The following is a 72,089-nucleotide window of genomic DNA, read 5'->3' on the forward strand; positions in this document are numbered from 1 at the left end:
TTGGCTGCCATGGCCAAAGCTCTGCTCCATTCCCTCTTGCTGTCTGAGCTATATCCTGACATCTCCTTGTATGTAATTAACTGCCTCAGCTACAGTGCTATCCAGCTGCAGGATTTTTACTCTATGAGTCATTTATCCCCCTGCCAAAAAAGTTTTGTTTTTTCCTTCTTTGTTTGTTTTGCTTTCCTTTGTTTCTGTGTAACAGACAGCCAAAGACCTTAGCCTTTCTTTAGGGATTCCCATATTCTGGGCAGCTGTACCATATGCAAATCTTTCTTACAAGGAATTCTCAGGACAAAGCAACCTCAATTACACACCTTTGTGATTACTGGCTATGAAAGACCAACTTCCCAGCTTCTGGTAGTCCTAATAAAGCTGTTGATCATACAGCTCATTTAAAGAGTCTTGCACTCCTCTGCCACAGGCAATTTCTGTACCATTGTTTAAAAATCTCCCTAGCATAGACATTGAGAATGCAAAGAGCAGGAAATCAAACACATATCATTCAGACAGATGATTCTATTGGCAAAGGTGTGTTAGCAATCTTGTTTTATTTGGATTTCAGGCTTTGGTTGCCTGGGATGAACTAATTGTTTCTAAATCCCTGAAAGTGATGGGTATGCATGAACAAAGCAGCCTAAGGTATTTCATTTTATTCTAGTTCTTTAAGTGTTGGTAAACACAGGTGAGCAGGCAGACAGGCAGTGACTTGAAGCTTGTGGTGAAAGCAGATCTGAACGATGAGGGATCCATGCCCCTTGTCTCATCCATGGCATCTTTCACACAGTACAAAACCCACAGATAAAATTTGTCTAAAATTTGTCTAAAATTTGTCTAAAATTTGTTATCTGACTCCAAACTTGTGAAATTCACAGTTACCTGAAGTAGAATATATTTCAGGGCAATATATGTGTAGGTATTACATTTTCTATACAAAAATTTTGTATAAACCTACGCAATACAAGTAACATTTAAAATCACTGGTGGCTTCAGCCATTGTCAAGGATATGGACACATATTGCAATCCAAGACAAATAGGGAGCTCAGAAAAAAAATTTACAATGGATATGACCAAATTTTTGCAGCACTGAGAGGACAGAACTTCTATTACAAATAGTTTTTTTTTTAACCTGCAAACCCAAACATTTTAAAAAACCACATTGTGTGTCCTTGACTGCCACTTGCATAGGAATTGGAAACAGCAAAAGGAACTACACAGCAAAATGTGGTGCAAGTCTGAATGTGGAAAATGCTTTTGTGAATCAGCAGCAGGGTGGGTTCAGACATGGACTTCCTTAGTTCTTTCACATCGCTGGAAGTCATGAAACTGTTTTCATGGCCAGTCATTAAGCCTTTCTCTATGGCTGAAATAATTAAAAGTTTTTAACTCTGAGCACTTCATATACATAAGGAAAGAAGATTTTTCAGAGTTGGGATTGGAGTCTTTTAACTGTTTTTAGGGGCTGATGCAGAGATTCTGAAACAATAGATATATTCACATTTTAAATTATTAAACACAATCTATTCCTCAGAATAGATTGTGTTTAATAATTTTTTTAGATTGTTTCCCCTACCATACAAAAGATGACATTCAGGGAACACATAGGCTCAATTATGCCTGGATGATTTAACACAGCACATAAATGAGTGTATACGGGGGCACTGTAGCATATTTTCTGTTTAAGCAGACTTGACTAGGAAAATATTTTAAATTTTTCTCTGAATTAATCTTTTGCTCTGAAGTACAGCTATGCAAAATGACACTGTTCTGCTCAAGGTAATTGCTCTTTCTCTGTATCAACATCTGGTCTTCTAAATTCAGTGCTTAAAAAAATCATTTATCTTCTCTATTGCAGGCCACAGTATACAATCTTTTCAGTAGGATTTTAGATGAATTGTGATTCCAGAAACTTTATTGCTAACCCTGGAGCCAGAAGGAGCTCAGACAGACTTTTAGATTTTGCGATTAATTTTTCAGGATTTTTAGTCAATTAAGAGACAGCCTTCAAACTGTAATTTGAGCAGATTTTTCATGGAACTTCTTAAAGACAATATATGCATTCACAAATTGAAGACACTCTTAGGCAGAATATTCAAACTATTCTAATTTCCTGCTTAATAATAAAATTATTAAGCTTTCTGAAAGGACTCTTCTGGTCTTTCACCTTTAATATCCATGCAGAAATTTTGTAAAAACTTAAATCACAGTATTTTTTGTCATATTAATATGAAATGGACTGAAACCTTCAATGCACTTATCCTTTTCTTAATGACACTTGCTATGCTAGGAAGCTACAGAGCAGATTGTAATATTCATAGAATTATCTCACTAATGTTAGCAGCAGTCCAGAGAGACGGAATATGGCAAAATGCTCCTTTTTGGAATATTTTTAGTGTCTGTACAAACCTGGTCATCCAGATTATAGTTTATTAGAGCTCAAGTAGTATATGTAAATATTTCCAAAATGGCTAGTAATTCTCTATTAAGACTTCCCCAGGCTTGTCTTTCAACCAGTTCTAATATTCATGTCCAAAATATTTTTAAAATATTCAAATGCTCTCAGTGAAATCTGATTTTTTTTTCATTCCTTACAAGACCTCATTTACATGGCTTCCTGCCACAATTGATAATTCTCCATCTTAATGAAGTGCAGAAGTACTTCTTACTGAGAAAATATTGTGGTGATAGATTTCTTCCTGATTCTTAATCCTTTCTTCAGAACAACAATAAAGAAAAGCCAGGTCATGATTTTTTTAACTTGAGCAGGTCAATTCTTAATATTCCTAAGGTGAAATTGGTCCTGGTAGAAAGGGATATACATCAGGTCTCCACACTTCTTAGTCATGTTTGAGTACTACTTGTGTTTAGGAACATAAGTGATTCTCAGTTTTTGCATATGCCTTATGCAGCCCACCAGAAGTAAGCAATAGTTAGAGATTACAGATAATGATCCAGGTCTTAATGAGGCAAAAATTCCCAAAGTACATACCCAGGGTTTTTTCCATCTCCTGAAATTCGTGGTTCCTCCTTATGTCTGACCCAAGTACAACACAGTATTCCACACTTCAGACAAGCCCTTTCTCCTTCCTCTCCCTTGCTTCCACCTGGCTTACAGATTGGTCTGACTCCATATAAATGTAGTAGGGCATTCACTGCTAGTAAAATTCATTTGGCTAATATCAACCTTGAAAGCTGAAAGCCTACATTAACACAAATAGAATTGAAATTTTCTCACAGCTGATCTGATCACAGAGCTTAGCACCATAGACTCTATAAACAAGGTAGAATATATCACTAGAGAATTTCTACTGGGTTGCCCACTTTGTAAATTACCTTTACTTTTGCAAATACTTTACTTTTACCTTACCTTTGCAAATTACCTCCAGTAGAGGTGTCAATTCTGACCAGGTTTTAAAACATGAAAATGACCTCATGTTTTCATGGGCTTAACCTAAGCATAAACAGAAATATTTCTGACAAACAAAAATTAAGAGTGTACCAAAATATATAATGGGAATAAGGTTCAGTGGAAAACCAGAGCATAAACATACACAGTAGAGAAAGAAAAGAGTTCAAACAAACTGAATATGTTGAATACTTATCAGCTGAGCCCTGCTACAGGAGTCAAGGCCAAATGCTTTTGAAGCAACAAGCTAAGGCTAAAATCCATTTTGTTGTTGCTACTGTTCTAGTCATGATTGTTTGCATTTTGTTTTTTACCAAATCTCCTTATGTGCATGAAAGAAATCGTTCGACTGCTTTATTAAATTGCATATTTATAGTGAAATAGGTTGATCTACAGACTCATAGAGACGAGGAGATGATAAATGAAACATTTTTGTTTGCCTGTTTTTCACGTTTTTCAAAACTTGCCTGGATTGTTTTGGTGTTGCCTTGTATGACTGAGTGAGCTTGTATTTTCCCAAGTAGTTCAGAAGTTTTACTGCAAAAGAGAAAGACAATGTCATTGTAGTAACCAAGACAGGAGGAGAAAAAAATGTAAAATCTTGCCTCCATACAACTCAAACTCTAGAGGAACTTTTTTTTAGTCATGTCAGCTTGAATTTTTAACTCTATTCCAGTGATAACTTACTCGCTATTTGAAGTTTTTTTAAGCTGTTGTTTTGTTTTGTTTTTCAGCTTCACCATGCAGCTAAAGCAGAAGGATGTTGAGGGCATTATTTTATTGCCTCTGCACTCTTCCAGATTTTTACTTCCACTACTGTTACATATCAAACATTCATACTGTCTTAGTGTGAAGCATGCAAACGTTTTAGCTAGTAGTAATTGTGAGTAGCAATGGACTCATCTGGTCATTTCTTACCACCTGACTCAAAGCCTGAGGTGCCCAGGAGTTGAAGCCAAAGCAAGATTTGAGTTCAACCCCAGTGGGGCTTCACAGAAATAACACCTATGTTAGGAAGGCAAAGGCAAAGGCAAACAAAAAAATGGAAGGACCAACGGGCAGGACACATTGCTGCATTTGTTCCAAGGATGGGAGACAGGATGCTCTGGTTTTTGGCTGTCCTGTAGTCTGAAATCTCATTGGCAGCAGCAGGTCATGGGGAGGACCAGTTCATTGCTCCTGGAGCATGTCTGCTGGTTTCAGTTTATTCATAGGCACCAGGTTCACACACTCCAGGATGACTCTGCAGGAAGAACCACTACATAGATAGTGAGAGATAGCAGGTGATTCCCATGAAAAGCACACACAGCTGAGGTCACCTAAGACACTAAAGTCAAGTCTGAGTTCATTTGCTAGGATTTTCACATACACCTTGGAAACTTCTGCAGATACAGTCAGGAGGGAATAAAGTGATTTTATAAAGCAATAGTCCCTCTTTTCTTCACTCACTGAAGGTCTGCAGACAAGGGTGACAGTAGAACTAGGCATTCTTCTACTCTTGCCCTGTAGGGACTTAGACGGTAGAGAGAAAAACTGGACTGAAGTTTGGTTCCAGCACTAAACATTTTCTGAGGCATCTTCAGGAACTGATATGGTTCTAAAAAGATACTCTCTACCTAGTTAAATTTTTGCTTCTCTTCCTTAACAAGCTTACCTATCTGGCCAGAGAATATATGTTCACTATGGTCACCCACCCTACTTTTACCTGATACTGCCTTTGCTTTATCTAATTTTTTCCTTTTATGCCCACTTTTGCTCTAGATCACATTTGACATACTAAGATACAGTAAATAAACTCTAGTCCAATCCACCAGACTGGAATGACTAAATAAAAAATAATTTTGAAACAACAGATTTGTAAATCATGTGGGTTATGCATTTCTACTCTTTCCTGATCCTGCTGTTATTACAGGACCATTCCAAAGACTCTCTCTTACCTTCTACTGACAGAATGGGACTTAATGACCACTGGAACCTCCAAAGATCATTGCATAGCAAAAAAAAAAAATAAGCAAAACAATAAGAGAGATTTAGTTATTCTACCACTATTACATAAATTTTATCAGATTTGACCAAAATTTTTCATTTGAGTTTTCATTGCCAAGGAAGCTTTTGTAGATCATATTGACCCAGACAAAACAATTACAGAATTGTCTGAACTATAAATATTCCTATTTCTTTCTTTAACCTTGGCTTGCATTTCTTTTTCTTGATTTAAGCAATACTGTTTCATTCTGAAAGGTTCAAGGGAAATGAATAAAAAAATTAGTAAATAAAACAAATATAGGATAGATAAATAACAGAACCCCACTATGGTTTCTCTAACCCTCATTAGCCATGAGAAAAGAGTTCTGGGATCTCACAAAGGTTACAGCCCTCATACAGATTTCCAAAGATTATGACATCTGAGACTATAGACTTAAGATGAATTAATAAATAGCATTATACAATTCCCTCACAGTATGATGTTTTTGTGTGTTTATGAAGCAACTTGGGAGGTTAATGAATAGAAGTGCATACTACAGATTCTCCACATATTTTACTCTGCTTAAGACATAAAGATAATGAAAAAAAGCTCTTATAATGTCCTGATAAATAGCAGCAGAGAGTTTTAAAGAAAGAGACTCTATTTCTACAACACCCTTCAGAAATCCAGACATGCCACTCTTTTTTCCCCGTGCTGAAGACTGGTTAAGTTATAAGACATACCTTCAGATAGTAGCTATTCCTCCCCTTTCCACAAAGTTTGTTGAAACACTTATGCAGTTCTTGCTCCAGCTGTCAGTTGTCAGGATGTCTCTTAGCCAAAAACTCTCAATCTATCTAGCTATACAAATCTCACTGTTCTTGGAAGCAGGTCTGATTTCATGACCAAGCTCTCCAAGAGCTGACTTCTGCACTAGAGCACAAGAGGATAGCTCAGGTCAAACAATGGAGTCAGCAAGGTAATTTTTCATAAACAAAGGAGACCTAGACTAAAGAGTGTGGTAAAACAGACTAAGGGACTCTGGCAAAGAGAAACATTTTCCTGTCTGCATAGTAGAGAATGCAGCTGAAACTGGGTTTGTGAACTCAAAGTCACAAAAGCAAAATCTTTTTTTCCTACCACATATATTGCTGATGTGTCACTACATGCCTTTTTAGAAACCAAATTAACCAATGCAGAATGTAGAACTATACTAATTTCAATAGTTACATATCACAGTATAGACTACTTCAAAAAAAAATCTGGATGAAATTTATCAGAACAAGCAATAGGTAGTGTCTGAAAGAAATAATCAAGCTGACATATATGAGATGGAGAGCAACTACTAAGGAATGTGATTTGGGACTAACAGTAACCAGTTGAATCCATCAGCATTGTTATACAGATGCAAAAAACCACCAGTCAAACAAACCCAAACAAAGCATGTCTGCATATTCAAATAAGAATCCAGCCTGCAAAATAAATGAAGTTGTTCTTCTTTCTGCTGCACTGTCCAGACACTTCTTAATGGAGGGCTATGTAAGGGGTAGGGCTCTGTATTTCAAGAAAGATGTGTACTAATGGGAGACAGTTGAAAAACTGACCAACTGTCTGGAAAATCTGAGTTAAAAGGAAAGATTAAAAAACTTGAGATTGGCAGAAAACGGAAAGACAGAAAAGTCCTAAATTTCAGTTAGGAGTTTAATAAACTCCTCAGAGTTTATTTAAAAAAAAAAGTCTTTTACCTAATGGTAAATATCTATGAGACGATCAGAGTTAGTTTTGTCTTTGTATGACAACACCTATTTTCCTACTCAAACATGTATTAGAAATAACCACTTAATTCTTGTCCATTACTCAAGTATGATTTATGTGCCTATACAACATCAAGAAAATCTGTTTAATGTTTCATCCTAATTGTAATTTCTTCTGTCCCTTTGTTTCTTTTCCAATGTCTGAACTTCAATCCCTATTATATTCATTTCAATAATATAAAATTGCACTAATTGTGTGTGACATTTTCTATGATAATATGGGCATATCCTGTCATGTCAAGTTCACAAATGTGCGAAACATCTGCAAAGTCATCCATTGACCTGAAAAACAAAATCATGTGTGGTCATGCACCTGTGTCTTTTGCAAACATGTATAGTTAATTCTGCTTTCCATTCAAACTAGTTCCATTTAAAAAAAATAAAAATCAATGTCCTTTGTCTGCACTTTTGGTTTTGGGTATCTAATAAAATATGTAAAATGTTTCCTGGTTACTATTATCCACTTATATCTAAATATCAAACAGCAGGTATTCAATGATACTGTTCACCCAGGTTTCCCTGTTACCTGATTCTTCAGTCCCTGCAACCCCAATCCCACTCCTGCCTCCAGATTATGAGCCTTTTTTGGTTACAGGCTCATATTCTGATGCCAGGCTATTTGTCAGCTGCTGCTCCTATTAAGCACTTTTCTTGCCACATAAAAACTATAAATGATGCTGAAACACCATGTTAAAACATAAGTATTATTGATAGGCAGTAACCATCTCACTGAAATAGGCATGGCAGAACTTTCCCAAGCAAACTGTCCCAATCATATACTTAATATGTATTGATTTAATTGTATAAATACATGTCTACACAGTTAACTTTTTTGCACTCCTCAGAACACAGTGAAACCACTGATCAACACCTGCACCTGATTGCTATGGAATCCTTGATTCATAAACAACCTTTTCGCAAACCTTTCAACAGGTGTGATGAAATACAGAATGGTTACTGCATCCATCCAAACAGAACAGCAGGGCTGAGGTTTCATTTCTGAGAGTATACCAGTACGAGTAGAGGTGATTATCATGAAAATGGGGAAACAATTTTTATGACATTTTAAAAAATCCCAACAACTTATGTTTCTCCATTACAGAATTTCTTGAAATAAAAGATGAAGCCTCCACCAGCACAGCCTGTGTCAATATCATAACTTGTCTGAGAAAGCCAAAGGTCATTTCCAGTGGGAAGCCAGCAAAGCTGATGATACATTGCAGCACAGCATGTCCTATTTAATTCCCTAGTGAAGAAGCATCAGAAATTCATGCAGTGGGATGGCTGCTGTCCTGTTTGAAGGCAAAGCTTTGTATTGAAGGAGCACAGCAGGGAAAATTGCTCTAAGGAACAGATACAATGTCTGGCTCCAGTTCCTATGTGAGATTACACATTTGATTTTCTGGTTTCTGAAAAAGTGAGCATGAATGCAACTGTAACTTGTCTGTGTGCTTGTCAGAAACCTTTAACACATTCCTTGCATCTCTGAACCATCTGGTATGGCAAGCCTGCTCCTGTGCTTCACTAAAAGACCACCAAACCCGGTATGAACCACAAATAACCTCAAGTTTTACAAAAGAGTCAGCCCTGCCAAGTCTTTCAGATCAGAGAAATTCACAATAGCATTTGAGTGCATCTGAATAACAATTTTTCAGGGCCCTGTGTGGCCTGCCTCCTTCCTTCCCTCCCTCATTTCTTCCTAGAAAGAAGTCTGGGCTGTTGTGCCTCTTAAAATCACCACATTGTCAGAAAGACAGTAGTCAAAGATTTGGACCACAAGCATTAGGACTACAAGATGATAATAAATTCAGTAATATGGGACTTAGCTTTTAAAGAGTCTCACTTTTCTGAATAAATCTAGCCTAAAAGATTTTGAGAGTAGCGTCAAAAAACCATATCCTTTCTATCTACCAGTAAAAATGAAAATAATATACTGTACACACAGTCATTTGTTATGGGATTGAAAACACTGATAGTAGTCCTATTATCATAGTCCTGGCATCAGTAAATATTTGTTGTGTATTAGAAAGAATCCAAAACAGCTAATAAATTCAGAAAGAAAGAAAGAAAGAAAGAAAGAAAGAAAGAAACAATCACCTCAAAGAATTCTTGTAGGCAAAATTGCTTCTTTTTTTTTTTTTTTTTAAGCTTCAGGACTAGAATATCTGTAGCTGTTTTTTAGTCTGCTTTGTGAGTGAGAACACATCCCATCCTTCCTGCAGAGTTTCTCTGTTTTTCAAGACCTCATGATTCAAGACCTACAAGCATAATCTTGCACAGAATGGAGCAGTTTAATTGCGGCAATAGGTGGCCCAATGAAATATTATCATACTGTTTCTTCAAGGGCTTCTTCGGCTTCTTGTGCCATTTATTGTTCTCAGGATCACAATGTTTACTTTGGACCTTTTTTCTGAAATTGCTTCTTGGTGTCTGATTGATTTGATGAATCACTGGCCACCACTGCCCCTTGACCATGTTCAAGAACAGGAATGTTTCTCCAAGGCTGGCAGCCCGTGCTCACTCCAGGCGTTGCTCCATGTCTCCAAGGAGGAGCACTCTTTCATGACACACAGTCTGCTTGGAGGACTCCTGTTCACATCATTAGAATTGGCTTCCCTTGCACTCAGATGGTAGGAGATGCAATTCAAGGAGGCATGAATGACACAGGAGGATGGGGGAAAGAATGGTCTTCTTCCAGTCACAGATCAAATGTATTTTTTCTTCACCAGACCAGAAACATCCCTTCAAAGTGCCACTAGGGATTTGAGGCTGTTGGCCTGAGTACAGCTGGGACTCCAGCTGAGCTGCTGTTGTTTGTTTAGGAATAACAATTGTTCTCAGTCAGAAAACAGCATGTGTTTGGAGAGGCAGGATGATGCTGTCATTGCTGTGAAGTACTGAGTGTCCTCATGTCCCTACTCTGACTGCAGTGAGAGCTGAGAGCTCTCAGCACTTTGTTGGCAGTGATCATCACCTCATGATTAGGTCCATGGACAATTAAGGCTTTCAGATATTCCCACATAGAAGTGATGAAGAGTTGCAAACATGAGGTTCTGATTCTCACTACTGTTATGAAGTGTGACTGCTGAAACATTAATTTCCACTTTGAGTATTTATCCGTATGTGTACTGCTTTCCTAGTATGCACACACAATATGGGGTTGCAGTTTGAAATCTTTGGCCAGCAGGATCTTCTGGGGACATTCCTACTACTTCTATGTCCACCTGCTGTGATGCCAAACTGTAAGGTGCAGTTCATGTATAATAGCACAGGTTCTTCTCAGCATTCCTCTTCTCCCAGGATAATCATTGGTACTATAGTCAATAGATGCAGTAGTGTAGTTTAACAGTGCTAATTAGATAGCTGTTCCCTGAAAGATCTTTAATGAGATTTAGTTTGTAGACAGAAATCAAATGGGATTCCTCCTTTGGGATAAGTTTCTCCACACTGGGATTGCTGGATTGAAACAATGCCCATCTTTTAACACAAAAGTATTTCTTACTTAAAGAAAGCACCTTTTTACAAAGAAGGACCTCAGAAACTGCAAGAAGTATTTAAGGAGACCTAGTCAGCATCTGTAGCCATGTCCTTACTTAATTATCCATGTGGAGACTGGAATAACTGCTAAGCTTTTTTTTGCAGAGACCAGAGGCTTTGTTAAGTTCAATAATAGAAAGGAAATCAACATTATTTACTTTTGCTTCTTTACCTTATGTCCATGCTGGTTCAGAAAGGAACTCAGGAACAGTAGAATCACAGCAGCATTGGACATCCAGATCTTGAAAGAAAAAATCAGACCTGCTCTCAAAGGGGGCAACCATTCCTCCAGTTCACCCATAGCAGGGGACAACTGCTACAGACCAGTGGAAAAGCAACGAACTGTCCAAACAGAAAGTAGGTTGCACAGAATTTGGGCAGTACTGTACATGAGAGGTGACCACAAAATAAACTTCTGAAAAAATTAAACTTCGTACTGGATATTTATAAACTGGAGAGTGGTTCTGCATGACACATGATACAATCCTTCTGCTTCTAATCAGATTTGGAGCATTTGTTAACAAGCATGTTAAAAAACAGGACACCTGAAAATACTACAGTGGAAAACAAGAAAGGTGTTTCGGGCCTATAATATGCTACTTATAAGAATAAATTGATGCTGGATTGCATGGGAGGAAGTGATATAGAAAAAAATAAGTCTTCAAATAGTTTGGCAGTGAAGTATTGCCTGTGTTCACTGTGGATAGGACAAGAAGTAATTGATTCAAAGAGCAGCTTTAAATTAGGGAAATTCTTCTGTCTGCAGCTGTGGTTAAGCATATATCTAGAGCAGTTGTGAAATTCCTTCTCTGAAGAACAGACCAAGAAAATCATCTGTCAGGAATAGGTTAGATAGAGGCTGCCCTGTCTTGAGGAGGAAGCATGAATCTGGACCATGGATCTTTACTATTATACAGCAATGATTTGATAGAGTATAAAACTATTTTTCATTGAAATAGAAGCAGCAGACCCTTGAATTACATGATTTTCCCCCCTAAATATTTTCCTACCTTTCTCCCTGAATGCATACCTTTTACTTTTATCCATGTTACCATAGACTATGTCAGTGTCCAATACCAGGATGGAAGATAATTAGACTAAAACATCTTACCTGCTAGAGGACAAACTAAACTCATTCCTCTCGGCTTTTCAAATCCTGCCTAAGACTTCCCATATAGATACTAATGAGAAAGAAAAAACCTGGCATTTGGGGAAATTGTGTTCTGTTCCTCCATGACCTTCTGTGGAAATCTGGGGAAACTCCCTTGACCTGTCTATTACACAGTTCTCCATCTGCCCTTCTCTCCTCCATTGACTTCCACACAGGTTTAAACATGTGTACCTTTAGTTTATCTTGGGCACTTAACAGATTTTCCAGGACAGCAAAATGCACCTCAAACTGTGCTTGTGCAGTACCTAGCAAGTTACCCATGAGTCTTGACTAGTTCTAATACAGATCAAAGAAATTGGTTTTGTTTGTTTGCTTTAGTTCCACAGGAATGGACCACCTATGAGGGTTCTGAGGTATTTCCAGGGAGACATGCAACTCCATGGGCACTGGAATAATGACTGGCTTCCAATCACTCTTTTAGCTGAATTTTCATGCCTCAGGAGCTTTATAAGACATCAAAGAGAAAGAGATTAGAGATCTGCTAATTATGAGGAAAGATTTCAGCCTTTTTGTAACTTACTAGTAAAAAAGAGAGAATCCACATGGAAGAGAAAACTTAATCAATTCTATCGGCACAAAAATCATATGTACTTTATAATCTTCAAAATGTCTGTCAAATTCAGCTCTGTCAAGTCAATTAAAAAACTTTCCAATGAGCTTAAAACTTCTGCTAGTAAGTAATTTACTAGCAGGTGATAGACAGATGGAGAGCGTGGTTGTGCCAGCTTAATTTCTTTGAGAAACTAGGATTTGTAAGAACCTTACTCCAATTGCTAGTTAATTTTTCACAGTAAGATGGATACAAACCATGTTCTGTATCTTTAATAGTTTACTGCTATTGACTGTGTTTATTTTTTTCTGTTTTAAACTTTTCTTATTTTGACTGCTCTCAAATCAAAACCTTTTCAGTCAGAGAAATAAAGAGATAGAAGTCTTTGTGAAGATGCATTATCACAATTCTATCAAAGTGTCTATTTTTCTGATGGAAAACAGGTATCTTGGGACCACTCAGGTAGTTCTGTTAGTTGTTAAACCTAGTTCCAGCTCTAGACATCTACTGGGGTAAGTACTCACTTCCTGCATCTCTCTGATAGGGTAGTCAGGACCCTGTCTTCCTTCAAGATCTGTGTAATTTGATAGTCTGCATGTTAAATAGAAGATAACTGTACAGCCTTGCACATATCACTGTCTTAAACTCAGATTTAAGTTCACCACTGATTACAGATTTTCCTGCTCAGTCTAATTTGCTGTTGAAACTTTGCCATTAACAATGAAGCACCTGAATACAGCACTTCTAGCAGTCTGTGTAAGAGCTCTATTTTTCCATCATTTTCTATAGGGTCACAGAGTGGGAAATGGGAATGGACTGCTAGAAAATGTTTAGCCAAACTCCCTGCTCCAAGCAGAGCCAGTTGGAACAGTTACTCAAAACTGATTTTTGGTTTAGTGATGGGGTTTCTTATATCCAAGCAATGGCCTATATCTCACTGCAGCATTGCTAAATTTTTAGGAGATGACTTGTATCTATTCCAATATTGTTAATAACTCTAAAATTAGCAATGTCAGGTGAATGCAGCTGTTAGGATTCAGAATCATAAACATTTGGGTCCTTCTGTCTGATCAGAGATCTTTGCTTAAGCTCAGAAATAAGTCATTATTAAGTCATTCTATTCAAATGCCTTAGTGTAGGGATGTGAGTCAAAGACAAGGTCATCTTGGATGAAGTCACTCCAGTGAACACAGGCAGTGAATTCTCCTAAATCTGCATTGTCAAACAAACACTTGCTCTTGTCTGCCTGGATAAAATTAAGTGCATCTTGAAAATAATGATTTTATTTATATCCTGTTAAAGTTCAGGCACACAGTCACGGAATGATTATATGCAGGTGCTTTTATTGAAGACCTCTGGGTGTCAGGAGTACAGACCCAAATCTGACTCCGCCATGGGTTTGGGACCAACATGTTCTTCTATTCTATTGTTATATAACTTACATATTAATTATTAAAATTACATTGATCTATTGTATACATTGATTTCATCCAAGCATAGGTTTCTTGTGATCCCACCTCAAACTCTTGAACATAGTTTCTCATGATTCTTCTTATGATTAAACAATAATCATATCTAAACAATCAACACATCTAACAATTATATAATTTATCATATACTGGTTACGCAGGTGCAATTTCAGATGACCTGGCACACCCAAGGCCTAATGTTTCCCAAGCCCTATTTTAACATATTCCCAGGGCCTACTAAGCCTAGCTTTCTTTCTAACTCCCCAAATTTTCTATGAATTTAAAATCTTTTACCATCAATCCCACTATGAGTTTGTAAGATAAATTTTCTCACTTAAAGGCTGTAACAGAAAGATATGGAATAATTATTATTTTATATTCACTTTTCAGTAGATCGCAACAGGAATGGTGTTTTCCCTCTGCATACAAAAGAACAATTTTTAAAGTCTTCTTTTAAGTCTTCTTTTGGCTTGGACTTGAGCTTTTCAGCTTTACTTGTCCTCTCTTATATATCTAAATTAAAAAACAAAACAATGTTCCAAGAAAAGACTGTTTTCCTATGCTAACTGAAAAGAATGTATAAAAAGTTAAGCCAGGTGTAGATATCTACTCAGATGGCTAAATGCCATTTCTGGTTGGGTTTGGTAGTTGGTTTTCTCTCCTTCTCCCCTTTCCCCCACTATCCTCCTCCCCCCCCCCATTTATTTACCATAACATCTTCTGTCTCACACAATAAATAAATCTTTACTTACAGCTATATTTGAAAATGGGGCATTGTGGTACACAGACCAAATGGAATGGCCAATCCTTTATGATCAGCATTCCTTTGGGAAACTTGATTTAACAGTTGCCCTCAGCTCAACATTAACAAACTCAAATAATTTCTGTTTTCATCTCCAAGAACCCTCAGTATTTTCTTGCTATGAACATGGATGAGTGGTCTTCATACTGTTCTGAAAGCATTAAGAAAATAGAAAAAGAGAAAAATCTCCCAAACAAAAGGAATATAAGTGAAGATTGCCATCTCTGTAAACTCACTCTGAAGAGGATAATGTCTGTATTTTATGCATACATCAAATTCTTCATCCTGCTTTTGCACAAGCAAAGTAAGAATTTGGCCTTCTGGTTTTATAGTTATTTAATAAAAAATGTACAGCACTAAAGAAAGCCTAGCAGCTGGCTGCTGGTGCACACAGCACAGCAGCTCCCAAGGGTTTCCTGCCAGGCATCCTAGGTGGTTCAGATACTGGCTGATGGTCTCTGCAGAGTAGACCATACATTTCTTCAAGTACTGCGTATGACCTGGGCAGAGTATTTTTCTCTCTCTCCTCACTTCTTTTGTGTGGCTTGTCAGTTGCTATAAAATTTCATGTGATTTTATTGCTGCTGCTTTTCCTGTATTCATTCCTCTAAGCCACATCTAGAATGTTACATGTCTGCATATGACAGATTTCTGCTGGCCTTTCAATAGCTTCAGCAAAGTGATATCGACATAAATACTGTAAAAACGGGGAGGCCCTTTGCAGCACAAATCATCACAATATGTCTCCATCTGCCACTGCAAGTTTAGTACTGGTATTTTTTGTCTATGACTGTTTTGAGTCAGCAGCTATGCTGTTGTTAACAGGAGTTGTGCAATAAATACATTTCTCATTGTGAATTGCATGCTCAACTCTGTGCACATGAGCATTTACTTTGAATATGTCTAAATACAGTTTTGTCTATTTGTACAGACATAGTCACAAGTTCTTTTTGCTTTTTGACTGACTCACAGGGTGAGTAAAGTGAGTAAAGTTAGTATCCTTGACTCAGAAATCAACAGAAGACCTATATTAATAGACTTTATTAATCGAGTTTCCCAAGGATTTGTGCCTCAGAGTTAAACCACACAAATTCAGATGCAGTCCCCCTGCTTCTCACCATGCATTATCTTAGTCTCACCACAAAGGTTAGACTTCTCCCTTCCTCCATGGCAGCATCTCTGGCACTCATGAAGCTCTGTAACACTTTCTAAACAAGCAAAAAAGCTCTCTCTGACAGTTAAACAATTTTCTTTATAGTACACAAAATGTGTTTCATTCAGTAGGAATATAAAGAGGATTATTTTTTTGCAATTTACTCTCTGGAGTGAAATACCATCAATAGAAAAGGAATGAAAAAGAACTTTCAATAGATAAGGTAACAGATATATTGAGATTCACAGTTCTGTATTAGACAAGTTTTACAAAAAGTCCTCTTGGCTTAATATACTTCAGGAAATAAAACTTAAAAAATTTAGAAATCCCTGAAAGCCCCCATCAGGAACTGCTATTAGATGCTGTTGGACCTGGCAAGTAGCAGTAGCAATTCCTACCATAGGCCTTTTTATCTTAATTTTTCTTCTTTTACCTTCTCAAAACCTGATGATCTGTAATGCTAAGTGACTCCCACCATCTTGGCATTGCTATGCACTTCCAAGATTTGTGGCAGGTAAAAAGGGGAGGATTTTCTATCTTTCCTATAGGTTGCCCTTGGAGAAATGGAACAACTTTTCATGCAATAGGGACATTACAGACATAAATCTGTGTCACGGCCCCAGATGATGAGATAGAAAATTATGGTTATGGCAGGAAATTAAAATTCTTTGAGATTGTTTCCTTTTGATTTAATAACTTTTTCACAGTTTAAGTTTTGTTTTACATTTCAAATACGAAACATTTGCAACATAAGTGTCAAGCTTTTTGCTAAAAAATTATGTATGTATCTCAAAATTTTGAACGTGTCAATGGAAAACTAGCAGTCATGATAAAGCAGATTGCCAACATTGTCTTATCCTACAAGGACACATCTATGCAGACTATTGAATGAACAGTAGAAGAGGTAAAGGTACTTCCATTTATTACATTATTAATCACAGTAAAATGTTTACAGTTTCTTGCAAAAATTAATCTTTCTTCTTGAGAAATACCAGTTCTGTGTCTTGAATCATTTAGATGTCACAGCCCAAAGGTCTTCCAAGCCATTCCCCAGTGTTAAACTTTACTAGAATATTGCAGGAAGGGGCATAAAAATGTGCACTGATAATGTTTTTTCCATATCCATATGGAAATGCAGCATCAAAATTGGACAGAAAAGTTAAGTTTCTCTTTATAAGAAGGCCATATGTGCCAACACACACATTAATTTCTTTTGAAACTACAGAAATTAATGAAACAATTTTACAAATAATCTTTTATTTCTGAAAGTACTACAAAAACTACAGTGGCTCCACTCTGTAGTTTTGGCAATGTGCATGACCTAAGAAGTTGATATGAAGTAATAGTTGATATGGAATAAGTTGTGATTTACCAACAAATCACAATATTTAATACTTTGTCAGCAGAAACAACAGAGGGAAGAAAGTATGTAGATAATTAGGGAGCTAAACAATGCACACTTTTTGAGCAATAAGACCCACCACATTATGAACTTGTCCTGGACAGGAAAGAAAATGCACAAGCAATGATCCTTCCATTATTATAACACTACAGTGGTTTGCACTAGAGTTTCTCTAAGAACTCTTTCAAATCATTCCATGCTCTGGGACATACAGGAGCACTGTGAAACCCCAGTTCATAGAAGGAAAAAAAAAAGCAACACTGGCACAAATGTTCCAGAAATAAGCAAGTAAGACTGTTTAATTTTAGTCTGTATGCGTCATTAAGAAAAGAAATAAATCTTAAGTGCAGTATTCAGGTGCTAAATCTGGAACTAGACTGTACACAGATGCATTGGCGTAAGGCTAGGGGAACGTAATTTTAGTACAGGCAACACAGAAGCCATGGAGCTGACCTGCAAATTTCAGTGGGTGAAGTAACTGTCTGTGGTTTTGGTACATATTCCCCCCTTCTCTGTAGGACAGCTGTAAACAGAACTTCTTACCTTGGCTATTTCTTTGGCTATCATGACAGGTCAAGTGGATTCGTGCCACAGATGCCAGGTTCTGATTTCAGTAACTCAGTTGTACTGTATCTCTTATCAGAAGGCTGTTAATGCCTTCTGGAAGAGAACTGGAAGAGAACAGTTCTTCCCCTCCACAGAAGAGTCAAATGGTTCTGGATAGAACATTCCTGCCCAGGACATGTGATTTCAGCAAAAACCAGACTTCATATCTTCCATGCAGTTAAGAATGGTTGCTAATAACAAAAATAATCTTCTCATTTTTATGTTACTGTAGATGGAAATAGAAAAAAACCACAACTCTAAGAACTGAAAAGATTACATGGAAGATCCTTCAATCACTGCAAAAAAGTGGGTATTATCCATACATCTTCAAATATTTCAAATACTAAATATTTCACCCCCACTTTGAAAATATTCCATAGACATTATTTGTCTTAATAATAAACTCAGATAATATATTGGATACCAGGGTCATTTTTTTAATTAGGCATTAGCTCCAAAGCATTTTTCTCTACTCAAAACTGCAGATATGTTTGAAAATCTGGACCTTACAGTGTATTGGTCTTAAGCTGCCAAATATAACAAGTTAGCAGGAACGAGCTCTTTTCATATATGCCTCCAGCATAGTGCCCCATGGTTGAATGAATAACTAGAAGGTAAACAAGGAAATATGGAAGCATTCAGTTAAGATTGCCTATCTTAATTTCTCTTAAAGGGTGGTAAATTCATTTTTAGAGAAAATTCTGAAACGGAAATAGCAGATTATTTTTTTTCATATTGTTGTCACAATGACTTGTGCCTTCATGTTTTAAAATAGATGGTCTTGTGATAAAGTCATTGTCTTAGAGTTCAGAATCTCACTGTTTCATTTCTGTTCAGCTACAGCTTCCCTTTTCCTTTTGTTTAGGGACCAGAGGATATTATCTTCTCACACCACAACAATGGCTGATACTAGGCACAAAGAACAACAGGTTTCTTGATTGTCCAGTGATGGACAATACAGTTTCTATGCAGAGTTGAGAAATCTTCCTATCTATAACCATGAATGGCCTAATTTAATTCCATTTAATGAGTAATACTGATTTAAGGTGAATTTCAAGTTCAGACACCAGTCTTTGGTGGAGATATCAAATAAGCTGACCCAAAAAGATAATTTATCATGGCTGACCCTTTTAATATTGTTAAATAAAAAAAGAAAACTATAAAGTCTTCTACAAAAAGCAATGAATTAAATCCTATGGAAGGATTTGGAACTACAGAAAAAATAATTGTCTGAGTGTCCTCTGTGTAAAATTGAGTTTGCTTCCTCCTTTACATTGGTATGTAACAAATCTGAAAGCAAAGTGACTCTTTAGTTCTGCCTTCACATTAAAAAAAACACTTAAAAGAATTTCCAAGAAGAAAAAAACCAAAAAAAATGTGGTCTATTGCCATTTTACTGCCTGTGCATGCTCCATTTCTCCGAAAATTGTGTAGATTTTATCTGAGAATTTAACTGTGTTCTGGTTTCCTTCCCTCTCCTTTATAGCATTGGAACTTTTTAAATGGAGAACTGTCATTTTCTAGAACAGTGATTGACAATGTCTTTGGAACGTAATCTCACTTGAGAAGGCAATTGATCTTCCAGTTGTCACTAGTTTCAGTTCAAAACACTGTCCCTATTTCTTCAGAATCCAGGGTGAGCTACTGCATATAGTTAAACTCACTGGATTACATCCACATCCAGATGGGTGGTCCTTTGCTTCTGGCTGCAAAAACCTAGACATTGAGCTGAATCTTTAAAAATCAGGACAGATTAATTGCTTGGGCTCCAGCTTTAAAATTCTGTAAACTCAAAAGTACTCCAGTCTCACCAGCAAGGAGTGCCTTAACAATGTCTTTCTAGTAGGTTATTGCTATTTGCAAGAAGGCAGAAGCAGCAGCTCCAGGAAGGACACTGGATTGAATGATCAGTCCATCTTGCATGAAATTGAAACCATTAGGTTCACATATGAAAAAAAAAATTGATCAAAAATTATCCTTTGCAGCTGCTAACAGTGCCTGCAGCTTGCTATCCTTTCCTGTTTTCTTTTCCATCAACATTATTTAAAAAGAAAAAATCAGTTCATAAAGGGGGTGTCAAGACTATCTTCCAGAAGTTACTGAATGACTATGTAATCTCAATGACTAAAATAATTTTCTAAATTAAAAGTTACCTTAATTACAGCTGTTACTAAGATGCAAAGTGTGATTTGTAATGCAACCCTCCAGCTTCCAGAGGCTGGTGCATTTAGCAGTGCTGAAAAGAATTCAGAAATGACAGCAGTGTCTAAAAAGAAATTCACTTGCTTCTAAAAGAGAAACACCAAACACTTCTAGCTCTAAATATATGAAGAACAGGTGATATCAGTGATAATTGATAAGAGGAAAGGTTGCAAGAGATCTGTCCAACTCATTTACCTGATTCCAAGTGTGGCCAGTAGCAGCTGGCTCGGGAAAGCATTAAGAACAAGCCAAGTGCAGGATGATACTTAATCTTTGCAAAATATGTAGATATTTCTCTCTGTGTGTGCATGTGCATATATATATATATATATATATATATATATATGTATCATATCTTCACAAGAGCTAAAATGATAGATTTGGAGAAGGCCATAAACATGGGGAGCATCCTGTACCTACAACAAAATACCAACAACACAACAGCTGATCTTTTCAGCAAGCAGAGGAAATTCTTCTACCTTTGATGTACCACATGAACCCATTACAGACACTTGCACAAAGCAGTAAAAGCAAAGTAGGATATTGCTTTTCTAACACACACTTTATGATGAAATACATACTATTAATTCCTTTCCAAAGTCTGGGAGAAATCAAGCTTGTCAATGAAATTAAACTGCAACAGACGTGAAATTGGTAAAAAGGAAATTTATATTGCACAGAGTGCATAATCACTCTTGAGAGCTCTCAATAGGAGGAGAATTGGAATTAAAAATCTGGGATATTTTTATGAATAACAATAATATTTGCAGTTATGTTAGTGCAAAATAAACCACGCAGGCACAAAGGCAGGGGCTAAGAATGATGTTTTCCTTCTAGGAGTGCTAATGTATGGTTTTTAACGATAAATACTTGACATCTTCCTCTAGTGAATTTGATACAGGCAGCTTTCAAGAAGTAGGATAATAGATTAGAAGAACCTTTGGTTTAATCAGCACCAGCTTTCTTTTCCTTAAAAGTCTGCCTTCCTCGTCTACAAGGGTGGTCTTCTCCACAACGGAAACAATGCTGTGCCAAGTTATTACATCATTACATATTTTTTTCAAATGGCTTTAGAGATCAGATGTTCCCATGCAAGCATTAGAGCTCTTGCTCAGTGGATGTCTGCAGCACAAACCGAACCCTGAATCTCATCCAGCTACCACTGAAGAAAAACTCCCACTGAGCTGACCAAGATGAGGGTTTGGCCCACTGGCCATGATAGTCTGTTCATCTCCTGTCCTGTCATGTAGCTAGCAGGGAGTACATACGTGTGTTAGTACTCATGATATATTATTTGGGCTGCCTGATGTGCAAAATCACTGGTATAATCCTTGGGTGGAATTATTTCCTTTCTTTCTGGAAGAAACCATGGCAAATCTGCTTCTCTTATAATGGAGAAATCCTTAAAAACTGTGAGCTCATCTTAACTTTTCAGAATTCAGTGGCTTATCCAAAGTTTACCGAAAACCCCCACATTTTAGAAGTGGTCAAGAAGTCTCATCAGAACTTAATTTTAGGAGGGTTTCAAGATTTTACGATTTCCTGGTTTTCTGGCTGGCTCAAAACCAGTTAAATACACACAAGATATAATAAGCATTTTAAAGGTGAGGAAATGTATCACTAAATTTTAGTAGGTGGGAACATGATGCACAGGGAAGTGAAAAAAATTCTGCCTAGTATTATTCATATATTAGTGGCAGAATCCTTACCTGCTCTACTCAGTTTCCCCTTGTGAGAAAAAACAGCCTCTCCACAGGAATTTCACACCTTCTTCCATGCCCATCTGTTCTTGGGAACCAGATGTGCAGACATCGTAAAATTTTTTAATGTTTTTACCAAATTATGCAAATGCTTCTGAGTATATTCAGAAGCCTTAAAAAAGGTAGTTAGAGCAATGGACACAGGTCAGAGGATGCCACTGCTTTAGGTGAACCTGCTCATTCCCAGCAATTTTGCTTTTTTTGATCCTTCCCTTCTGTTTTTCTGAGAGACTCTGTACTAGTGCTAAAGTGCGGCTGTGTAGCACTCACATTCTCTGGAAAAATCCCTTTGCCTAGGATTTTTGATCTGGGAAGCTGAGAAGCCTCAGAGAAAAGGAAAACAATAATTATCTCATTTGCTTCTCCTGTGTTTTGCTCCTTTGGAATGTGTTCAGAGATATATTACCCACAGGTGGTTGCTTCATTGGTTTCTGGTGTGAGTTGTTTTCACTCATTGGCCAATCAGGGCCCAGCTGTGTCGGGACTCTGGAGAGAGTCAGAAGTTTTCATTATTATCTTTTGAGCATTAAGTAAGTGTATTTTCTGTATTCTTTAGTATAGTATAGTATTATTTAATATAATATAGTATTATAAAGTGATAAATTAGCCTTCTGAGAACATGGAGTCAGATGCATCATTCCTCCCTGCCACAGGGATCCCTGCAAATACAATACTGCTGTTATCTTTCATACCAAAAAGTTTACAAAACTCTTGAGAAAGTGGAGAATAAGGTCTTGATCACACTCTATTAGCTGAATAATGTCAATCATTGACATCCAAGCAGCTGTCTACAGGACTGAAAATTTGTATTTTTTTAAAGGACCCACCAAGAAATGTGCTGAAGGCTACATGTCTTTCTTGTGTAATGTTTCAAGTATTCTCATTGGAATCAAAAGCCAAGAAAACCAAATAGCTGGGATATTTGTAAGGTCAAGAAAAGTTAGAACTTGTGTTCACAGCTCAATAGTGGCATTGACATGCTTGGCATTCTTATTTTTCCTAGTGCAATTCAAATTCCCCTCCCTGTGAGTTGTTTATATTCATACGAAAGATGTCTCCTGCTAAGAATTATTTTCTTGTATTTTCTTCTCTTTGGTTTGTGATGACTCACTGGTTCCCAAAATTCTCCAGCAGGAAGGCAATCCCCACTCGCACCAACGAATCCCAATGACTCAGATGGGACTCAGAGAAGCAGCAGTTGCAAAATAATATATATTTGTTCAAACACATAGCCAAGACATGATACAGAGAAGCAGGACCAAAATTTCTCATTCACAACACTATAAATAAAATTTGTGATTGTTTGCCGGATAAAAACTTAATGAGGAATGATGTCTTGTCAGAGATATTAGGAAACCTGCTGTTTACAAACTTAGAAGACAGTCAGTGATTTTTTAGCAAAGCAACAGATTTCTTGGTTTGCTTGAAATGAACTGGTTTCCAGCAAGGCAAGAGGCTTAGCTAAGGGCTTAGCAGAATGGAATATTTTCTTTAAAGAAAAACTGTAACTATAAAAAAGGTAAAGAGATTCTGGATTATAAAACCTTTTTACAGTTTATTTTCTATTGTTAATTTCTTAAAATATGTATATATAAAAATTAGGATCTGGCTAAATTAATCAGGACTCCAATTGATAAATGTCTGTCCTTATAAACAAATAAATAATTATTTACAGTCTTTGGCAAAACAAAATGAAATTTCATCAGTCTCACTCTCTCACACATACTTGCAAGGAAAAAAAAAGAAAAAGAAATTAAAAAACCCATCATAAATAATTTACATAGAATAGGAAAATTATGATACAGTCCAAATATTAACATCTTCATCCCTAAACCCTTTTGTCTCTGTCTGACAAACCAAGAAACCCTACACAGCCATTACTCATTATATTTAATGAGGTCATCCTCCCTTCCACTTGGAAATTAGGGATACCATTTGAAACAGAAAAAGAAACTGAAATATTAAAAAAAAATCATGAAGAGGATTTGTGAAAACAACCAAAAAAACCCAAAACAAAAGAAATACCAGCAACAAAACAAAGTGAAATAAAGTAAAAAAATATTTGGTAATATGAATACTATAAAATGTGCAATAAAGCCAGCAACTGTTATTCCTTTCTAATGAATATAGCCACGAAATCTATTTCAAAGGAGATAAAGTTGATTCAACATTTAGCTCACTATGCCCTAGAAGAAGGCAGAGGTACTGTATTCTTCCATCAGGATCCCATCTATGAATAAAATTACATCAGCTTGTGTTCTTTTTGTGAACAAAGCTCATACATCTTAAACAAAACAAAAATGTTAAACATGTCTATATTATTGTTTAACTGAATAACTGTTGTATCTGTTTAGAATAAACACTGGTACCCCTTCAGCATTATTTAAGAAGTTCTATATACAGCAGACATACGTAACAATACAAAAATACTAAAATTAGGGTAACTGGATATATATTAAGGTTCCATTTGTAAATTCCTTATTATTACTCATTTAACTTTAAAGTATACATAACTATAACCCATGGAACTATACTTAAGTGTAGGACATGCTTTGACAATATCTACATATTGTGATATGCTTTCAAAAATAGCTTTAAAATACCATTATTTGTGAATGTATTACTGATGGATTATATGCTTTAAAACCAATTATCAGAGAAGGTAGCTTGGTGTGATAATCACAATAAATACTAACAAAATATTTATAAATGGAACCTTAAATTCATATGTTACCAAATTATGTAATGGCAGCATTGCCACATTTTCAAAAACCCACATCAGGATTCAGGATGTCAAAGTGCTTTTTGCAGCAGAGGTGGAAAAGTGGTTCAGGTTCATTTTGCTCCACACAGTCACGGTATATTCTTTATTACAAGGCAATGCAGAATATGATGAAAACAGGGCAACTGGAAATAACTTTTTGAAAGTCAGACAATAGTGATAGCTTCAGATGATTAAATGAATCACTCTTCCCCCTCACAAAAGAGTTGCTAGTTCAATTCTGTTTGGCCTAAAGGCCCCTACTAAAGAATGCTTTAGGTTGCAAATTTGACAGTTCTACCAAGAATATAATATTAAAGAGTGTTAATAAGAGTATCCTTATCAACTAAGCACCTTTTCAAATAAAGAAATGTTTATAATTGATCTTTAATATCCAAAGTAATATTCACTGTTGGTGTGGCCCTCCATTGCTTTGCTAAAATTAGACTGAGAAGCTCTGTTTTACTGAAGTCCAGTCTTGATCAGAGCCAGGGAGTGTCAACCATACACCCAAAAAATTAAGACACATTTGTCCTCACTTAAACATAACAACTGATAATCATCATCCTCCCTCTTTCTTCATATATATAAATACATTAAGTAATTACATTTTTATATGTAAACGTCATTTTTTTAAAAAAGATAAGTAAACCAACAAATACATTTTGCTAAGTTTTCACTCTACAAAAGTGTTCTAATGTATCAATCTGCTTTTGCTTCAGTGGTGGGTCTGACGTTCACATTTCATTAGTCCTGGCTGTGAGAAGGCACTTGGATAGAAGGGTGGCTGAAGCACTCCTGGTAGCTGGGAGGATCCTGAAGAGTGGAGCATGAGGGGAGAGGACAGGAGGTACACAAAAATAGAAACTGGGAGTACCAGGGTGTACTGAGGTGTCTGGGTTGCATAGCATCTACAGTACTTTGCTGGTAATGCAGCAACCATTGCTCAAGCATCTGAAAGAAATGGGAAAAACATATTAATTGTGATTGGGGTTTTTTTGGTTAGGAAGTCAATCAAACAAGAACTCCACCATGATACACTTAAGAGGTGCAGTAGAACACCTTCTGTTCTTCATTTTCCTACAAACAGGAAAACATTTATACAAAAACATGTGCCTACATATAGAAAGAGACAAGCATGTGTATGTGCAGCTATGTATCTAGCTGCACAAAATCATACACAAGAAAACCTAGAAAAGCATTATCTGCATTTCAAAACATTTCAGACAGGCATTACAGACAGACATGCTTATTAAAGATATCTGCTCTATTTCCCATGCCTCTTGAAAGCGAGGGGTGATCCAGAAGTATCTCTCTGCCTGCAGGACATACTGAAATAGCCTACACAGGACAGTGGATATACAGAGAGAATTCTAAGCAAGTCTCTCTCAGAAATTTCTACCTCATTTTTTTCAGGATAATATTAAACATCTGGGGTTTATTATTCAAATTGAGGATTACTCCAGGGGGCAAGAGGCATTCATGACATTTCACCAAAGGTTTATGCAATGCTATGATGATACGGATTGCTTTTCATTTACAGGATACTTTTCATTTAGACACTTTGTGCTCGTTCCACAAGTTATGAAAGGCTTAAGCATCTTCCATACATTTTTTGTAACTAACCTCTGCATTCATATTTGAGGTCAGAGAAATAGACCATCTCTTGAGAGAAGACAAAAAGACCTAATCGTCCACCAGCAAAAGTTGTATCATAGATTGGTCCAGAATCCACCATTACTTGTTTCCCTTCATAAACCAGAACTCTGTAAAGAAGAACATAAATTAAACAAGGAGGATAATATAGTATTCAGTGTAAGAGCTGGTAAGAGTCTGTATACAAACTGGAACAGAATTAATTTTAACAAGGCACCAAAAAACCCAACCTCATTGTAAGGATCACTTCTCATCTCTATCTCACACCCACATGGCTGGCAGCCATAACACATTAATCAGAAGCAGTGGGGCTGCTCCTTTAGTGTTTTCATGCACACCATCTGCAAAAGATTTCCCAGATATTTATTTAGAACAGTCATGTCTCCTGGAATGAACTGTCATGTACTAGCATTCACTGATAAGGCCTTGTCCCAGTGAACTCAGGGGTTAGCACATGACCTTGTCACATCACTGAACAAAGATGTCTTTGCAGCTGTGTGAACAGCTGATTTATTTATCTTTAGGAGCAAGGGCCAACATCAGAAATTGGAAGAACCATCCCTTTAGAGTCAGACAAAGCGTTAATTTGGGACATGCTGAATCTCAATTTCAGACATTTTAAGAGCTTAATGAAAGCTGGAAGGATTTGGACACAAAGAGCTAGACTAATAATAAATTGGAAGAGGAGAACTTGGTTTTTTTGGTTCTTGGAGGTCTTTTGTAGTATTTCAGACATCGACCCTGGAGACAAAAGACCTTGAAAGTCAGCAGTTTGTTTTCTTTCTTTATCAGAGAGACTGCATTTCCACAGACTTGGATCCTCTGCTTCTCCTGGGAGACCTTGAGATAGTCTAGATTTCTAGGCTCTCAGTCTCCTTGGCCAAATGAGAAATTGCTCTATAGTTTGTTAATTAGACTAGTCTTTGGAGTCAGGGATTATTGTCCTGCTTCAATTGACAATACATTAGTTATACACAGCAAGATGGTTTCACATGAGGATGAAAACACTTGAGCAGCTTCCTAGAATTCAGTGGTTAAGTAGGGACAGATTTCTGTTTAAACAGAAATGCATGTCCAGCACTTGTAAAAAAAAAAGTGTTCTGTTTCCTGAAAAGTGCACAAAGACAAGTATGAAACTGCTCCCTGAGATCAGTATTTATTGGATGGTGAAAAGAACAGTAAAAAAAAAATTATAGATTTTCATGTTCATGTAATCCTATTTAATATAATTCTCAAAATATCAAGAACCCAAAACATATGGAAAGAATTTAATAGTTCGTTGAACCCATCAAAAAATTACATAGCTCTTATCATGTTCATATGGAATTGATATTTCTGGGCAAATAAATTGTTTCATGACTTCATTAGTGAAAAAAAATTAATTCATTTTCTCTCAGAACACCCTAAAGTATGAAGGAATTTAATGCCCCAAACCACAGAATTTGCTGTGCTAGATTAATCCCATGTGAAACAAGTGGTAACATTTTTGTCTGACACTATATAGATTCTGTAAAGTTGCAGGTAACAGCAACATGAATTAAAACAAATAGTTTATTTTTGACCTTTATCAGTCAATGCTTTGCACTGCAATACACTGAAGCATAAAGAAACTTCTCTCTTTACAAAAAACAGGTAATTTAATCTATCCGAATTTGTCTACCCTTTGTCTTTCACAGACAAATGAAAGCTCCTGCACATAAGCACAAGCAAGACCTTTGGAGGTAAGGTCTGACTCTACTCCATGAAAAATATCCGTTACAGTAGTTAAGAAGATAAAACTTAACATGGGCAGTTAATGCTCAGTCTTTGGAACATCAGCTAAACAGCTGGGCTCTACAGAAAGTCATTTGTCACAGCTCCTTGTGTGCATTACAGATGTGCTCATGGTCACTTCTGCACTGTCTTGTGTAAACCACTACGGGAGACAGGATGCTGAAATAGACAGGCCCTTGGCCTATTTCCCTGAGGGAATGCTCATATTTGTAATTATTTTCATTCACTGAAATTCCACAGGCTGGAAAACAATCTCATGTTCTAATCTTGTTTTGAGTTTTACTCAGGAATTTTTGGTCTCCTTACAGAAAAGCTATTGAAAAAGAGGCCTATGTTTTTTTCTTTAATTTAAGGGTATTTCGCTGATGTAAATACTGAACCATCCAGACTAAATTAAATACATCTGAAAAGGAAAATAAATTATTCTCTAGATAATAAAATGTTCCCGAAATGCTGGACAAACCATCACACAAGTAACATAATTATCAGAAACAACAATGAAACCAACAACATAGCTTTTAAATCAACAGAAACTAAAGCATTGCTACTAGAAAATGTAGAGGTACAGAAATATGTCTTACTTTATTAATCCTGTTTTAGGCCTATGAATCAAGTGCCACCTGTAAGCAGTATAATCTTTCCAGCCAATGTTCTTGGGATCATGCCACAAAGTACGCACCTACAGTAGGAATACAAATGCCTTATTAAAAACACTGTGCCTCAGTAACTCCACATCCACCACAGTAACTGCCAAAGCTTATTTTCTGCAGAACTGAAAATAGTTTAACATTTGGCTGTATTATCAAAAGACTTTTATGGGGTGAAAGTAGTGGAAATTTCTGTCTTAAACTGTTGATCAGTTATTCACCTGCAGTTTCATAGCTAGAGTCACTGAAAACCGTTCTGGCATTGAACCTCAACTTCCCTTTATGACGTCACAGAATCAGTCGAATTGGAACAGACCCACAAGGATCATCAAATCCAGCTTCTGCCCATGCAAAGGATCATCCCTACGAGTCACATCACGTGTCCAAATGCTTCTGGGAACTCTTAGGGTTTGCACATACACACAACCAGGCTGACAGAGTTGATGCTGAATGAGTGCCTCTAGTGAGGGTGAGAAACTGCAGATGCACAGATGTTAGTGCCTGTGGCTGCTCCTTGAAAATTTCCACTCAGTAACAGTCCTGTCAATTCCTATGTACATGTAAAGCCCTACTAACCTAATTTCCAAAATGCACAAGTTTCTTTCATGGTTGGACCCTATTTGGAACAGCAGCAGTTTTTTTTCTCTTTTTCCAATGTATTTTCTCTTTTTCTGCCACTGTGCTCTAAACCACGTAGAATTCAAACATGTTGGAACACAAAAGAAGCACGTGCCAATACAGAAGTAACAAAGGATTTGTACATAATGGAGATATCTTTCTCATTTTCCTTTTGATCACACTTCATCTTCCCTTTTGTGTGACTGTCTTTGAAATACAATGCATGTGTTACTATTGACACTACTAATAAGGGAATTGAAGAAAAACTGATAACATCCACAAAAATTGAGGTGTGAAAGGAAATTCTTTTTGAAACATGTCCCTTATTTTAAAAATATTGGTCATTCACTGTTGGCCTTAAGTTTTAAATCTCTCACCTGTCCAGGGGTGTTTCCTGTGTGCCAGAGAGCATTTCGTAAGTGCTCACCAGTACCAGTTGTTGAATTCACTACTTTGAGTGACACACCAGAATAGCCATAAGCCCTGGTGGGTTTGTCCTCCCAGTAGGTCTGAGTGACCTGCTTCCACATCAGAACGTAAAACCGACTGCTGGACTGGTAGCCAAACACAAAGCCAGCATAGTCATCGTCACGGTCTGTGTTAACATAGAATGTCCCGCTGAAGTCAACAGAGCTGAACTCATCATAGCCTGGAAGAGGACAAGAGAGAGAAAACATTGAGTTATAATGCTGGGTCCAGTTACACATACCCAAGAGTCCCTGCTACATCCTGAATTTTGGCAGGAGAAATAAGTGGTATTTCTCAGTTTCCTCACTTGTAGAAGAGGAGGTAATTACACTTGCCTACATGGAAATTTCTAGAGAGAAATAAGTTGCTTACAAGGGCCATTGAAGACAGTAGGCACTATACTTACATAAATTTTTTCAATTGGGTATTTTATGTATGTTACAGTCAGTGATGAGATGTATGGACAAAAAATGCAGACAGCATTGAGCTGTTTGTACTTTGGGCATATACACTGCCTCCATCATTAGTCCAACGTTTGCAGCACCAAAAAGGTACATTTATGTACCTTTTTCCCTACCTTTTCTATCATTTTATCTATTTTTTTCCCCTTTCTCTATCACAAAACAACATGCTACTTTTTAAAAGATGATTACATCTGATACTCACCTACAGCTATTCCAGGATCAGAGTTAGCAGTCTGCACCAGTTCCTTGCCTTGGTGGCGAATAACCCAGTTGGGATCAATCTGAGCTGTTCCCTTGGGGTCCAGAGGGACCATCTGAAACTTTCTGAAATCAGTTTCACTGATGGCATTGTTTTCAGGGCACACATCATAGATATCTGGAACATTGTCGTTGTCAAAGTCATCTTTGCAAATATCACCTCTGCCATCACCTGTAAGCAATGTGAATAAGCAGCAATAATTGTTAGCAATTTATCCAGCCCCAGTTTATGCACCACTTTGGGATCAGGGTGGGAAAAGTTGGCAGTTTGCTGTGTCAATGTAATTCACTAATGCTTGCATTACATTTTAAGTTTGATTTGTTACAGATGTGGATACAACACCACATTTTAATATGTGCTGCACAAATCAATTCAAAGAATAGCATTAAAATCATAATCTTCCACACATTACTAAATCTTGATATATTGTTGATCATATTAAACTACTTTTCAGACTCTTATCACTGTCTTAAGATTCCTTCTGCAACAATCCATCTAAGATGCCACAGATTGCAGATGTGTCACCTCTATGTCAAAAGAAAGGGAGGAGAGTGTTGCAGCAAAAAACGCATACATTCTTAGCCACTCTTTCACTTGTAGGTAGAACAATTTGACTTATAAATAACATAGTGCTTCAGAAAAATGCATGAGAAAAGGCAGCACTGCATTCAACAGGTCTAGCCTCAGAAGAATGAAAAAAAACTTTTGTTACATGGATTGCAGGAAGATTTTTAGAGAACAAAAAAGCTCATCTATAGTTGTGCTTCTGCTCACAACTTTTACTACACTAAATATTTTAGAAAAACTAAAAATTATTTCCTTTTTTAGTTTAGCTCTAATATTAATGGACACCAGGAGACTTGACTTGCCTCAAGTAGCAAGTGAAAGGTGGCATCTACAAAAAAAGCTCTTTGTCAATGACTCTATTATTCCATAGCATACAATAGCACAAAGACGTGAAAATAATGTAGAAAAGCTTGGCTAGACAAGTATAGAATCAAATTCCCAAATGGCTCCAACTTTTACAACAGAAACCACTGGATATTACATTGAGTACTAATGCAAAACCAGTGCTGCCAACTAATTTGTTTCTATCCTCACATAGCAGAGTGTTTGTTTTTTGGGTTTTTTCCCCCCAGTGTTTATGACTGCCCTAAGAACATGGGAATTAACACAGTGAGAAATAGCAATGACCCAACTCATACCATACTGACCTACTACTAGATGTTTCCCAGAAAAATGGAAAGCTACATTACCATGACTAACCAACACAGCATTACCCAAGTATGGAGCTATCAGACAGAAAGCAGAATGAGTTTTAGGCAACAGCCAAAAAGAAAAGAGCAATTAGAGAAAATTGAAACATTTAATATCTCAGGGCTCTCTGCAGCTCAGATATGTGGTAAAATGGTCCCATTTTCCACCCTGGATATCCGCCATAGACAGCTCCAATCCTGACCAGCTGTGTGTTCCTCCACCTGTTTGTCTTAGAACTCACTGGAGAAAAGGGAATTAATTTTCTATTTTGTTTCCTTTGCCAAATCAAAGAGATAATTCACAGAAGAATCTAATTATTCACTAAAAGTCCAGCTGATGTTCATTTGTTAGTGAGTTGCTGCTGACAACATTCATTCCCTGTCAAGGAAAGTTAGAAAGTGTATGTTTACCCAGTCACATCCAACTGCTCTCTCCAGGGCCTCATCTTTATGTGTTAAAACTCACAATTTCAAGAGCATGAGAGCAATTTTTGGCTTTATTTACCCCTTTTCCAAGATTTCTGTTGGACCTGCTGCTAATGACAGTGATGAGCTGGCTAAACTGATTAAATACATGCTTTTTCTGAATTGTTAATCCATACATCAAAGTAGTTTCATTTACAAGAACCAGGTAATGGATGATGTAAACTATCTCAGCTTGGGGTCACCCTTATTCTGGATTTATGAAATTAAGGGGCTATTCCAGGGACTGACAAATACAAAGATATTCTGGACATATATTATAGGACTGAAAGGTTATATAAATTAAGAGCTACTACTGACTACCAACCAGAAACTTCCTTCTGACTGCAGTTGTCTTACTGGGAAATCAGACAAGGGTCAGCATATTCTCTTTCTTAATGTACATAAAAACATATTGTGTAGGTAATAAATTCTGCTTTCAATTTCTACAGCACAGCCATGGAACGGATCCGGCAAGTTGTATAACTTGGAACAGAAATCGCTTACCTGCATTTATTACAAGGGTCATTAGGGTCATTATTGTAAATATATTTGGTGGTTTTTAAACTATCATAAATATTTTCAAAATTAAAATTGTAATTGTGAAACTATCCCGATTTCATTATTTAAATAATGCCAAGCACAGAGAAGTACTGTCTGAGTTGACCAACAACATTTTACCAAAAAAAGGAAAAAAGGGCAATTAAATATCCATTTTTTAAACTGTGACATGTATATCATGAAGATATATTTAAAGCAGTCTGTAAAGAAAATTTGAGAAAACCTGCTCAGGAGTCAATTTAAAAAAAGTAATTGACTTAAAAAATCCTGAAGAAATAGTCTGTTTTTCAAAATAAAACAGAGTAGTAAACAATTTTTATTTCCATTTTAATTTTCAGATGAAAAGTGAAACAGCTCACTTTTCATTTATTAAGACATTTGTAATTCAACCTATTTGAAGTATTTTCTGACACTTTCAGTATTTCAATTAAATGTGAAAATAAGGATATTAACAAAAACATGGACTTATCTGTTTTTTAAAAAAAATTTGTTAAAGGTTTTCTCCTATATTTATGTGCATGTTTGAGCTCCTGTCAAAGATGTTTCCTAATGCTCTAACCCTTGACTGAGCAGTTCAGTTCCATCTAATTCCTGGTGTCTCAAATGTCAAAAGCAGCTTGGTTTGATGTGAAATCTCTCTTCACCAGATGTTATGACTCCAAGATCAAAATCAAATACTAAGAACTAAATGAAATTCATATGACCTTGCTCTTACCATCTGAGTCCTCCTGCTCTGGGTTGTATCTGAGGCGGCAGTTGTCCCTGTCATCTGGGACACCATCATTGTCATCATCAGGATCACAGGCATCTCCTTTACCATCCTTATCGTGGTCAGCTTGGTTAGCGTTGGGGATGTAAGGGCAGTTGTCCTGGTTGTTCTGGTGGCCATCTTCATCTATGTCCTCATTATTATCACACTGGTCACCAACGAGGTCATTATCTGCGTCAGTCTACCCCAAAAAAGAATTGTACAGAATAATTTTATTTTTACTCAATACAAAAGTACAGAATGGTACTTAACTGTTCAACACTTCTCTTCAACGGCTTCTGTAGTGACAAATATCACAATGACAACTGTGCTGAAAGCACAAGCATAACTTCAAGCTAGTATGGCAACTTATTCTTCTATCAGTGTGTAAGATCAGGTCCCCAGGATACTCACAGGGCAGGGCTTTACCTCCAGATGGATTAGAGCAATCATCACTGTACTTCCCTTTCATCTCATACAAAGGGATCTCACAATATGAGATGTGAAAATGAGCAATATAAATCCATCTTTTCAGCTGTTCAGTACAGGAACTGATAACTCCTGTGGTCTTTTCTCTGCCCTTGTTTTACCATTAAGGAAATGGTAAAACAATGGAAATTTTATCTTGATGTTACCATTAAGGAAACTGTATTCATTTACCTGGTCTGGATTATGCATCAATGGACAATTATCACACTGATCACCAACTCCATCACCATCTGTATCACTCTGGTCTGTGTTGTAGACGTAAGGGCAATTATCTCGTTCATTAAAAATGTCTAGGGGAAAAAAAAAAACCAACAAAACATTGAAAAAATCAAAATGATACAACATACAATGCAGACAACCATAGACTCAGTGAAGAAGCAAAACTCTTAAGGGGCTCATAAGCTTTATGATTGCTACAACATCATTGCTACAAATAGTTAAAACTAATATTAGAAAAAATATTATGGTGTCAGTTCCATTTTTCTTATTATGACAAAGTTTCCTGTATGTATTTTCCTATAGAAGAATAAGGGCTGATTATGCCTTAAGAACTTAGGGGTTTTTTTAAATCATATAATAGGTAAAGGGGTGGGACTTTTTTAAAAATAATTTGGTTTGGATTTTATTCCCCTACTCTAAGAAATGGCATAGAATGCCCAGCTACATCAGGTTCAAACTTCTGAACTTTTGTATAGAAACAACTGCATTGGTATTCAGCTGCCTCACCATTAAGTAACTTGATCTCACCAGAACATGTGCACCATTAATTATATAGCGTGCCAAATTTTCAAAGGAAACTGTTGGTTTTATAATGAAGTTGTCTGAAGAGGAACAATATACTTCAAAATTATAATATTATAAGAAACAAACACATGTAGACATATTTTTTCTGGGAAAGATACAAGGACCCTTCCCTGTATTACATGGTCCCTGTATATTTGCATGATCTTTCAGCCAATAAATAACATATGATTGGATTTTTCTTCAAATGCAGAACTACCATTAGCACTAGTATGAACCTGATGATTAGAAGGAAGAGATCTTCAGAATGTTCAGACAAAGTCAGACAAGCATCCAAATGTTTAAAACATTGAGGAAAACCCAAAGCTGGATTTCTTCAACTTTTAGTATTTCTGTATCCTCACACATTTGAAATGCCACAGGGATATGATTTTTGAACAATATTTAGGTGGTTTTCCCCATCTTAATTCTGATCAAAGTGGGGTTATATAGGAATGTACTGGTGGAGGAAATAAGCACAATATTTTAAGACATACTAAAAAATGTGTATTTGGATTACTGTGAGTTTTGCATATTTATACATTCATAGAAAAGCAGATTACTTTACTATGGATATTGTCTTAACTGTGTGAATGTTCTGATGTTCTTTTCCCACCCTAAAAGGAAAAGTCAACACAAGTGTTATATTGAACTCTGGTTACTTTGGAACAGAGATGAAAGAAATTTGGTTTTTGGTTTGTTTTTTTTAAGATTACACTGATAAAGACTCGCTGTGATTTCTTCTTAGTTATATTAATTATAGTCATTTAGGGGCTGTATGGGCAACCATACAGGACAAATGAACTTCAGCCTTCTGTCTTCTACATTTTTGAGCTGTTATATCCAATTTTATTCCATGTATAAAATCAAGTAACCCATCTTACTGAACATAAAGCAAAGTGCACTTATGGAACAGAACCTAATTCTCAGAACTGGTAAATCATACCATCTCCATCAATGTCCACAGCACAGGAGTCACCCTCCCCATTGTTGTCCGTGTCAATCTGAGCAGGGTTGTGCACATAGGGACAATTATCACAGCGGTCACCAACTTCATCCTTGTCATAATCAAACTGGCGAGGGTTGAACAGAAGAGGGCAGTTGTCCTAATAAGAAAACAAAAGATTTCACAATCTCAACCACAATTTATGAGAGCATACTATGAAGTGGGAACTCATGTTCATCTTGGACAGAATTCAAAAATCAAATATTGATCTTTTTTTTTTTTCAATGGACAAGCTGTACCTATACTGAAGGTCTTGGCAGCAACCGGATGGCATTGGGACAGCCTGGATCACTGTCTGTTTTGCACAAAACATGTGAATTGTTTTCCCTATCTCACAGGGAGAGCAACAGGCATTTTGAACTGGATCTGTACTCAGACATTTAAATGAAGATGTATCACTGGTACATGTACTTAAAAAGTCAGAACACATTGCAAAATCAGGTCAACTTCAGCTGCACTTGATAACTTTCGAAAAACAAAAAACAACTAGAATTGTTACTCTGACTTTTTTGGAACAAACTACTGTTAGTATTTTCAAGTTTATACAACATATTTTGATTTTTCAATTTAAACAAGTATTAACTTTTTATTGGTTGTGCTCTATTGAACAAGATAATAAAATATAAAAAGTGGGGTTTTTTAATGTTAAAATGAAATGCTCTTATTTACCAAAAATCATTTTACCTGAGACCTTCTAATGGAATTTTGAAAATTTCCTATCACTTTAATTTAAAAATATGCCAGAACAATAATTCTTACATTTCACACATTCCCAAATTGCACATGGATTTTTTCACATGCACAAGACAGTACTCAGTGAGAAATGCAAAGAAGAAAGAAAACCAAAACAGTGATAGTGATGGCTACATCAGTGGCATGGAATCTGAAGGGAGGTCACAAGATAAAAAAAAAAAATCTTTAAACTTCTTTTTCCTCTGCTAAATAGAAAAAACCCACATTTAATAGGAAATAATTTTTAGCACAATACTTTAAATTCCCCTGAAATATATTTCATATAATCAAAGGCAACATACAGAGGCAAGTCAAAATTTCATACTGTTCATGTAACAATTTCTAGCTGCAATTTGAAAAATACACATACTAAATCATATTTCTTTATCACATGATTTTTTGGGTTTTTTTTTTTTAAGTTTTCCAAATAGAGACCAAATGAGCACAGCTCTTACCCAACTTTAACCAGCTGAAGCTCTAGAGCATCTAGGTTGCCTCTGAAGGGAATAAAGAAGAACAGTAAAATTCTAATACCAATTCACTCCTCCTAAATATGTTCTGAAAAGTCAGGGTGAAGCAAACTCTCAAAGTGCCTCCATCTTTTTATTGATTGTACAACAGGCAACAGTTTTAGACTAAGTGGCTATCTTTTAGGCTGCAGGTAAATGAATTTGTCTTCTGTGTAGATCTGAAGGAAAGTATAAACTAGGCTAGGTATTTTCCTCCCATCATTTTCCTTTGATACTGGCTTGTTTATAGTTGTCTTAGAAACAAGTTACAATGAATAAAAATAACATCATATATATAATTTACCAGCTTTTCAAATACAGTAGACTTGTCATTCTCTGTCATAATAATATAAAAAATCCAATACCACTTTCCATTAAATTGTTTTCATGTACATAACTGAACTCAAAACTGATACAGAGAACATAGTTCTCTGTACACACTTTACTCTGCACTACACATCATTCAGGGAAGGAAGTGCAGAATAACTCAGTTGAAGCTCTGAACAATTAAGTTCACATCTATTGTAATGGTTTTCCTTAAAATCAGATGTTTAGGTCAAACGTACTGCAGACAGATACACATCTTACTTTGTCATCTTCGACACCATCATTGTCATCATCCTCATCACAGGCATCTCCTTTGCCATCTTTATCAAAGTCTTCTTGGCCAGAGTTAGGCAGAAGGGGGCAGTTATCCTGGCCAAAAGAAATAATCAATACATTATGTTTACATTATGTCAGGATAACTTGCCTGGGCAGAGGAGTAGATATGGTACACCAGAGACTATAAAACAAGAGCAATCAGCAAAGTACTTTTGAAAGTGCCTGTTTTTTTGTTGCCAACGGTAGTATTCATTTGCTGCTTTCATATTGTAAAGTGAAATGCAGCTGCAAATCATTCTATTTCCCAGCTGCTATTAGTGCAGCATTTCTAGTAAATTTTAGAGGGAACTAGCAAAGAACAAACACACCACATGCACAGACATGGACTCTTACACCAACTTTTTGTAGACAATTCATGAGATATGTTTGAAGATTACATTAAAAAATCACCGTGTTTTTTTGCCAGAAAAATAAAAAACCAAGCCAAGAGGTCTTCAGAAACAGCTGTTCATATGGAAAGTTACTACACAGCAATGGAAAGTACTACACATCTAAGAAAGGATTTTGAAAAAGTGTCTTTATATGGTTCTGTAAAACAGTACAGTACCTTTGCACTCCCATGGCTTTAAAAATAAAAGTCAAACAGATCTCTTTATTTTGTATCACAGCTTTGTAAAGGATAATTATATTATATAAACAAGTCTTAAGTTACACTAAAAATAAGGAAAATAGCTTGCCAAACTTTCAATATGCATTTTTTAAAAAATACTAAAATCAGCTAAAATGGAATGCAATTCTACCACTTGCTATGAATAAATACATCTATGAAAACACACTATTATTCTCATTTTTACTCACATTCCAGATCTACCTCACCCAAAACTAAATCTGTCAAAAGAGTGTACAAATATCTCTTTTGTAACACATACTCTAGAAAATGAATATTATAGTAAGATGTTTTCAATCTCAGTGGTTCTAATAGTACAGACAATTTAAGAAAAAGAGTACTGGAAATATTGTGATAAATATCAAATCCCCAAAATTTTTATCAAATACCTGTGAAGAATCTTGACTGTCCACCTCAACACTGATTATCAGTAATTAAAAAAAAAAATTGAAATAATGAAAGAAAATAGTCACAAGAATAAGTTAATTTTCAATCATTTTCAGCTAAAGGAAAGAAGTTTTTTAAAATTAAATTACTCAACTAGGATATTTTGTAAAGAATACAAGGGCCTGAAAATTTGTGGTATTTTTAAGGGGGTTTTTTTTGGCAGATAGAGAGGTCCTATTAAATGAAGTACTTGTGTCTATTAGATCAACACATTTTACAGAAAGCATTAAACAATCTTTGGAAACAGGTTTTTTTCCTGAAAGGGCTCAGCACGTTGTGTTTAACCAAAACAAATGCTTTGTGTTACATCAAGAGTGAACGTGTGCAAATTCTGATGACAGGAACTGAGAGAAATATATATGAAGTGCAACAGATAAGTTGGCTGAATCTACAATGAACAGACATCAATTACAGTGAGGAAGACCAACATTTGAGGCCCAAACTTCCATCCATATCTGAAACTCTTTGGCTGACACAGCCCAGATTCACACGAGTGACTTACTCTCTCAAACAGCCTGATTTCAAACTTTCCTAGTCTCTTGAACTATATTTGTCTTAACCACTATAGTAGTCCAGAGCTCAGTCATTTTTGCATTTCTTTCCTCTTTTTTTTAAGCGGAACTTTTTGTGCTAGAACTTCAAGAAGATTTATAGGCAGATTACTTTAACATGGAGGAGAAGCAAAAATGTTTCAGGTCTGGGAAAATAAACCCTCAAGAACCTCAGAAGAGAAAATCTTGCCCTTACAACCATGACTGATTAGCAAAATACCTGAGCTTCTGCCTACTGATCATATACAGGTAATCCAGTGTTGTCAGTGTCCCCACAGATAGGTGTTTAAAACTGAACACTGCACATGCCTTCTACTCTGACAAAACTCCTCCATCCCAGTTGCTTAATTTGCTGCTGCAAACAGTGTATGCCCCTCTGTATTGTGCCTCTCATTCAGCCATCAGCAAGGCCACCACTCAGAACTAGGATCCACAGAATTGCCTGTCAGAGAATGCCTCCACCAGTCACCTATTTGAGCCATTGTTAAACTGGTGGAACAACTTTCAGCCTGGTTTTGTACAGCATCAGGACAAGAGCTACAAGGAGGCTGCTCACCATTTCTGAGCAATTCCCACTGGAAGGCTGCTCAGATCATGAAACCAAGAAGGACTTGCTGTGTGCTGCAGATGAGCACAGAACCAGGTCCCAGAGAACATACCTGGTGGACACACCCTACTAAACTACATGCCACCATTTTTAGGCTCTCTGATGCTGATTTTTCTCATTGGTGTAGTAATTTTTCATTGCTCACTACAACAGCACAGCTGCACAGCAAGATTGAATAGGTACCATTTGCCAGGTGTAGAGCCAATGGTGGCAGGCAGGTCATGTGATTCCCCTTGAGAGGGTGAGAGCTGGGATTTCACATCTCTGAAGGGTGAGAGAGGCTGAATCTCTCATCCTGTTCCTATGAGCCTTTGCAATAAGGAGAACTTCTCTAAGTAGTCACATTCATTCCTCTCTTAGGCTTCTATTGTCAAAAATTCTCAGGGTCCGAATCCAGTTGTCAGAGTGTGTGGTCTACTAACTCTTTAAAAGGAAGGGTAGTTCAACACAGCATTTTGAACTCTAGCCCTTACATGGCTGTCAGTGCCTTTTACAAGCCCTGCAGGTAGGATTTCACACTTGTCTGGGTCCTGAGATCCCTGTTTGGTTCTCACTAGCTCTGTGCTTTGCACCCATGCTTTAGGCAACTCCTGCTCAGTGTGCTAACTCCATTCACAGTGAGCATCCCAATTGTCCGTGTGTTCTGAGTAGGAAGAAATCCAAGGCAGAGGACTCTGGATTTAATTTTGAGAATCCCTTACTGTATCTTACCAGATTAAATGAATACACATTTCATAGCATCTCCTAGAAAACGAGCATGCTGTAATAGTCAAAGCTTACTGAAAGCAACCACCAGCTGCATGAATTAAAAGGGTTACTTACAACTATTTAGGAAAAAGTGAAAAAGTTGTTAACACATAGCATTTTTATCAACCTTTTTCACCTACCTTCACACAGTGGTATGTTGCATTAGCAGCACAGACCAAGTTGTTATTAGGCCAGCCATCCAAATCTGAATCCTCGCCACAGATGCGTCCATCACCAGCATAACCTGTCCTACATTCACATTTGTACATTGGATCACTGAAATGACCCAGATAGATGCACTCTGCAGACTTGTGGCAGCTGTGTGTCTTGTCCTTGCATGGATTCTCAGGTTCACAGACCTGTAAATGATGAAGCATATTCAATAAAACCTGATAATCACAGCCAGCTGTGTGTGCCTCAACTTCATCAAAATGAGACCAGTTATTTAGAGCTCTGAAGACAGGAACTTTGTTTTGATTGTGGTTAGCAAATCATACTGCTCTCTCAGTTCACAACTCCAACAAATATGTACAATGAAAATAATTAAAACAAACCACTGGAAAACCTGGACATTATTTAAAAAGCAATTAAAGTGGTTAACAATTTCAGAACTGTATCTGCCTTCTTCCAGATGTCATTAAACCCCAGAAATTACCTGCAACAGAAAGGAGATTGTACTCACCTCTTTTCTTTAGTGTTTTGCCTGATAGTATAAAAGGACTCACTTATTTTCTTAAATCAAAGAGATCCTAACTAATTCTTGTGTTCACCTAATGTAGGTCTTTGTTACCTCCTCCTTATGACTAATTTTTCATTGGGAGTATTTGAGAATCTTACACAGATGGTTCACATGCAGAATTCACAAGCTGAGCTAACCACAGATTGATTCAACAGCAACAAAGAGAAGGCAAATCATGACTTCCACTTTAACATTTTTTGTCTTTTCTAGGAAACTGTAGTCCTCAACCTTACTTCTACTTCCTCCTGTCCTTCACCACTGATAAGCTTTGGCCCAATGGAATTTAGGGAGTGAGAACATCAGACATGTGTCTGATAACACTGAAATTAACAGTGTCATACTCATGAAAAAAACAATACTAATTCTTCAGTTTCTATTCTCCAGAATAGATATGTTAACCTCAGAGAAAAGAATGCAAAGCAGGGAAATGTTTGCTCCTGGAATTTTAGGCCCATTTGGTACAACTATACAGATGCCTACAAAAAAATCAAACTCTTAAGAATGCCAATCCCAAATTCAGTGTTTTGTTACTCAAAACACAAATACTCTGAAACAACAGTTAGTTATTTCAAGCCATTTTTGTTTGGTACCCAAGTTTATCTTATGCCATCATTCAAAGATATTTCAGATGAGAATTACTCAAAGCCATCAAATTCCCTTCAATATCACTTACTTGCTTCTCTGTCTTGGCAACTTCGAGCCCTACTCCATAGGGCTGACTTCCTTTATAGCGTGGAGGACACGGCAAGCAGTGGAAACCCGGATTTGTGTTCACGCAGCGATGGACCTGATTCACTTTAAAGCAAACATCTGACACAGCTATACACTGCAGGTAAAGAAAGAAAAAAAGGAGAAATCAATTGGACGTGTAATTCTCAAATAATTTTTCATGGTGATTTCATGATGTTAATGGAAACAAAGCCAATACCTCATCAAGATCCTCACAGAAGGTACCATTGCCAAGGTATCCTGCTGGGCATGCCCCACATGACCAAGAACCATCTGGGTAACTGTTGCATTCTGCTCCAGGAAAGCAAGGATTTGACAAACACCCATCTGGCAAAGACACACAAAACTGAAAATTAAGTAAGGGGCATAAAAAGCATGTAAAACTTCATTTAAGAAACACATATTCTCTGATCATTAGCTTGGATCACAATTGATGCAACAGACTCTTATGAAACCGCTACAGTTAAGGTTATTAAGTGCATTTAAGACTAATTATTATTGATTTAATATGAAAAAAATTACAGATTTTTACATCCAGTTTAATATATTACAGCATCCTCAATCCCTATTTAAGAAAGGCATACTTGTTCAAGAAAGTTGGTATCACGAATATAAATAAAATCCCACTAAATAGCCCTTAAAATAGTTTAATATCCTCTACTGAAACAAAGCTATAATTAGCAGATTCCTGTAGTGTCACTTCATAATTACCCATTAAAGAGATAACAGCAATAATAGTTACTCAGACTGAGAAAAGAATGAATACCAACCAATTGGACAATCCTTCTTATTGCACATATCATGTTGCTTGGTATCTCCCACACACGGCTTTCCTCCATACTGTGGCTCTGGACTGTTACAGAGGCGAGACCTCTCACGAATTCCTCCTCCACAGGTGACAGTGCAGGCAGACCACGGAGACCAAGGACCCCACTGGCCATTCACTAAGATATGTAAAAGAGCAGAGAATCATAGGCAATACTTAAGTGGGGACATCTGGTGCCAATGACAACAATTCTTCATCAGATCCCTGACTAGAGACAGTTCATCACTATGTACGTAGGAAGATGATGACAGATGTTTGCACTGAGATAGCAATATTTCAGAAACAAACCAATGAAAAATACCCAACTGCTTCGTAGGCATTTTTTTGCCAATAATTCAAAACAGCATGCCATGCCCACTAGACATGCAAAGAGAAAAAAAGGAGGAAAAATTATATGAAAGTGACAGTGTATGAAATGACAGGTCTCTAAAAAAGGTTAAAAGTGTAGATGAATAAGAAAGAATTAATAATAGCAATTAATTGTGTTGAATATGTAAAGAATGTATACACAAATAACAAAGAAACCTGACTATTGGGGGATTCTATTCCTAACAAGTACAGAGACAGCTTCCTTTTACAAAGGAGGTATTTATTTTTGATATGCGGAGACATATCAGTAAAATGGAAATGTCTCAAGCTCTTTAAATATTAAAGCCAAATTATAACTTGGAAGGTTTACAAAACCTCTAACTGCATAGTTGCCTTCATTTTCAAAACGCCCTTCTGTGTTATTTCACTCATAGATAGATAAAATTGTATTTTCCATCATAGAAATTCACTGCCATTTAGATCTGAACAAAGAGAAGTAATTCAGCTGGAATATTATTGTGTTACTTTTGATTCAAGAACCACAGACATACCTGGACATGGAACCTTCTCACACTTCTCTGTTTCACGCCCATTTCCCACACAGTTTTTCCCACCCATCTGGGGAATAGGAGAATTGCAGAGGCGAATGCGGGTGATATTTCCCACTCCACAGGTAACTGAACAGGAAGACCAGGGAGACCAGTGACTCCAGCCACCATCTTGACGTACTGCCAGAGAAAAGAGCAAAACTCAAGCAAACAGCCCACTTGCAGCAGTAATACAAACTCACTTGTGAGGTTAACCTTCTAATGAGCCTCTCCCCACATCTGATGAATGTCCCATCTCTTTCCTACAATTTCACTTACAAAGCCCATCATGCCAGCTCAGGTACTCAATAGTTTTCTTAGGAATTTTAGTAACCAATGTATGACTAACAATTATGCCAGATATTTTACTTAAAAATAAACTTTTCCAATGAAACAAACACTTGTTCAAAATGTACATTTGGAGATCTAGCAGTCCCAGCTGCTAGATATTGCCCTAGGTATTATATTAGCCTGGATGTCACAGGTACTTGCAATAGCATTAACTAAACTTCTGGAATACCATCCTTGTAAGTGCCTTAAATATAAAAGCAGTTTGATATTTTTCAGAAATCTTCCATGACTACTGTATTCCTAAACACAGATAAGTTCATGGAATGGCCCAACAATCACTGAATGGCAGATGTAAACAGCCTTGAATATCATGTTTACGAACTACGTGTTAATCTCTAAACTGAGTTCAAACAAAATACTCTAGTTCATAATGTCAAAGAAAGCTCACTCCTTTTTTTTTTGGTTTGTTTGGGTTTTTTTGTTTTGGTTTGGTTTTTTTTTTTGTTTTTTTTACATAGCTAAGCCCAGAATGTACATACCTATTACATTGTTAAGAAAGTGACATTTGACATACTTGAAAGGGTAAAATTGGCAAAGAATGTAATGACAGCTACTTTATTGGTGCATATAGGATTTCTCAAGTACATATTGTCCTGACTAAATCTGGTCTTGCTTTGAGATGTCCAAAGAAGCTTTTAAAATGGAACAAATTTATTACTTACTGCGATGGTCACATTTCTTAAAGCTGCACATCCTTGTCTGGATGTGCGGACCTGTGCAAGCACTCCTGGTGACATCACACGACCTTCCTCGCATCTGTGTCCCAGAGCCACAGGTAACTGAGCACTTTGTCCAGTCTGACCATGGTGACCAGCCCTCCTCACTGTCATCAGCTGAAGAGCAAAACATAAGAAAAAGTGCTTAGCTTTGAAAGCTGCTCTTTTATCCTACTTAGAAGATATTATCTTCTCTTTTTCTGCAGAATATGTACTTTAACATTTAGAACTCTCCTTTTTTAATGTTGCTTTCCCAAGCTGCCACTGACATTACAGAATTATGGTGTAATATAATGAGAGATTAGTTGAGATAAGAATCCTGGATCTCCATGAACTTGTGTGCAGTGTGTTTGCACAAAGCACTGATCTTCAAAGGAAGAACATCTTGTCTCTAGAATGAACCAAGCCAAAACCTGAGTCCAAACTACCTTTGGCTTCAGAATATAGGTCAGTGTAATACATGGCCCCACCTTTGAAAGCTGCATAATGGTGAACATGATCAAGAGCACATTGTAAGAATATCCCCTATGCTCTGAATGGGCAAAAAAATGTGAAACATGACTGGGGAGAAGCATGCTTTTAACATTTTATGTCCAAGGTAGCTAAGCAGATTATCATCTTAATTGTAAGCAATCAATATAATCAATGAAGACAGACTCCTTCAGAGGTAACTTAAAGCACCCAAGTTATGTGTGATCTTTGCATACATGCAAGTTCTATATTTGATCTTACCTGCCTTGACATCTTACTTGTTTTGAGCTTTCAAAAACACTAGTAATGATTTTAAATAATGCCAAAGACTATCTGTCTTTCTCCCCAGCTAAATACTCACAATGAGAGCAGACTGGACAGCATTCACCTTCAACAAAAACTGGATCAGCACAGGAAACTGCTGGGCAGGTGATTTGATTGCACACAATTTTGGAATCCTAAAGGCAAAGAAATCAATTTACTGATTTATGCTCACAGAGAGGTAAATGAAGGTGGGCATCTGGGGAAATTTCATGTGTGGAAATGTTTTGATTCGTTCTATCATGGACATGGGGACTACTTTTTATAAATGTCATTATGGACAGTTGAGCTGGAACTCCATTTCTGCAGAGAAGAATATTTCCAAAATCTTACCTGGCAAATGCACTTGGTGCAGCTATCCACAATCCAGCTTTCATTATCTGCAAAGACACGGCCATCCTGCCAGCAAACTGGTTGGTTCTTCGTTGTTTTGTTAGGCCCAATCAGTTCCCACATAATTTGGTTCTCTTCAGACTAGAAGATAAATTTAATGAAAAAAATTGTGTATTTCATAAGCGAAGTTTTAAATAGACAAAACTGAAATATGATTGCACTAAATTCTTCCATCAAAGAATGTATTTTTATGTATTTATGTACATAAGGAAGACGAAGTATTGCAGTCCCACATAGCAATTCTTCTAGCAATGGTACAAACTCAGTCACACTGAGAGAACAAGGGAAATCTGGTTTTAGCCATTTTGCTTTATTCTAACACATCTCATCTTTAGGTGAGAAGATTTAGTCCTGACACATATGGCATACTAATAAAATTCCTTCAGAAATAATTAGCTGATTCAGAATAAGAAGAGGGGCAGACTTCAGCAGAACATCACAATCATACTTCAACTATGAAAATCCCATACATTTACCTGCAGTTTAGGTACCCCATGTAGCCACTTACTGAGGTATTCATAAATGGTGTAAACATGGTAATAAGGCTCTAACTGTATGAAAGCAAGGTTGGGATTGCTACCTGTCAATTTCCAAACCTTTAGAAGGATTTTCCCCATGTATGAGTGCATGTGTGTGTGTATGCTCTTTTAAACCCAGTCTGTGAAAAAACAAGCCTTGATTAAAGTGTTATACTCAAGAACTACCAATTAGTGTCAATGAAAAGAGGACATCTTTACATTACACAGAAATATTAACAGGTGTTCATATGCAATATAGAAAACTCTATTAAATACCCTGGCATAAAATAAGGAAGGAAAGAGCACTGCACAGCAGACCTCCATGAGTTCTCCAGACTTGCATGTACCTACCACTTTTTGGAGGTTATCAGCCAAGTTGTTGACCACAATGCGCAGGCCAGTGAGCTCTGTGAACATTGATCCCAGCTCCTCACAGGAGCGGTCACAGAACTCGGCCTTCTCCGGTTTCTCACCCACGTACTCAGTTGTGACAGCAGGGCCCAAGTGAAGGATTTCAGTGCTCTCATTGATGGTGTTCACTTCAGCTGGTAGCAAGAGAATGAAAGAGAAGAGAAGCATATACAAAGCTCTTCCACACATTACAGATTTCTGCTGAAATTACAGATTGGCACCCATAGGTAGGGTTTAAACACATCTATTTTGGCACAGCTTCATGCTTATTATACCCATGAATAAAAGAGGGGTTAGATGTCAGCTGGTTCCAATTATAGGCTTTCCCTTTCAAACTTAAGAGCCAAGCAGTGTCTCACATGGCAATCAGTTTAAAATTGTTGGCACTGTAACACATTCATTTATGAAGGCTAACAAAAGGATACAGTATCAAAAAAGCAAACCTATTTTATCCACTCAGACATAAAAGGTTTCAGATTTTTTCATGACCTATCACATTTCCTCAAGGCAGAGAAAAAGGTAGGAGAAAGTCTCCTTGCAGAAAGTCATAGTCCCTTTCTTCCATACATTCCATGGTTGGATCAAATTTGGACCATTATGCAATGTATCCCAGACTGGGCTGCTCTATACTGCACTGCCCAATGTTAAATTCAGAGAAGCTGTTATTAAAACAGTTCCAAACTCCAAAACACTTCTCCAAAAGGCAGATTGTAATTAAAAGAGAACTTTGCATGCATTAGACAGGTAGAACTAGACATGTTCTAATATAATTTTAAAAGACATCCCTGTCTGCAGTAAATTCCTGAAAAATAACAACAGAATGCATTATTTTAATTAATAAAAAAGCACATAGATAACTAAACAAAACAGCTTATGTTCTGTTAAGCATTTGAATCTCCATCACGTAAATGTCTTATGGATTCCATGGACACTTTCTCCAAGGACTCCATGAGAAACTCAAAATTGGTATCAGCTATACAGCAATCCATATTTCCCTATCTCTTAATAAGGACTTCTTTACCAGATTTGGAGATGTTGGAATAGCTCAGGGTTACTAAAGAGAGAGGACAAGCAATGGATATAGCAATTGGAAATGAAGAAATCAGCACAGGAAAATGTGTCATAAAACACGTGTGTCAAAACCCCAATACCATTCAGTGTTGACAAATCACCAAAGGTGGCAAATCTTCAGAAATGTTAAGGGCTTGATTTGATGCTTTAGCATGCAATGTAAAGTGTTATATATAAATATAAAAGGAAATGAAAACAGGAGCAAAGCATTCATTCATTTGGAAGGATAAAAATAAAAGAACAAAGAATCAACCCACAATATGACATTAAGTGATTACTCCTCAACCAAACTTAAAATTATTGGCTTGATGTGCTTTTAAATTAGCTATAAAACTTCTGCCACTAGCCAAGGTCTACAAAAAAATTGTTCTCAGTTTTCCAAAGTTGAAGAAATTGTCCAGCTTCATTTACAGGATGGGAGAAAACCACATAGCAGATCAGAACTCTCTGTGTCATAACAGTTTATTTCAGCTGCTTTTTGATTCCCTGGAAAGAATGTAATTTTCCTACCACATTGGAACTAGATTTCTCAGATCCCCCCACAGCACTTCTCAGATCATTAATTTCATATTTTTCAAGCCAACATGGAGTGTGCCTTGACCGGAACATTCTGAGGACATTAATAAAGTTGCAATCTCAGCAGGAAACATAAACCAAAACTATGTTAGAAGAACTAAATCCTCACTTCCTACTGGTACTTGGCAGTGACTGAAAGAAGATGCCTGGGGATCACTGGGAAATCAGTTCTCTGCTGCTGGCTTCCTGCTAATTTCCTAAGGACCAGATGATTAAAATGAGAAATCAGAAGAGCAAAATGTGCATCCTCTTACATATGCAAATATCATTCTGTTGATATAATTCAAAAAGGCATTTTATTGATGTTCCTATTTAGGTGTGGTTTTGTCATCTTTCCTATCCAGTGCAGTGTATAAATCCTGCCTAAAGGATCAGCAGTCACCACACTACAGACATACTTTCCTACCCTCAACCAAACAGCAATCCCAAGCCATTGTTTCACTATATGTCACATTCCCATATTAGGCTTAAAGATGGGTTGGGAAAACACAGTCCTGTCTCCTTTTGTGTCCTTAGGGCTGAGGGAACTTCATTAGTAACATCAGCCTTGCTGTCATGGGACATTAACATATAAATATGTCATCTTAATGCCTGTACTTTAGGTCAACGAGTCTGCCATCAAAATAGGAAAATATCTTGTGGTCAGTAAAACCATTAATGGCTTTTCAACTGTGGAATTGTCATTAGCAGCATCCCCCAAGTTTCAATACTGGGCCCAGTCTTGTCTAACTTATCCATCAATGACTTGGATGAAGGGACAGATGCCTCCTCAGCAAGTTCACAGACAACACAAAGTTGGGAGGAGTGACCAATACCCCCAGAGGGCTGTGCACATCTTCAGAATGACCTCAACAGGCTGCAGAGATGAACAGAGAAGAACCATTCTGCTCCTCTCCTCATCCTCAGCCATATCTGGAGTGCTGTGTCCACTTCTAGGCTCCTCGGTACAAGAAAGATATGGAGCTCGTGTACTGGGTCCAACCACAGACTACAAGTTAATTAAGGGATTGGAGCCTCCCTCTTATGAGGAAAGGCTGAAGGAGCTGGGCCTGTTCAGCCTCAAGGAGAGACAACTGAAATGGGACCTCATCAAGGTGTATAAATATCTACAGGGGATGGAGCCAGGCTCTGGCTAAGTTAAGTGGTGCCAAGCAATAGGACAAGAGGCAATGGGCCAATACTGATGCACAGGAAGTTCCACCTGGATATGAGGAAGAACTTCTTCACTGTGTGGGAGACCAAGCACTGCAGAGCTGCCCAGAGAGATTGTGGAGTCTCCCTCACTGGAGATATTCAAGAATCACCTGGACACAACTCTGTGCCACGTGCTCTGGATGACTCTCCTTGAGCAGGGAGGTTACACTGATGATGTCTAGCAGTCCTTTTCCACCTGACCCATTCTATGAGTATATAATTAAGCTGGATAGGCAATGTCAAACTCTGACATGCACATAAAAACCTCTCGAGTAATTTTGATGGCCTCACTATGCTATTGGTTCTTTTCTGTTACTGCAGAAGAAATTTCCATCTAGTTTGGAAAGTAAACACTAGGTTAAATTTCCATCTTGTAGTGTTCCCTAGGTGTTGCAAAGTAAAAGCAGAAATACTGTGAATTATTTGCTAAATAATTCCCAGTAAGGATTAAAAAAACCCCCCAAATTGTATATTTTATAGGACTGAAAATTTGGCAATTAGCACATGTAATAAAAATACATTAAGAAAATATTATCTGTTGGTTACCAGCAGCTTACAGCTGTACAAGAATTCCTCCTAAGGTATGTATTAGCATGAAGAATTCAATTATTCCTTTAGGCTCCCATTGGTTTCCTCTTCATAGCAGAGGTACAGTAACAGTCCATTTCTACTTGGTGATATTTCAAAACATTTAGACTCATTTGAAGAAGTCAATATCTGCTATTGTTTAATTTCTGGGTTTTGCATAAAGAGGAAAACAATGAGTTCAATCTGCTTAATTGATTTTCTATATACCACATATTTTAGCAAAGTAACAGAATTAATGGTATTTCAGGTGGCAGGAGTTTCAAAAAAAACCCTGAAGTCCTGTCTTGGGTACCCACAACATTCCTCTGAAAGACTGAGCTGGCTCTGATCCTTAACTGAGCTCTTGTCAGCTACAAGCAGTGGGAAGTAAAACAGTCAACACCTCCTATAAAATTGAGTACAAAACCTTAGCACGTATTTGACAAATAATCCTAATTCTTTCATGGGGAATCCATTACACACCTACGCACAGAGTGCTCCCCTCCTGGCAGGGTAAGCATGAACTGGACTAACAAGAACACATCAGCCCTTAACATACATGCCCTCCATATCTCTTCCTTTGATTTCTTATTTTCCTGAGGCTGTTTTGGTTAACAATATGTTGGGAGTCAAACCCAAGGCCTCTTTCAGTTGAAGGTATTGTCACAGAATTCAGTGTCTTTAAGAATGGCAGACTGGTTTGTGGGCCCATTGAGTCAGCAGCAGAATTCAGAAGCAATGCTACCTGTCTTGTGTACAAAGAATTGCAAGAACACTCACGTAAGAAAATATATATTTTCCTACATATAGGCTTTTTTCCCTTTCATTTCTACTAATTTATTGCTCAACACTTTTTTCCCCAGCTTAAGAACAGAGGTTCAGATTTATAAACCTAAGTAACTGAACTAAAATAATAGGCTAGAGAGTAGAAATTACTTCATATAAAGATATAAGTTCCCCCTACCACCAAAAAGCAACTTATGCCCCTTTTCATTTCAAAGGGATCTGTTGCCTGGTTTTAGGAGAATATTTCACAACTGACATTTCTAATTTTCAGATTCAACTGAACGATATTAACAAGATAACAAAAGCCTTACTTGACTGGCTTCTCTGGCATCCTTTCTTACGCAGAACATCCTCTATTGAAGTATCAAAGATTAACTGAATATTTTGCAAAAGACCCTGTAATCATAATTTTAAAAAGCAATTAAAAGCAGTAAGATCAATCTTTGAGTAACTAATAACTGATCTGTCTCAATTCCATGCTACTGACTGGATTCAGACATAAGCAAATACATAAAAAACAATCTACAAGTCATTAAAACTGACACACAGTAAAAAAAAAAAGTGGTTATAGCTTTTTTATATACAATTTCAATATTATAAGCCACAAAGCTGGATATGTTCTGAAACAAGTAATAATAAAATATATTAATCTGCTACAAGCTCAAATCTCCATTTACATAGTGAATTTTAGACTTTCATAGGGTCAAAGCCAACTTTTCTGCACCACGACACTTCCATCCTTAGCCAGTCATTCCCATGCACCATAGTTCACTGCCTCCTCAATTGTGCTGACGCTACCCTGAGCACTCTAAAACCAGACTGGTATCTATTTTACTTGGGAAAAAATACTAAAAGAAAAAAAATTAATATAAATTTTATTAAATTAAAAACCAGATTGTTACTCCATCAGTAGTGCTCATACAACTGGTTCTGAAGCTGTACTGTTAAGTGGCTCACTGAAACATAGTCACAGAGGCAGGAATGGAGAGGCTGTGGGCAAGGACTTCTGAAGTCCCTGCCAAAACTGGTCACCCCATGGAGCCAAACTCCAGCATATCAGGCTCTGGCTGAAAACTAAATGGCACAACATGAGAAAGAAAGGGCTTTTTGAAATTTTTGGAGCCATGAGTTCAAGTCTGACTTCAGCTGTGACTGAAAAAAAGCCATCCTTAAAACAGTTGGGCCAGATCACATCACTAGATTATGAGGCGGAAGGTCACTTTCATTTGATAGTAAAACCAAAAATCTTGTAATTGCTTCATCTCAAATATTTTCCACAAAAAAGAAAAATAATCTCATCTACAGAACTGATCAAAACTTTTTGTTGTATTTATTTTCTCAATTTTCTCCTCTTTTTAAAATTTTAATTGAAAAGAAACATTCAAAATGGCAAAACAGGATGTTCTGTTACAGGATGGACCAACACCACATGCTTCAGCTCCATTAAAAATTCTTTTCTTTCTTCTTCTTCTTTCAAATAGAAAAATAAAAATATTGACATGTTCTCATTATTTGAATAGATTAATTCAATGTAAAAACAGTTGTTCAAGAAATTCACAAAAATTCTACACATCACCACAAAACCCCAACATCTCTAGAAGTCTTACATCTGGAAGAGAAAAGGTATGGCTGCACAGGAAACCCAAAAATTGGTCTTGCATACTTTTCCTGGATTTAGACTTTGCTTTGCCTTTGCTGTCAGGAACCCCAAAATCACACAACACAGATCCAGCAATTAATAAAAGCAAACTCTGAAGAAAGTCTACTTGGGAACACCTGTGATTCCATCAGATCTCAGAGGCATTGGGACAACAAAACTACACAAACTGCATCTTCCCAAACTACTTTAAGTTACCTTCTTACCACACCACAGACCCAAGCTTCTGCAGGTCACCTACCCTGAAATGATTCTCCCGAGTGGACCCTTTTGCCACATATAGCCTGCTGCTCTCTGCTTTCAGCTGCTCATAGAAAGGCTCCTCCAGGATGAAGCTGTCAATAAGGTCACAGCCAACATAGAGGTTGTAGTTCTCCCCCGTTATCTGCACGGTGAGGTTCTTCCACTGGGAGTCAGCAAGGTCCACATCTTCCAGGGAAATCACGTTCTGGAAGCCATCCACCCAATAGATAAGGTCCAGGGTGTTGGCCCGGCCATTGGAAATGATCTCAAACTGCCTCTCACTGATGCCAGGGCCCTCTAAAGCAAGGACAGTGCCTCTAGATTGCCTGTCCTGCCTCAGAGTGGCTGAAAGGATAAAGCCCTCATTCTGTCGTATTAGTTTTAGGATCTTTTTTAGTTTCTCGGGTTTACATGGAGGAATATGGTCAAACCGAATGAAACGATACGCTGGCATAGTGGGGTCTGGGCCCCGGAACACCTTTGCTCCAATTGTCTTTCGGTTTATGTTACTGACTTGAAGTAAATCAAAGGTAGTCTCCTCTTCCTTGTCACCATCTGAAAAAGTTAACAGCATGTGACAATGTGTCTACAACAAGTCTTACAAGAAACAGCACTGTACAGTACACTTAGTAACTGCAATTGTATGACAGACATTAAGGACCATCAGAGTAAACTCAGTACTTTCTGGTCTTCACAAATGGAACTGTTCCTACAAGAAGGCAAGTGAATCGTATTTTCTACCTGAAATTTTCATTTACATGAAAATTCTCTCCTCCTGTGTGTACAAACACTTTTCATTATACACTTATACAGATGGCTTCATATTTTATAGCACTATATTATACATACTTTTACATATATATCTATTCTGTAGGCCATGTATATGCCTACACATGGATGCACGCAGCAATTTATTCATTAGGTATTTTTTATATATGATTGGATAAGGAACTTGAGGCAATTTCTGTATTTTGATTACCAGATAATGGAAAATCAAATGATGAGAGTCCATATGCCTACACAACAACTGAAAAAAAGAGATTTGCTTTTAAAGACTGTAATCAAGAAATCAGATGTAAATGAGGGTCTGGCACTGTGCCAATTTGTGTTCTACTTATATTTGGTCTGTAGATGTCCATTTCTCTATTTTTATCTTTTTAAAATGTTGATCCCACTCAGTGATTCTGTTTATGTTACTTTCACCATACATTTCCACCACACAGAAAAGTATAACATCAACTATTTCTGGGATTATATACATTTTAATTAATAATTTCTAAAGAAAGCAATTTAGAGGTAATAATATCAAGAAAACTTCATTTAGCACTGGCAAGGTATATCTACGAAAAATACCCCATGCACTTTAAAAAAAAAATCCTTTATGATTACTTAGCCCACCATAGTACAGGTAAGCCAACACTACAACTTTTAACTTTGGGAGTTAGTCCGTATCCAGTTAAGCAGTGTCTGAACTTACCCTGAGCATTTGAGGAAACCCACAGGGTTATCAAGACAGCAAGCCACAACAGCCCTCTCCTCTTCAGCATAACTTCTATGAATAAACCAAAAAGAAGTAAGTATTAGGGAAATTATATTTATCAGCTATAAATAGTACAATTTTCTTTATGAAATGACATAAACAGCAACTATATATATAAAAACAGAATTTTTATTTTGACTGATACTTATTCTGGGTCTACTCTTGATGGCAGAAGTAAAATGTGACATCAGGTGAAGGCAAGAGGAATTATGGAAATGTCCTTAATAAAAAGGAAATGCATAGAGAAAATATACCTTGTTATTTTCTTAATGAAATTTCAGTAGCTGGCATAGAGACCATATGACACTACATATGATCAGGAGATACAGCTTATGGCTAGCACATCTTTACTTTGGAGCACAATATTCAGCCAAAAATCCTTGTAGGATAATGGGATCTAAACTGGATGATGATTCCAAGTAATAGGGGTACTTTCCAGTACCGTGATACAAATGCTCTCTTCCGTATATATAAAAGTATATACAATCCATTGTACCCAACCACAGCTGGATAAAGTGACTCTTAACGTGATGCTGGGTTTGCCCTGTAGCACTCTGCAGTTATAAACCACGTAATTGCATCTCCATATGTGTCTCAGCGCACAGCGAATGGAGAAGAAGCATTCCCCCGAACGCGCAGAAATCCAGTTCTCTGCGTACAGCCAAATAATTTCAGCACTGCCAACTCCACACATTATTGCAGGGACTCTGGGATGCCGCCAGCGCTTCCCGTCTACATTTTCTTTGTTCAACCCGGAACTTTTATTACCTGGCATCTCCAGGGTACCACCGCTACGGCCAACTACTGGAAGCCACCAGGATGCCTCTCTCACCTCTCGAACCCAGGGGCTCCTGGCGGGACAGACCCTGCCTGGGCGACGGGCGCGGCGACGGCAGAGCTGCTGCGGGCAGGTGCCACACACCCACCTGCCCACGGCTGCTCCCCTCACCCCGCACCCCGACTGCCGCGGGGTCAGCAGCGGAGCGAGTGCCCGCGGCGAGCTCGGAGCGGGCGGCGGCGGAGCGGGCTGACAGCCTCCTCGGCCCGCCGAGCGGGCTGCGCGGCGGCACGGCACCTCGCCGCCCGGCGCCTCACCTGGCATCGGGGAGCCGACGGCGCCCTGGGGCTCTGCGGGGCGAGGCCGGCCGGGACTGGAGCGCGGTGCCACGCGACGCTCTGCTGCCGACGCCGTCGCGAGTCCCTCCAGGGCACCGCGCCCCGCGCCTTTATGGGCTGAGGGCCGGGCCCCGCTGTCAATCAGTGGCTCGGGGGCGCACCCCCGGCTCGCCCCTCCGCGGCGGTGACACAAACCCCCGCCGCCCCTTTCCCACCTCGCCTACCTGCGGGGCCATCCCCCGCCTAGGCCCGCCTCCGGCGGGCGGCGCAGGGGCGGTGCGGGGGGCGGGCAGGCCGGCAGCGGCCTCCCCCGGAGGGAGAGGGGCGGAGGGGCGGGCAGGACAGCGCTGTCGGTGTGGCGGGGGCCGAGCGCGGCAGAGCCCCCGGGAGGCGGCGCCAGGCCCCGCGGCGGGGCAGGAGCGCGGCCGGGAGCCGCCGTCGGGGTGAGCCGAGCCCCGGCTAGTGAAAGAACCCTCACTCTTAGGCTGATCCTAGACACGTTAGGAGAACTGAGAACTGTCTCCAGAAGCAGGGACTCCATTCACAACCATTGAATTTTAAAGGTCAACGTCCTGAGGAGCAGCCAGCACAGCCTCCGGCTTCATGCTCCACAAACAGCAGGAGAATGGATCCCTGTAGTAGGTCTACACACAGAACCTGCCATGACACGTGGATACATTTCAGAAGTCAAAGGAGAAGACCATGATCCCAGCTGCTGAGTCCTGAAGTGGGGTTGGAGAATATCTGTGAAAGAATCCTGCAGCTGATGTGAAGAGGCATGGATTTGGCTCAGTTGCCCGCAGAATCCAAGAAATGTAGCCCTGTCAAATGCATAGGTGGACAAACTTCACACAAAAAACCAAAAACAAAACAAATCCCCCCCAGAAAACAAAAACAAAACAAAAAACCAGCACAGGAAGTCATTAACTTTGCCCATCACAATTTGAAATTTCAGTAGAAAAAGGTTTGGATATTTCAGAGCTCAGAAGGCTTCAATAGGCTTAATCTGCCACTACAGCAGAAAATGCCAATGCAAGCACTGCTCCCTTTCCGTTTGCCATAGAAGCTCCTTCCAACTTGGCTGGCCTTGGCCTTGCAGGGTAGCAGGAGCCAAGGAGCCTTCCCCTTTCTCACAGAGTCCAAATGACTGAGCCAAGACAGGAGGGAGAGGGCTTTTTTGTCTTCCTAAGAGATTGGGTTTTCAGTTTTGCAAAACCTCAAGAATTTAAAAAAAATAGTTAATGATGTTCACAAAACCTCAAATTCTAGTTGGTTTACTCATTCTCCCTGCTATATTAAGACTCAGTCTTTATATCTATATATGTAGCTGTGTGGTGTGTTTTCCACTAGATTGAACTGTGCTGGGATAATTCTCATCAGGAAGCTGCTCTAGGATTACAGCTGGAGAAGAGAATGAAGCAAAGTGTTTAAGAGACCAAGAAGAAACTATCTTTGAGATAGTTTCATTAATTATTTGTACATTTATATGGAAAGCCTTTTTACAAGATAAATTTTTAAGTCAATAAAATAACAATAAATTAAAGAGACAAATTTTATTGTGTCAGTTTCTAACCAGCTGCCTAATAGCAAATCTTTCCTTTCAATCTCTGTGAGTGTTATAGGAATGAAGGATTGATAGCATATTATTTTGAGCTGAGTGGTTTATATATAGGATGATGACCTTTGAGAAGACAGTTTTGATTGTAGTCTTTCCACAACCATGAAAATGCTTACTTGCTCACTTTCCCTCTGGCCACCTTGGAAGAGGTAAACATCTTCTTTCCAAGATTCCTGATGGAAAGTCTCAAAGAAACAAATACGCACTCTGCTTTGCGCAGTGAGCCAATGTACGTGTGCAAACATGGGAATAACATTCACATGTCTCAATTTGCCTGAGTTTTCAGTGCAAAGGGAAAGTGAACTATGGTAATTAGATTCTAAAGTCAGATTTGCTAGCATATAGGAACACAACTGAGATAACGGTAGATCTCATACTGATGGTTTTCTGTAGTATTTTGCTTTCACTACTCCAGACCAACACATCAGACATGAGAAGAGGTCCTTAACTTCTCATCTCTTTATGCACCTCCTTTTGCCTTTTTCAGTCTACTGTTTTCCTTCTGTACTAGCCCTTGGGACCTTCCATTTTGGATCATGTAAACATCGTACAAGGTAACATACATTACTGAAAATCACTGGGGAACGTCAGGATTCTGGTATGGCACTGTCTCAGAAGGAACTGTGATTTGATGGATGTCCATCAAATATTCCATGGTTTTGCCTAGGACTTTAACAGTGACATTCTGACTTAGCTTGACTTTGGGGAAGACTTGAACTCTCCCACATTAGAAGGAATCCCAATAAAGTAGAATATGCTTTACACACTCATTTTTTTTCTTTTACTGCTTTTCTGATAAAATTGAAACTGTGCTTTTGACATGATCCAAAAGACAAATTCTGTGACTTTTGCTGGGTGAAATTCTGATCTTTTTTTTTCCTCTTCTGACAAAAGCATCCCTACTAATTGAAATAGATCTAGTTGCATGAGCATGATAAGGTCCTTCAAGTTTTATCCTGCAGTCCTGGATTTCACCTGTTGCTGATAGCCATTCTTACAAAAAAGCTGTCAAAAAGCCATGAAGAACTTTTTTCTTTTTTTTTCTTCCTGTGGTGGAATTTAATTTTCATAATTCCCTGTATTGAAGTTGCAAAACTGAAGCAGGTAACTTAAATTAGCATATGACTCACTCACTGAGTTTCTTGAATGAGCTAGTAGGGACAAAGGAGAGAGACCTGAGTGCTTCCTCTGATAACATGTTTAAGTACTTCAGCTAAATATAGATTTTGAGTCCTGGAACAGAAAACACAAGGGAGTGAATTCATCTATCATGAGGGAGAGAGGTAGTTTTGACAAAGCTTTATGTATGCTTTAGTTTAAGTTCTGGTGCCAGATAACAATGGATATCATGATCAGGTACTTAGTCTTCTGCTCTTTGTTTCAGAGGAAGAAGTGTTTTGGGCTTGTTTTAAATCTGCCTTAAGTAATTTTCAGGTATAAAATATATCCAGATACAAATGCTAATGCATTCTGTCAGAACAAATGGCCATCAACTGCACAAGCACCTATTGGTATGCTTTTACAATAAACTTGTCAAAGAGGGAAATACTGCTACAACCTGTTTGCAAACTTCATCTTTACTTTAAAATGGGCTGTACACAAAAACTTTTGCAGTGGTTTCATCAGGAAGACTTTGAGTTTAAAGCAAAATCCATGTCTGTGTGTTTTGCTACATTGGTTCCTACATGATTTAACTGGTGTCACACAGTACGTTATGGAAAGAGCCATATGTAAGTGGAAGCCAAGACTCTTAACTCATGGTCAGAAACCTGGATCTGGAAACCCTTTTTATTCCCTGTTCTTGCAGTACATACGACAAAACAAATATCCATCTACAAACAGTTAACTGTGTCCTTAACCATTTTACAGACTTTTTGTACTCTGTCCCCACATGAGCTGCTGAACATATTAAGAGTGCCAAGTATTTTCAGCCTCCAAAAAGGAACATTCCCCTATGAAGTGCAGTGCAAATGAGCACTGAAAATGTTCTGTAAATCCCGTGTTGCTGCTCTGGGTTAAAAAAACCTCAAACTTTTTACCAGATTCAGAACAAATTTATTACCCAAAGACCTGCTTTTGTTCAACTTTGTTACATAGTTTCACATTCTATCACAGAATTATTGATGTTTTCAGTTTCAACAGGATAAAGTCACTAAAGCACTGACTTTTAAGCTAAGATTATCCTTACAGGCTGTAATATTATAATTTTTATTATATTTCCAATACCATGCTTTCTGTATGTCGAATGGGATTTGTTCTGTTGTATCTACATATGTTCATAGCCAACCCAGTCTCCAAGCTTTTAAATAATTGGGATTAAATCTGTATTTAGAAGTAAAACATGCTGAAGTTGACAGTAGCTTTAGCTGAGGGGTAAGTGAATACAACTAAAATTATTACTTCAGTGGTCCAGCTGGATTTTAAAAGTTGTTTGGGGGAACAGATGCCATTCATTTCAGGAAGATGTAGCCAAACTACTTTTGAAGGCTTGGACCTAGTTTCTTTTCATTTAGTTAGGTGAAACAAAATGCCAAATGCTTACTGGGAGCTCAATGAGTTGTAACAAATGTTTGAATGATCTTAGTCTAAAAAGAATTTTTTATTGCAATGAGACACACACTTTTGTTTCATCAGAATTATGATGGGTCTTTGCCTTACCTGCACAACTGCCCTGTGCAATGTGGATTATTCCCGCTGCTGTGTGTGTTGACTGTTGGGGGACCCATCCTGAGGGGCCTTGAGGAGCAAACACAGGAGAGGACTCCTTCTCTTGGCAGACAGGCAGTCCTTTGACCAAGGGACTATGCTATGCTTTCTCTCTCCTTCCAGCAAGGGCCTGCGTATCTGGACCCTTCTCCTTGGCCCCATTTTCCTATAGCTATAGCAGGTTGGCTGGCTGTCAGCAGAATATGGCCTCACCAGGTACAGTGTGTCCCTGAAACAGGGGATTCACAGAGTCTGGAGAGATTGAGAGGCATAACTGGGTAGAGAAACTAAATGGAAGAAAGCTCCAACAGGCCAAGGAAAAAAAAAACATACTGAAAAGAATTGAAATTGATTGCAAAAAATTTGAAAGGCCACAGAGAAGAGTCTGGGGGTTTGATATCTCTCCATATGTTCAAAACTCCCACAGATGGAGTCATGAGTCCCACAGGATGAAGTGAAGAGATGAAAGAAGGCAATTCATGAAACTGCTACTGCTGGTTGTGTCTCTAACTGGGAGAAAGAACATCATTAAGCTGTGGCCTGATAATGATTATGAAGATTAAAGCTGAACAAATAATTCCTTTTTTTTTTAACTCTGTTTTTGCCTCTTTTTCCCCTCCTAAGAACATCCACACTCAGACCACATTTTCCCCTAGCACATTAATAATCTGGGTGTAGTCATATAGCTGTTACTCGCATTGTTGATAAATATTTAAAATCCAACTCATCTTGCTTATCTGTAAATGGTTAGAGGCGTCAGATGGCAGCATTCATGCTCCCCAGTTAGCACTCCATCACTTCCCAAATACTTGGCTATAGATGTTAAAAGTAGGCCCTTTTACAGTACTTATGCTTACAAACATCCATTTTGCTCTGAAATGTCTCTGAAAGACATCATCCACATAGAATTAAATAATTTCAACCATCCTCTGAAAGAGTTCAAAGGCAAAGAAAGTCAGTTTTGCTGTTACATTCTGTGTTTCACTGCAGTTGTCTCTGCTCTTGAAGAGGGCAATGAACTTGGTTTACTCATATAATGGAATGCTGAAAAAGTATTCCTTACAACATACACCAGGAACAAAGCCGTGTATCTTCACACATATTCATTGCAGATTTGCCACTTCTTGCAAGTTACTAGCCTCTAATTTATTTATTTATTTGCGATTAGCTTTGTGTTTTGCTCTATTGAAGGACTAATTGCCTTCACATCAGTGATAGACTACAAGGAAACTACAATTTGTTCCCCTTGCTATGAAACATTCTCTTGCTATTTCTATACTTGTTCTCTGACAATAAGAAAATAATAGGCTAAACAACAGTGATGTAATTCAACCTATACATGGTTTACTGATATTAGTATTTTTACTTATTTACTTACTTTACAGAAATTAACTGTATTTTTCCCAAGTGATACTGCTGTCTTAGCATTGTTTCACTTTCCTTTCCATAAATGCTTACAACGAAGTGTTGGAAATGGGGGCACAGCAATGGAATTCTACTTAGTTAGATGAAGAGGCACATTAGTATTTATTATTGTCTTGTGTCTATTTAGTTAGTTATTTTATATTTCCTAATGTTCATTTCTATGAAGCCCCAAGAAGAAAAGCTGGTTCTACTTCAAGAAAAGCTCTGCTGAGCATAAAGCTTCTAATTTTTCTTTCAGCTAACCACACAATGGATCTTAAATTTGCAAGGCAATTTGCATGGTTCACAGCAATAAGGAAAAGAGAAGTAGGGTTGATGATTGTGGCACTTTTGCAATTGGATGAATGATTTGCAGATGTTGGGGTGATCCTGTGTCGCATGTCACTGGTGGTGGAATCCTGCATGTAGTTGAGGTTTGTGTGGGGTTCTGTTAATGCATTTGTGAGCACAAGTGTGTAACTATTCAAAGATGTGTCCATTGCATAAACCTGGTAAGCTCCCTCTGTTACGCTATGTTGATGACACTGAATTTCAGACTTAGCTTGGGTGCAAATATGTAGTTTTACTTCTTTTTGTTTTGGTGAAATATATACTACATGTTAATCCTGTCATCAGACACCCCTTTCAAATACAGCAGAGTGCCTTTCATATGCTTTTAATTTGAATGTAATACATTTTTGTTTCAAAAATGAAATAGCAAACAAGAAATTATTCACTTAATTGTTCTTACTGTTATTCCTCATTTTTCTGTGCCCACTTAAAGGTCTAATCCTTTGCATGTTTATAAAATTCTATCCAAATACAAGAGCTCAATAACAACCATCAGAAAAAGTTGTGCTTGAGGCAGTTTCCTAGCTACTTATCTGCCAGCCTGGATGACTCTTCATTCAAAATTCCAGCTCTTGTAGCAGTCTTCTTTACTATAATTTAACTGATAATTCTTCATTTGCCATTGGGCCTTAATGTTTTGCTAACAACTGTAGAATTAGATATTTTGCATTTTCCTTCTCTACAAGGTCTATCTTAGCATAAAAGTCACCATAAGTTTCCTTTGGTAAATAGATCTTGCTTTTATCCAGTTTTCCCCCCTATCTTAATTTGCTCCTCATTTCAGTATTTTAAAATTCATTGTGCTTTACTGAGACCTGATTTGCTCTCCTCCTTTATTTTTTAATTTTACCCATTTCCTTCGAGACTGTCCAAGATGAGACAGATTCAAATTACTTATTTCTGGGTTTGGAACCTCCAGTGCCAGTTCCTTCAAATTCCTGATGCAGAAATTATTTGGTGATGTAAATTTTGGGAATCTCTGACTCAGGGAGTTTAGCCTTTTCTTTCACCTCAGATGTTATATTCTTTTTCAATACCCTTTATTAATTTAGTTTTTTTCCCTTTTTTCTCGCCTTTTATTTTTCCTCCTTGTATTCAAAATCTGTGTCTATTTTTGAAATATGAACACCAGAAGCAGATATAGCTTTCCAGTGAAAAATGTGATAAAAATATTTTCCCTGTTCTACTTGGTATTTGCCTATGTATGTGTGTCCAAGATGTAAGTGCTTTTTCATAATCCTGTTGTAGTTCTTGATAGATTGTTCAATTAATTATTGCATTATGCCCCTTTGCAAAGATTAGAGTCACTGCTTCCTATGTTCTCATATTGGATTAAATTGTGTGTTCTTAAGGGACACCACGTCAGATATTTATGTAATCTGAAGACTTCAGCAGTTTTGGTATTTTTTTTCAGGTATATGCAACTGGTGGACGTAGCTGCAATGAGAAGAGCTCCTTGTAGGACCTCTTCAGCCACCCACAGTGAAGATCTTTCTCTTATAACTATTACTGCAATCAAAAGGGTTACTATGCTTTATTTACTATTGCTTTTAATGTATGATGGATTTGTGGTTAAAAGATTCTTGAGATACAAAATGACAAACTCCTAATATAAACATTAGCAGAAGAATGTAAATTTTGCTCAGAAAATCCTTTAATTATTTTTTGATCCTGCTTTCAAAGAAAACTAAGTTTCTGTCTGGGAGAACATATCTCTGTACTAGCTTTCCTACTAAATTTCTTAATAACAGCTCTCTTAGAACTGAGATAGAAAAAGTCAACCATATTTTTCTTCCAAAGTAAATAATGTAATTTTGATTAATTATTTTGTTAAATTATGAAAATTCTCTCTCCTTCATTTGGGCCCCAGATATACTGTGGCACTTGAATGTCCTCGAGGGTGGCAGAGGGAGGTAGCTAACTACCACCCTCTGCATCCCGGAAGTATTGAAGTGTTTTTTTATATAAAGCTGGTTATATATCTTTATTTATTGTTTCAGACACTCAAATTCATACTAAAATCCCTTTGTCTCCCACATTCAAATACACAAGTAATTGAGCCTCTGTTTTTTAAGCAACTCAACACACTTTCAGAATCACTAGTTCCTATAGTGTAAGTCTATGGAAATGTAATTCTATAGTTCATTAGAAACAGGCTTTTATGAGGGGTTCTTTTTCAATCTTTTTATAAAACACTGCAGAGAAAGTGTTTTATAAATATTCTTGCCACTGAATTTTGGATACTAAGTGAAAAACAACATGGTTGTTTGAAGTACCTCCTCTTAAGGACTTTTAGACTTTGCTTGACATTTCAGTTTTCTCTATGGCTTACAACATATAACTTGTGTTAAGATATTACTAGATAGTCTATAGTCCCGTTCAGGTTTGATCTTAAAGAAACATTCCTGGACAACTGTTTATGCATTTCTCTTCAGACATAAAGTAGGCACTAAGGCATATTCCCTGCATCAAGCTTTCACTAAGAACTGTAGCTACAACTTTCAATAACTAGTTCCTGTGTGAGTCCCCTTGAGACCACATTCTTATGTGTAAAGAGAAGCCATTTTCAATGTAATAAAGTTTATGATTTTAAATTCAGTGGAAGTTTATAAGATATTTAAAAGTTGGTTATTTTTTTTACATCACCAGAGATGGTTAACGAAGTCCTACTTTGTGTCCTTTCTTAATTTCTCAGTACTCTTGTGATTTTCTCAGATTCATTTCCAGTATAAATAAGTTAGTGGAATATTAGTTGTGTCCACATATTTTAATCCAAAATTAGATTAAGGTTCTTTGTTTGTTGGAAATCGAGTTGTTAGTAATTAATAAAATCTAGCTGCCTGACCTTTGTTTAGGATTTGTAATTTAGCCTCTTAGGTTGAAAAGTAAAACTAGACACCACCTCTAAAAGAATGTGTTTCACTCTGTAAATGGAAGTGGTGCAATCTCTTTATCCAGCCTGGGATTCCTTATATGGAGTATGATATATTCAGCCAAATACTGCTTCCAATCTCTTAAACCACCTCCTGAAGGGAGCTGATGGATGACACATAACCAGAGGATGAGGTTATTTGTCCTAAGTAGCTTTCACAGGGTTGCTTTTTTATGCTGAAGTGTAAACTTGTCTTTCCACCCTCCTTTCTCCTCAGAGGCATGCAGCAATCCAGTGTAAATAGGATGTAAATTTGAGTTATGTCTCTATTGTTATTTGTTGCTTAAAAGACTGCCATGGTAAAGTCAGTACATTGACAGCCTCAACATATCACAGAGAGACAGTAACAGTTAAACTTAGATGTTTTTAGTTCAAGCAAACTTGAAAGACATCTGGCTAATTATGTGAGTAACATAGCCATAGGTGTACAAATTGCTCATTGACCATTGCTACTATCTAAATTAAGAGCGCTCCTATTATCTTTTAAACATACAATAGTGTTTTCTTTTCCTGGTAAGACACAGTCTGACTGTCTTATAAATCTGCAATGATTTCAGCAGAAAAATCAGTAGCTTCCAACTGCTTTATATGTATGGTCTCCAAAAATCAAATCTATGGAAGAACACAAAAGAAAATTATCTCTATTTATTGCTGTAAAAAAGACAATGAAAGCTGTTTTCTGAGGCTTGGCTGGTTAGAATGCTGATTTTCTTAGAAATGCAGTCCCAGATATAATTAAAACGTCATCAGACTTCTGCATCACTGAGGTCTGTGTTAGGTTGAACACACAGCCAAAAGGAAAAGTGTTTTAGAGCTTTCATAACAGAAGGCCAGCCCAAGATCTTCTTTGATCTTTATTGGATTGCTTTATAGAGAACCTATTTCACAACTGTATTTAGTCATCTGTCTTCATGATAAAAAGCACATTTGGTCTATGTCTGTGCATTATAAAAGTGGTGAGCAGGTCATGGCACAGTACCATGGAAGAAGAGTTTTAAAACTAATGGGACTATGCTTGCTGAGAAAAAAAAAAAGTCAAATAGGAAACTGAGATTTTGGAAAATTCAATTTGTGATGTATTGAGAGCTGCCCTAACTATAAAAATACATTTTTTTTTCTTGGTTAACTCAGAAGCTAGTTATACAACACTTAGCTATACAACTTCCAGTCTTTCTGTGGTCAACAGAGAGACACAGGCATTTCCAGAGGATGACTCTCCCCCTCTTAAAAGCTATTCTGAAATGAACAAGATCCAAAACGCTTACCAAAGACCAAAATTAACAAAACATGACTTTAAAAGTTGCAGTGACAGTAAATGACTGAGTTGTCAGAGTTCACACAGTGTTCTGATAAGCCTGTACACAATTTTTTCCTTAGTGTTGCTGTGTATCCAACATTTTGAAGGCCCTTTAGATCTTTCTTGGTTAATCTCTGAGTTAATAATTTGTTCTTTGACTACCAATTTATTACCTCCTCTTACAATTCAACATGTGACCAAAAGAACAAATGTGATAAATGCAGATAATGAAAACTAACAGTGAAGAACAAAGAAGCAATGCCTAAAATCCCCAAGTGAATGAGTGAGGACACTAAGTCCATACACAGAACCAGAGGATGTGCTAAATTCAGGTATAGATTTGGATGTTTAAGTCAATGATGGACTCAGATTCTGAATGGGAGTTAATTTCCCATTTACCTTCTAAGCTCTGTTAGAGCAAGATAAACCAAGATAGTCAGGTTGGAAAGGTAAAAAGTACAAATTATTCCAGCTCTTGTACCACACCTCATTATTTAGAGGTTCCAAAAGTGATACGTGACCCAATGAAAACACTCAGGAATTCCTTCATGTCAAGCATTTGCCCACAGGTTGGATCATCAATACAGACTTCTGACAAAAATTGGAGATACCAAAGAGTGGGAAAAGCAGTGACTGAGTAATGATGTAGGCTTTAGACAAGGATAATCCTACCCTTTCCTGCAGGTTTCACACAAATATCTCTTGGGAGCCATGAACTCAACATCCTAGAAGTTCAATTCTGCAGTGAGGGTGCTAAAACTATCTATAAAAATTCTCTATCAAGTCAGTGTCTCTCTTGGATGTCATTTCTTATTCTCTTGCTAATATATTCCAATGTCTTTCTCTTCAAGAAATGCCATTATCTGTCCCCCCATGTGTGACGCCAATCACATGATGTCCTTCCTGCTTTCATCTCTCTAGTACCCAAATGTCCTTCTATCTCCTGACCAGCACTACTTTCCCTGACTCCTGACTCCCCTGATTTGATCTTCAAAGTAACTCCTAAACTACTTTCTCAGCATTTCCAAGTAAAACTGCTTGCTCTTTTAATTTAATTTTGATGCTTTATTCCAAAAATGGGGATGCAAAACTGCTTCTAAATCATGGTTTATATATGAGGTGAGGTTATCAGATGTAAGATGTGCTCATTCCAACTTTATAAACAACCTTCCCAAGTTTTTTCCCTCAGCATTTCTAAAAAAATATCTCTGGGACAGCCTCAAAACCAGAAAATTTTAATTGAGAGTATCAGTTTAGGAAAAACTTAAAAAGCTAACAAAAAGATAATCAAATCACCTCAATGCTGAAATGTTGATATCTACACTGCCTGTGACATTTCTATCACGTATATAGCAGTTGTTACTGGATCCCTTGGGATAATCCATAAGTATCAGATTATATACACTACCAAATATTAAGCAAACAGAAGAGATTTATGTCAGTAGGAAATAAAAGTTGACCCTCACTGTGTAGGAATGTTCCTAGGAAGGGAGGATCAAGGAATTTTTCCTAGTCAGACCATAATCAGTTGAGTGATTATTCTAATAAGAAATTTATCTCTAAATCTTTGCCTAGTCCAAAATAGTTGAAGTTAAGAATGGCTGGGGAAAAAAAAACCTGACAAAACTAACCTAAAAACTGACAAAAACATCCTTGAATTCTATACTGATTAAAAAATTAATTTGGATTCTTTTGGACACAAACTGAACTGGCATCAATACAAATCTTAAAGCATGAAAGAAAATCCACAGTAAATACACAGCTCATATTTCAAGCAGTCAACATGAAGAGAAAAAGTGATCCTCATTGTATAAACCTCCAGAAGTAGAAGGAGTCTTGCAGGAAAACTTAGATATCCCAGAAAAGTAGCATGCACATTTCACAAAGTCATAAAAAACTGCTCGCAAAGTGAAGCTGATCCTTTATATTTTTCAGGAACATTTTGCATGCCTGACATTTTTTTCTTGTCAGTTCTATGTATTCAGTTTACATAAAAATCCTTGGCTAAAAGTAAAACCTACAGATGAAATGTCTGATGTTTCTTGCGCCACAAACATAGAAGGTTTCGTTTTGTCGGTTCTACCATTTAACTTGGGAAGTCAAATAAGACTTGGGAAATCTCAAATGGTCACTACTAAATTGTATCCTAGAGACTGACATGAAAAGAACTTCTCATGTTAAATGGACAGCCATAAGTAACTCCTCATTACAGCTGCTTTTGGCAGGGAGTGGGAAGAGGTCACTAAGCTCTGCATCAAATGGGAAGTCATGCCAGGAAAACATGCATTTCTGTAGTTGACACATCAGTGTGCAGTGCCTCAGCATTATGATGTATGGAACCAATTCTGATGTCCCTACTCAGTTTTAATAATTTTTTAGTCAAAAATGTCAAAGAATGAAACAGGAACAGTGCCAGAATAAAGACTGAGTTACAGTTGGGATTGACAGTGGTTTACTGTTTCAAAGACGACTATTCCAAGTACTCCAAAATTCACATATAACCCTGGCTCTTTGGAAAACTGTTGGACTCCTGAGGCTGAAGGTAGGGTTTGTGTCCCAAGCAATTGATTCCAAATTGTCCCCCTCCTGTACCCGTGGAACAGCACACAAAACCACTTGATTCTTCATTTTCTATTTACAACTAAGCCTCAAACCCTGGCTCAACCTTTCTCAAAAATGAACCAAGACCTTTTGGATATGTGTCAAGCACATAATAGCCATGGCCTTTTAGGCAAAGAGGTAGTGGGAAGGAGTTCACATAAAAACTTTCTCAAGGTTTAAGTTGGAAGTTCAAAGCCAGCCAGGAAAATGAGCTGAAAGATGCAACCCATTCATGATGAGGCTTTGTTTGTCTTGAGTAGCAAAGGAGCTCCACACATGGACTGACTCAATGTCTGTGAGGCTCAAAGAGATAAGTAACCTAACGTCAGGTTTGGTGCCTCTGGAGAACCTGCAGGATTCCTGCCACCTGCCAGTGGGTGTTTTCTGGGAAGTTTCCCATGGTCAGATACAACTGTATGGAATGTGCATGCATCTGCACACTGAGCCATGGGTTGTCCAGTCTAGGCAATGACAGAAATGAGTTATGCCTACTTCCTGGCCTGCAGGCTGGATTTCTTTTCCAAGAAAAAGGAAAAATGAGAATACATGAGGTCATAAGGAAGGGCCTAGAATTTGCATGGATGCTGTTAGAAACATGAATTATATCAAATCATATAATATTTTGAGTTTGAAGGGACCCACTCAGATCATCAACGTTCAACTCCTGGCCCTTCACAGGACAGCCCCAAGAATCACTCCATGTCCTTGAGAGCACTGCTCAAACAATTCTTGAGCTCTGTCAGTCTTGGTGCTATGACCACTTTCCTGGGGAGCTGTTCCAGTGCCCAGCCACCCTCTGGGTGAAAAACCTTTTGCTAATATCCAACCTAAACCTTCCCTGAAACAATTTCAGGCCATTCCTTTGCATTCTGTCACTTGTCACCACAGAGAAAAGACCAGTGTCTGCCTGTACTCTTCCCCTCCCAAGGAAATTCTGCAATGAGGTCTCCCCTCAGTCTCCTCTTCTCCAGGCTGAACAGATCAAGTGACATCAGCCACTCCTCACAGAGCTGCTCCTCCAGGCCTTTCACCATCTTCATTGCCCTCTTTGAGACACTGTAATAGTTTTATGTCTTTCTTATATTGTGCTGCCCAAAACTGCACAAAATATTCAAGGTGAGGCTGTCCCAGTGCAGAGCAGAGCAGGACAATCCCCTCCCTTGCCCGGCTGGCAATGCTGTGCCTGATGCCTCCCAGGACAGGGTTGGCCCTTCTGGCCGCAGGGCACTGATGGCTCATGTTCAGCTTGCCAGAGACCAGGACCCCCAGGGTCATGCAGGTACCCTTCAGGATTCTGCAGGGTTGCTCTCCAGCCCCTCCTTCCCCAGTCTGCACATATGGCCAGGATTGCCCCATTGCAGGTGCAGAATCCATCACTTCGCTTGGAGCATACAAATATGTCACAATGTAGCTATAACCCAATGTGTATAAAATAAATGTTGCATTTCTGGGCACAAAACACTTTTTCAAAGTGTTTGAATATCTGTATATACATTCCAGTTTTAGAATTGCCTTTCAAAGAAATTAACACTGATGTACTTAGCTAGGATTATCCTGGTATACTGGTATACCCTGACGAACAGAGCTGAATATAAACAAGGCACAAGTCACTAGGTTGTGTGGTCAAGGGATCTGTCATACAGATCCTGTAGAAAAAGCTCTTCATAACTCTTCCAGATGCTTCTCAGATGTTTTCTTGGGATGTACAGTGAAAGCGGGTGCTCCAGAGACAGAAGAGAACAGGTACATTAATTGCATTTATTTGTTTTCAAAAGCTGAAATTTATATTACATTGAGTAGCAACTTTTGTGTTCTAAGCTCTTTAATAACAAAGCTCAGATATTTTTATTTAAATATAGTTAAGACCATAAAATTTTGACACTATATCTGTTCCGAGTGTTTTTAGAGTGTCTTGAAGGAAATTTGATATTCTAAGAAAATGTATAATTTGTCTCCAACCAGTTCTAACCAGTCAGAGTTCTAACCAGCCAGACAGCCACTGAGGAACTCCCATGGCTCTTTCAAGTCCATGTAATTTAAAAATTACAAACCATGGAAAGTCAAAAGTCCACAAATAGTGTGAGTACATCAGACTCCTGGTTGTTATGTAATGCATATTTTAATTGAGGAAAAAATGTTATTGATATTTATCATAACTGTATGTTTATACATAGTGGTTAGCCAACTGTGAAAAATATCTCCATCAGCTATTTCCTTTCTCTGTCATGTTTTGCAAAAAGTCTTCTGGAATATTTTAGACATGTACTTTTTTACATACTCCATTAGGACTATTTCCTCAGTCCAAGAAAGTGACGGATGATAAGTTCAACAGGGAGTAAACTCATCTAGTCAAATGTTCATTGGCTTGTGTCAGAAATCATGGGCAAAATCTTGACAATTCTGTAGAAAAAAATACAGATGTATATCTGAAAAAAATTGACTGGGGAAGGAATTAAAGGTGTGAAGCATTCTCTTTGTATATAGGAGTTCTTTGGCTGATGTAACAGTGCAAGCAATTTTTTTCATTGACTAGTTTTTTGGATTTGGCATAAAGAAGTCTTTACTAACATTCAGTGATTGATGCTGTACATGACAACAGTAAAATTCCCTTCACTTTCTCTTCTCTGTCTGCATGAGTGATGACTGTAATGACTCTCCCTGTTCCTTTGTTCCCTCCTCGAATTGCTCCTTGCCATTGCCAAGTTGCTTTGCACCTGATTTGTCAAAAGAAAGTCTTCTCTGTAGCACTCAAAACTAGCAAAAGAAATAATCTGAGGTTGGTTCAGTGGTTTCCAGAATAAACCAGTCCTCACAGGCTGCATGTTGTTGGCTTGCCTTATTCTCTTACTTATTATCATCTTTTTGGTTATTTCTGATTCCTTTTCTTCTCTCAGTTCTGCATGTGGTGGTAGATCTAATAAAATTTTTTAAATGAAATAATGCTTTTAAACCTGCACAGCATTTACTTCTCATTAAACACCTCTGAGAACAGTCTGAGAAGTTAATTGTTTGATGCTAAGAGGAATTCCCTGCCGGGAAAATGACAATATGCAGAAATGACACTTGCAGCTTCTTAGTTCTCCCCAGATGAGAGCCTTCTCACAGTAACATGAAAGGCAGGATTTCAGATGTCACTGTCTCCAAGGGAAATGAGAACTTCTGTTTACATGGCCCCTAAAATATGTTTCACTTCAGTGCACACTACTATGCCAGGAGTGCAATACAGCATCAGTTCTGTATCCCATTGCCTTAAGGGATGACAAAATATAAGACTACAAAGAAAATCTGTGGTGGGTGAAGTACAGTTCAGTTTTTCAATTCACATTATGTTGAATCTCAACATTTGAAATCAGTTGAGGAGGGACTGATTATATTTAATCCCTGGACACCCTTTCCAAGAAGAGAACAA

General features: G+C 37.6%; 1 protein-coding gene across 2 annotated transcripts; it reads right to left on the reverse strand.

Annotated features, from left to right (window-relative positions):
• Positions 1–23,032: 23,032 nt before the first annotated feature.
• On the reverse strand, positions 23,033–55,986 carry THBS2 (thrombospondin 2). Of its 2 annotated transcripts, none has more exons than XM_039707580.1 (22): positions 55,751–55,986; positions 54,593–54,664; positions 53,114–53,670; positions 51,527–51,611; positions 46,962–47,155; positions 46,033–46,173; positions 45,740–45,836; positions 44,854–45,024; positions 43,805–43,981; positions 42,889–43,062; positions 42,318–42,445; positions 42,063–42,215; positions 40,791–41,009; positions 37,617–37,724; positions 35,728–35,887; positions 34,173–34,291; positions 33,480–33,714; positions 30,429–30,656; positions 29,672–29,943; positions 28,611–28,708; positions 26,227–26,366; positions 23,033–25,554 (listed from the first exon to the last, which is right to left on the reverse strand). In XM_039707580.1, the coding sequence occupies exons 1-22, from the start codon at positions 55,755–55,757 to the stop codon at positions 25,547–25,549; spliced, it is 3,543 nt and encodes a 1,180-aa protein (XP_039563514.1). In that variant the 5' UTR covers positions 55,758–55,986; the 3' UTR covers positions 23,033–25,546. The 2 variants fall into 2 exon arrangements, with proteins under 2 accessions (XP_039563514.1, XP_039563513.1); XM_039707579.1 differs by having other exon boundaries at positions 54,593–54,667.
• Between the last annotated feature and the right edge of the window lie 16,103 nt (positions 55,987–72,089).

This window comes from Passer montanus, unplaced genomic scaffold (assembly GCF_014805655.1).
Source record: "Passer montanus isolate IOZ18808 unplaced genomic scaffold, ASM1480565v1 scaffold2, whole genome shotgun sequence".
NCBI classification, from domain to species: domain Eukaryota; kingdom Metazoa; phylum Chordata; class Aves; order Passeriformes; family Passeridae; genus Passer; species Passer montanus.

What these genes read in the sequence shown, in the direction of transcription:
- THBS2 (XM_039707579.1), bottom strand. An exon ending in CAACATACCACTGTGTGAAG is followed by an intron (nt 37,725 to 40,790) that starts GTAGGTGAAAAA and finishes TCTTTTGGCCAG; the next exon opens with GATAACTGCCCCCTTCTGCC. An exon ending in TGATGCATAATCCAGACCAG is followed by an intron (nt 33,715 to 34,172) that starts GTAAATGAATAC and finishes TTTTTGGGGTAG; the next exon opens with ACTGACGCAGATAATGACCT.